Consider the following 72,089-nt stretch of genomic DNA (forward strand, 5'->3'; position numbering starts at 1 on the left):
CTTTACGTATGAAGATATTGAGGATCTAGATAGGGTCAAGTTTGCAAAGGCAAAACTGAACTAACATGAAAAGATCTAGTGGCAAGAGGTTCAGTTGGAAAAAAATAGAAACGGAAAGGATAAAATCACCAAATGGGATCGGATGATAGCTAAAATCAAACAACAATTCATTCCTATGGATTATGAGATTGATCTATTGAAGAAGATGTAATGAATGAAGCAAACAAGAAAATTTGTTCAAGAGTATACTAAAGAGTTCTACCAAGTTCTCATTAGAACTAGCCATGAAGAAGCTAATAAGAAGAAAGTTACTTGTTATCTTAATGGATTAAGGCCTAGCATTTAGGACAAGCTGAGTTTGGTTTGGATGAACACTATTAAGGAGGCATACTAGTTTTCCCTAAGATTTGAGGAGAAATTGAGCAAGAAGTTTGACAATAAGAATAGTGGAAGAGGACACGTTGGAAGATCTGGTAGATGATCTTATGGAGGTTGTAATAATGATCAAAAGAACAAAGATGAGGCTAGAAGTAGCAATTAAAACTAAAAGGGAAATAATTTTAATCATTTCCATGACCAGAACAATAGAGATTAGAGAGGAAGAGGTAGGGGACAAGGATCTGGAAGAGGAGGCTTCCATGGGAAATGTTTTCACTATGGAGAGGAAGGGCATAGAGCATTTGAATGTGCCCATCAGAAAGGAAGGATAGATCAAAGAATAGAAGGCTAGGCTAGAGTTGCACATGTTGATGAAGATGTCAGATCCTCACATTCTAAAGATGCTGAAAGAGGAGAAGTCCTAGTTAACCAAAGAGTCTTGTTAAGCGGTGAGAATGAACATGAACAAAGAAGGAGCTTGTTTCACACAAGGTGCAGATATGAAGATAAGTGTTGTGATGTGATCATTGATGGTGGAAGTACTAACAATTGGGTACCAGAAACAATGGTCACTAAGTTGGAGCTAAAGAGGTAGAAACACCTATGTCCATACCGTATTGCTTGGCTGCAAGATGACCACAAAGTCATGGTTAATGAGTAGTGCTCAATGAAGTTCAAGAAAGGTACTATGTGATATCATACCTATGGACATATTTCATATGTTGTTGGGTAGGCTATGGTAGTTTGACAGGCATGTTGTACATGATGGCCGACCAAATACCTACACTGGAAAAAGAAATTTGTAAATAAACAATACCAGGAAAGAATCTAAGTGAGTAAATGCATCAAAAGATATTACCATAAAATAGGAGAGAGAAAGCTTCAAGCTCCAACACCATGAGACAAGATATTTGGAAAGGGGAAAGCAAAGAAAACCCCTTGTGACATTATGAATGAGGCATGAAAAGCCTAAGAAGAAAGAGAGAGAGAGAGCAAGAGAGCAATTGCTCATACAATAATTGAGAAGAGGAAGAAACCTCATTGTTGTTGAATGAGAGAAGAGGGTCATCTCTTAAATAGAGATGAGAGAGAGGAGTTAGAATGTAACTCCCATGTCTATGAATGCCACCATTCATATGTGTGTGAGGCCAAGTGTGAGATTTCTCTTAAGGAGGAATAATCTAAAATTAGAAATTACAATACATATTTATCACATATTCCACTAGATGACAAAATAAGATGTAGTGGAAAAAGGACAAAAAAGAAATATATTAGGATACCTTGGCTTATATCCTAATATATTACAACAATAAAGAAAGGAGTTCTAACCTTGTTTTATAAATACACCAAGGAAAGATTACAACTTCTAACAGGTAGGCTATGGTAGTTTGATAGGCATGTTGTACATGATGGCCGACCAAATACCTACACTCTAAGGATGGAGTGAAACATAAGCTAAAGATGTTGAAGGATAAAGAAGAAAAGGTATATACTGCTTCAAGAATATGTTTTGTTGATGGAAAAGAGTTTCTTAAAGGTATAAAACATGAGCATATGTGTTTTTCTATAATTCCTAAAGATAGTAAGGAAGAAGTAGAGGAGGTACCTATAGAAGTTGTAGATATTTTAGAAGATTTTTTTGATATTGTATCAGATGAAGTACTTGATAGATTGCCCCAGTGAGGAAGATCAGTCACCAGATGGATTTGGTTCTAGAAGCTAGTTTGCCAAATAAGCCAGTGCATAGAATGAAACTAGTAGAAAGTGAAGAGTTGAATAGGCATGTTCATGAGTTGTTGCAGAAGGGTTGATTAGAGAGTCTAAGTCCATGTGTTGTACCAATAGTGTTAGCACCAAAGAAGAATGGAAAATGGAGGATGAGCATAGATTCTCATGCTATCAACAAGATTTCCGTCAAGTATAGATTTTCTTTGCCAAGGATGGATGATATTATGGACTCTTTGAGTGAAGCTCATTATTTCATAAAGATAGATCTAAAGAGTGGGTACCATCAATTTTGTATTAGAGAAGGTGATGAGTGGAAGACTACTTTCAAGAGAAGCAAAGGACTGTATGAGTGGTTAGTCATGCCTTTTGGTCTAACGAATGCACCAAGAACTTTCATGAGGGTCATGAATGAGGTACTGAAGGATTTTCTAGGTAAGTTTTCTATTGTTTACCTAGATGGTATTTTGATCTTTAGTAAAAAATTGGAGCATTTGATTCATATTCGCAAGGTGCTTGATAAGTTGATGGAAGAAAAGTTGTTGATAAACTTGAAGAAGTGCAGTTTTGTAAAGAAGGAGTTCATGTACTTGGGATTTGTAGTCTGAAGAGAAGGCTTGAAAATGGACCTAGAGAAAGTGAAGGCTATCATTGAATGGCCTACTCCAAGGAGTGTGATAGAGGTAAGATCTTTTCATGGACTGACTACATTTTACAAAAAGTTCATAAGAAGTTTTAGTAGTATTTGTGGATGCTTGAATGAAACAATGAGCAGGGATAGGAAAGAATATAAGTGGACTATAGGAGCAGATAAGAGTTTTAATTTGTTGAAATAGAAAGTTACTAAGTAGCCTATTTTAGCACTTCTTGATTTTAACAAGGTGTTTCAAGTAGACTGTGATGCTAGTGGTACTGCAATAGGAGCTATTTTGAGTGAGGAAGGTAGACCAGTTGCTTATTTTAGTGAGAAGTTGAATGATGCAAAAAGAAAATATTATGTTTATGATTAGGAATTTTATGTTATGGTTCAATAATTGAAGAAGTGGAGACACTATCTTCTTCCCAAGGGGTTTGTTTTGGATACTAGTCATCAAGCTTTGCAATATTTGAATAGTTAAGGAAAATGTAACCAAATGAACTTAAAAGGGGTTGAGTTTTTGTAGAGTTATACATTTTTTTTGAAACATAAGAGTGGGAAGCCTAACAAAGTTGCAGATGCTCTTAGTAGAAGACAAATTTTGCTGACAAAAATGCAGATAGAGGTGGTTGGGTTCGAGGAACTTAGTAATTTGTATCTAGATACTCCTAATTTTGGTGAAGCACGGAAGGCTTGTACAGAACCTATTATACTTGATAAGACAAAGTGGTTGGATTTCATCATCCAGGATTATATGTTGTTCAAAGGAAGCTAGTTGTGCATTCGCAGAAGTTCAATGAGAGAGAATCTCATCAAGGAGAAGCATAGTGGAGGATTGGCTAGATATTTTAGCAGAGGTAAAACCATAGCTTTGGTTGCCGAGAATTATTATTGGCCCCAATTGTAGTAATATGTGAAGAAGTTTGTAAAGAGTTGTACAGTATGTTAGATGGCAAAGAAAAATATGGGTTTTTATTAGCCATTACCTATACTAAAGAAGCCATGGGAGGATTTCAGCATGGATTTTGTTCTAGGGTTACCAAGGACACAACATGGGTATGATTCTATTTTTGTAGTGGCTGACAAGTTTTTAAAGATGGCACATTTTATTCCTTGCAAGAAGACTGGTGATGTTGTTCATGTGGCCAAATTGTTTTTCATAGAAATCGTGAGTATACATGGTCTGCCAAAGAGTATAGTTTTAGATCAAGATACCAAATTTTTTGGGTATTTATGGCATACATTGTGGAAGAAGTTGAAGATAAATTTGAAGTTTAGCTCATCACATCATCCACAAACTAATGGACAGATAGAAGCTGTGAATCATAGTTTAGGAAATTTGCTAAGATGCTTGGTTGGAGATAAACCAAAAGGATGGGATATGAATTTACCATAGGTGGAATTTGCATTTAATAATTTTTTCAAAACGAGTATTGGTAAATCATCATTCTAGATTATATATGGGAGTAGTCCTAGAAATGCTTCTAAATTGTGGTAGTTGGCTAAGGGAGAGATAAGTAGTGCTAAAGCAGAAGATTTTGTTAAACATTTGAAGAACATCCATGAGGAGGTGAGAAAGCACATCATAAAGATGACTACACAGTATAAAGCAAAGGCATATGTGAAAAGGAGATATATAGAATTTTAGGTTGGAGATGAAGTGATGGTTCATTTGAGAAAGGAGCATTTTCTAGTGGGTACATATAATAAGTTGAAGATGAAGAAGTTTGAACCATACAAGATATAGAAGAAGCATGATTTTGGCAATGCATATGAAGTGGAGTTGCCTGCTGAATTGAATATTTCACCATTATTTAATATTTCAAATTTGATAGAGTATTATGAAGGAGGTGATGGAGATGAACTTGCAGAAGCACAGTGGAGCATCCTAGCAGCTAGTTTAGCTACAAAGGAGATTGAGGAGATACTAGACAGTCATGTTGGAAAAAGTACTAGAAATAAAACTTATGAGGAATATCTAGTCAAATGGAAAGGGCAACCAATTGAGGATTCATCATGGCTAAAAAAGGAGGAGGTTAACCATCTTGGTTTTCCTCTAAATAGCTAAGAGGTGATAGGGTCACTTCTCAAATTACCCCAAGTGTCTAATGCAGGAGCATCCTGGGTGTATAAGCAATCTTGCATCACCCAAAACTATTTTTATTTTTAGACTTTTTTATTTTAATAAGGACTAGTAGACAAGGAGGTTGTTATTTCTGGAAGCTTGCTATTTTTAGCAAGTTTGTCATATGATCTTGGAATGTTCTCATTTTCTACAAGAAGGTTCATTTTAGAGTTGTAAACCTACCATATAAATCGCATTGCTCAAGCATTAGTATCAGAGAGGTTATTGTTGATTTTTGGTGGAAAAAATTGCAAAAAAATCTTCAGGCTCACCATTGGAGGCCTTAGAGTGTCTGGATGAGGTTCAAAAACTCAAAAAAAGAGTGCTAGCATTATTTGTAGCCTATAGATCAGGAGCTAGCATTTTTGAAAAATGGTTATAATAGCCAATCAAAGAAACGGTTTGTGAGTTATGGCCTTTTGATGTTGGGCTGCCTAAAATTTCTAAAATAATTGTCAATAATGTATATGGCTAACTCTATATGTTTTGTTAAGGTCTGTTGGCCCTAGGTATTAAGTTTGAGCATCTACAACCTTCCCAGGTGGCATACAACTGCCTATTTGAGAAAGGCCTAAACATTTTCTAGAACAGCTTTGGGTTATAGTTTTTATCCTTGTCTTGCAAATTTCTATAATGAAGGCACCCATTTGGGTTAGCATATTGTAATTGAGAATTATGTAGCTCTACATTTGTTACGATAATAAGAAGTCTATATTTTGTTCTTGCATTTGTTGTTGTTTCTTTGTTTCTATTATTAGTTTATGGTATTAAGGGGAGTCCCCTACATCAACTGGACTAATACACTCTTTGCATTATCTACTCAAAATTAGGCAGGGGCATCACCCCAAACATACCTCTCAAGTACTCAAAAATATCTTTAGGCAAGGGCTTCATAAAGATATCTGCAATCTGATATTTAGGATTCACATACTTCAATTTGATATCCTTTTTTGCTACTTTCTCTCTAAAAACATGATACTTAATAGATATCTACTTAGTATTAGAATGCAATACATGATTCTTAGACATACTCACTGTACTTTTGTTATCACAGTAAATGATAGCAAGTTCTTCAAACTCAATTCTAATATCGTTCAACATCTGCTTCATCCACATAACTTGATTACAATTATTTTCTATTGCAACATACTCTACTTTAGTAGAACTCTATGAAATACAATCTTGATTCTTGCTTAACCAAGAAACCAATCTTCTTGGAAGAAAGAATGCTCCATCATTTATGCTCTTTCTATCATCCATACTGCCTACCCAATCTACATTAGTATATGCACATAGAGTGAAATCACTTGATCTGTCATATCAAATTCCATTGTCCAATGTCCCTTTCAAATATATGAATATTCTCTTCACTACTACAAATTTATACTCCTTAGGATCATCTTGAAATCTAGCTACAATACCAACTACATTTTCTATATCTTTTTTGGTGCAAGTCAAATACTACAAACCTCCAATCATGAATCTATACTTCTTCTACTCTATTGCAGGTGTCTCATCTTAATTAGATAACTTGTAACAAGTTATCATAGGTGTACCAATAGGTTAAAAAAATTCTAAACCAAACCTTTTCAACAAGTGTTTCAAGTACTAATCTTGTAACATGAAAATACCATCACTGTTATGTACAATTTGCAATCCTAGGAAATACTTAATTTCTCCTATAATGCTCATTTCAAATTCATTATTCATTTCTTCAACAAATTTATCACTTTCTTCATCATTACCTCCAAAAATAATGTCATCAACAAATATTACAATAATTAACAAACCATTTTCAACTTCTTTCAAGTAAGAACTTGGCATACCAGTCTAGGTGCTTGTTTTAGAACATATAAAGCTTTCTTTAATTTTCATAACATGTATTTACCTTCTAATAAAGGAAAACCTAGAGGCTTCTCAATATATACCTCATCTTCAAGTTCTCCATTTAGAAAGGTTCATTTAACATCCATCTAATAAACCTTGAACTTCTTATTTGTTACATAAGCCAAGAACATCCTTATTGTTTCCATTCTAGCTATAGGTTCATATGTCTCCTCATAGTCTATGGATTCTTAGTATGAATCATCCTTTGTATACAAGTCTAGCTCTATTCCAAACAACTTCACAATGCTCATTCATATTATTTCTAAATACCCATTTGGTTCCTATCACATTCTTGTCTTTAGGTCTACGGACTAACTCCCCGATATCATTCTTCACAATCTAATCTAGCTCTTCCTTCATTTCTTGAATCCAATGATCATCTTTACATGCTTCATCTACACTTTTAGGCTCAACTTGAGATACCAAACATATCTCCTCATTTATTTAGTTCCTTTTCATCACACCTTTATCTTTGCTTCCAATTATCTTCTTAGGAGGGTGATTATTTGTTAGATTCCTATTAGAAGTAGGAGTTTACATCTCAAACTAACTACCTAGACCCTTGGGTTGAGTTACCAACTCCTTGTTGGTGTAAATATGTATTCACTATTTACACTTACTTAAGTTTACTTAGGTTAATGCATTATTTTATTATTTTATTTTGTGAGACACTTAAGAGTTTGTGCACCTTTTTGAGTTGTCATGTTGACAACATAGGAGTATGCAACTCTATTTTAGCACATGGTGTCTACAAAATTGATTTGTGTGTCACACCCTTGTAGGCTTATCCTCTCATCACCGCACTTACTTATGTGCTTAATGGAGGATAACCATATCTGGTGGACATGTGCCTGGTTGTATGACATATCATGATGCTACTTATGAGGCATTCCAGATGTATCTCATAGGCCTTTATATATAGGCACTCCTAGTGTATTTGAGTATGGAATATTGAATATATCATCATTTTGATCATACTCTCTCTCTCTTGGTCTATAGTTGTGGTTGTGTTTGAGTTCTTAGTTCCTAGATGAATTTTTCCCTTAAGCAAATTCTTACATGGTATCAAAGCTAGGAGATTTTCTCATCACATAGCTATTGAGAGTGTCTAGAGCCAAATCTGACCTTGCCATTACATCTAGAATGTTGAACCGGTGAAAATAGACTATAAATTTGGCTATTTTTGGCCATATTTGACTGTGAGGCAAAAAAAAATTTCAAATCAGCTCCCGAAGGCCCCAATTTGCAGTTCAAGTATGGTCATTATTTTTAGATTTGTGATTTATTTTTTAGATCTATATTTATTTCTCTTCTCTGCGATTTATTTTTGTCAAAATATTTGCAAAAAATCAAAGAATTTTTTTTAGCAAAACTGAGTAGTTACACCTCGGCTTTTCCATTTGGAGGTTTATTTTATTTTTAATCACAGGTCTACAACCTTCCATTTTCAACAAGGTGGCCATACTGCTCAAATTTGTAGTAGGCATCACTCAAAGTTCAACTACAGTAGCCTAAAATTTGGGGTATATTCTATTGGACCCACCAACTTTTCACCGCACAGGCTAATTTCTTTTAAGCTTGCAGCTTGAGAGTTTTAAATACTATATATTTCCATAGACCCACCAATGTGAGATGAAAGATTTTAAATCTAGCATTGTTTTGTCAGTTTCCCACTTGTGGCATCCAAGAATATACTGGCCAACAGACAATATTCTAGCGACAGACACATAACCCACTTTGGGGATTGCATAAACCTATCAGCGATATCTTATAGCAAATTTTAGAAAAATATTCCTAGCTCAGTGACTGCAGTTTTCAAAATCCTGCATGTTTATCCTAGTAAGTGCGATAGTATATACTAGCAATATCAACCTTCTGGTGCACAAATTTATCCTTCCCGCTCGTGAAAATAGTGCATTCTGACTGCGCTATTTTTTTTCCTTAAAGTTCCTACCACGTGGACCTCTTTTCATTTTCCATGTAACATAGACCCACTGAAACTACTGACTCTACATTGCCACATCGAACAACCTACTCAACAGCAACAGTGGTGGACCAGTCATTCTCTAGTTGCCATGTGTCTCTGTTGACATACAAGTTTTTTTGCCAACTTGGCCAAAACTCCCACGTCATGCATGTGGAATCTAGCCACATCATTCATAATGTCAACATGACCACACTTGTGCCACATCAGTGTCCATATTGTATAGAAAATTGAGTTAACCAGCCATGTCACCAGGCGGGCCCTTTTCATGTTGATGTTTGTAAAACACTAGGTCAAATTTGATGGTTGTTTGACCATCAAACCTAGTCATTTTACAACTATAGTGATGACTATTTTACGATCAAATTTAAGATCGTAGGTTTCCTGCCTGACCCCTCTTTAGATTGCTTTTCAATTTGGCAGCTTGATTTTGTGAGCCCATAACTTGGACCTCCGGACTCCGATTCAAGTGCATTTTTTTTTGGAATTGGGTATAATTTTCTAAATTTTCTAGTGGTGATGTTTTTTTATGGTTTTTGTACATATATTTTTATATTTTGAAGAAATTTCATTTTTTAGTGACTATACCTGTATAATCCTGAATATTGCAACTTCAAATGCTCCGTACAATCACATCTGGTCACTTTTTTAGGTTCTATTTTTTTTGAAAGTGTGTATTTTTTTTTCTACTTTCTAGATCTAAAGTTAGATTCTAGGTTTATGTGGACCACAATGACACTTTTAGAATTAGATCTTTTTTGACATTGTAAAGCTTTGATCCTTTTTCAAAATTGTTGTACATCTAAGCTATAGTGCTTACTAATAGATTTGAGCCTCTTAAGGTAGTTATAAAAGCCAAATTAGAAATTTTACTTTGTTGATTTTTACAAGTGGCCCATTGTACATGCACTACTTATAAAGTTCCAAAAGCATCTTTTTTGAGGGGGTCTTTTGATTGAGTGAATAGGTGGGGCGTGTATTGTGTTCTTGTATCTCTCTTTTGTGCTCTTTTATTTTCTACATCATGGGTTTTAAATGTCCTCCTCTAACTTCACACAACTATTCTACATGGAAAGATATTGCATGGAGTAGATTAATGGAAAAAAGATATAGTCTTTATGTTGATGGTAAAATTCCAAAACCTTTTGACGCTAAAGAACTCATTGATTGGAAAAGACAAGACCAACAAACTTTAGGAGCTCGTAGGAGTTGTGTACATGGGGATCTTCTCTTTCACATTACCAATTGTTCAAAATCTAAAGAAGCTTGGGATAAACTTGAGTCATTATATGGTAAGATGGATAAAGAAAAGGGATTTTAGATTGAAGATGTTCTACTTCTCTTGGATCCAAAGAATTTTGACACAATTTAGGATTATATCATCAAAGCCAATGATTATAGGGCACTACTTAAAGATTGTGGAATTCCCATGAAGGATGACAAGTTGATTCATCACATCCTAAAGAGGCTACCTTCTGAGTATGCTTCATTTGATTTGAGTTTTAATACTCACAGGTTGACCATGGGATCTACTTACCAAAAGTCTTCATTTGATGCATTTACAAAGATGTTGATTGTTGAACACTATCACTTGATGGATTTAGGAGTTCTCAAGTCATCAAACACCAAAGCCTTGTGGCTAGTGATGAGCACCAATCAAATCAAGGAGGGAAAAGCAACAACAAGAAGTAGTGGAAGCAAAAATCACAATCTGAGACATAACAATCCTCCTCACAACAAGGCAGTTTCTTCAAACAAGAAGGGAAGTAATGAAAAGAAGGAAAAAAAATTTTGTGCATATTGTAAAAAGCCAAATCATGATGAGAATCATCGTAAGAAAAAATGAATTGATGAGTTAAAAAATCTACTCAGGAAGAACAAGATTCAAGTGCCGGGTACTTCCAACGATTCAACTTCAACCTCTTCAAAGGGTAAAGGGCAAGCACTTATGGAAAACACAAGTTCTTCTTTGGAATGGGTACTTGACTTAGGTGCCTCTTATCACATGAGTTCTTCAAAGGGAGATTTTTCTTCATTGAAGTAGTTAGAGGTACCACACATCTTCGTGGGAGATGATACCAAAATAGAAGTTGAAGGAAAAGGACACGTGGAAATGGAAAATGAGGAATTCAAAGATGTTCTCTATGTTCCAAACCTTAGCTCCAATCTCCTATCAGTTTACCAAATCACTCACCTTGGAGATGGTCACAAAGTTGAGTTTGTTCTAGATTCAGTGATGGTGTGAAGTCTTAGAGATGATTCATTATTTTCCATGGGGAAAGTCAGTGATTGCAAGAGGCTATATTCCTTCTCCCACTTTGTGCCTAAGTCTCCTTCTCAAGCCTTTATGACTCACTCTACTTCTCAAATCAACTTATGGCATTAGCAGTTTAGTCACCTTGACTTCCGCTCTCTTTAGCAACTTTGCTCAAAACATATGGTCAAAGGTCTACCAAATATCAACTTTTCTAAGGGAGAATGTTCATCTTGTTTAGTGGATATGAATCTCAAGGATAAGTATGATAAAGGGAAGTCTTCTAGATCTCCAATTGTTCTTTAGTTAGTTCACATGTTTTAGCATGACCCTTTGCAATGACTTTAGTCAACCAAGGCCACTACATCCTCACATTTGTTGATGACTTTTCAAGATTCACTTGGGTCTACTTCCTTCATCATATGAATGAAGTAGTTCATAAGCTTCAATCCTTTAAGACTCATGTTGAAAAGAAGTACTTAGGGACTTTTGTAGAATTAAGGGGATTGATCTTCAAAATCCACTAGCATTCAGTCCGCACAAGACAAATGTTGTAGAAATGAGGATTAGGACTCTCAAAACCATGGCAAGTTGCATGATAAAAGCTATGTCTCTCGATCCTACACTTGAAGCTAAAGCCATTAGCAATGCTACTCACATACTCAATAGGTCTCCTCATAATGCCTTAGATGGGAAGACTCCTTTTGAGGCATGGTGCGGCAAAAAACTAGTTGTGTGTCACTTTAGAGTCTTTGATTGTCCAACATGGGCTAACCTATCTTCTAGGAGTTCCAAGGCACCGACATGAAGGCCTTGTACCTTTATCAATTATGAATACAATGTGAAAGCTTACAAACTTATGGATCTAGAGACTCATGAGATCTTTGTTCACTTTGAGGAAAGTTCACCCAGCTTGTCCTCTAATCCTCTCTACACATCATACACAATGGAAACTGATAGTGACACCAATGATAGTGCTTCAATAGATTTAGGCACGTGGGGTTCTATTGATAGTTGCAATGAGAGGTCACATTAGTCTAGTCCACGTGCTTACATTTCCATAGTGAAATGTCCAACATACCATGGTACATCTCATCTTCCAGATTGTTGATCCTTATGTACAAAAATTGAAGGAGGTCTCTTTGTCAGTTGAGGAGATAGATGGTTTAGTGGAACAGGTTCAATAGACATCCTTGATAGATTTGCATTCATTCTTTTCAGAAAAATTGAAACAGGTAAACATCAGCATCAACATAGAGATACTTGAGCAAGTTTTAGGGCCACCATACATCTTCAGGATTGTACATTTTCCTTTGTTTCTTCCTAAGGGGAGGAACACCATTTTGCACTCTTGGACCAGCTTCTTCATCGGAGTAGCTTTCACTTGTCAGCATTCTTCTTTTGGGGGGGGAGCCTATTTTGTCTCTCTTCCTCCTCTCATCATTCTCTTACGTATATATTGAATGTATGTCATAATTGGGGGGTCTTGATTACTCCATCCATACATGCATCCCTATTTATCTCTCTTTTTTGGGGAGGGTTTTTCCCATGAGGTTTTCCTTCTTTCCCTACTTTATGAGAGGTTGCATCTTCATTATGTACATGGGTACCTAATATGGTCTAGTGGCTGGGACCCATCTTGCATCTTCATCCTAGCTTTTGTAAGGTTAAGGGCATTCCCCTAAGTTGCACTTAAGGGGGGGTGTTGGTGTAAATACGTATTCACTATTTACACTTAAGTTTACTTAGGTTAATGCATTATTCTATTATTTTTCATTATTTTATTATTTTATTTTGTGAGACACTTAGGAGTTTGCACACCTTTTTGAGTTTTCATGTTGACAACACAAGAGTATGCAATTCTATTTTAGCACATGGTGTCTACAACACTAATTTGTGTGTCACGCCCTTGTAGGCTTATCCTCTCATCATTGCACTTACTTCCATGAATAATGGAGGATAACCCATATCTAGTGGACATGTGCCTAGTTGTATGACATATCATGATTTTGATTATGAGGCATTCTAGATATATCTTAGAAGCCTTTATATACAAGCACTCCTAGTGTACTTGAGTATGGCATATTGAATATATCGTCATTCTAATCATGCTCTCTCTCTCTCTCTCTCTCTTGGTCTACAGTTGTGCTTGTGTTTGAGTTCTTAGTTCCTGGGTGAATTTTTCCCTTAGAAAAATTATTACACTCCCATCTTTCCTTTTTCTAGAAAAGTTCAAAAATTGTCATTGCAACTTTGCAAAAATTCTAAAGTTGTCAATGAACAATTTGACAACTTTTGTCAATTTTGCATTTTAGGCCTCAAAACTTATCTAGTTTGATTTCAACCATTATAAAATGATCCTAAAACATCTAAGAACCTTTCCTAAACACTTATTTCCCCATTTTAGGATTTTTTCCACATTTATCATAGTTTACCACATTTGGCATACTAGGCTTATTAGGACCTAATTCATTAAAAACATGACTCACACTTAAATCCTACTTAACCACACCTTCTAACCCTACCTTGGAACTTCATATTTAGTCCTTATTCACCAAATGGTTGGCTAGACCATTCACAATCCAAAATTCTACTATGGATTTTCCCTTCCCTAAGGTGCTCCTACATCATATGCCCCCTGCAAGAAGAAGTTTAAGGTACCTGTGGGGAGATAAACTCCTTGTTGATGCCACACTTCTTGAAGTCACTCTCAGTAATCCAAGTTTCCTAAGCTTTAGGGGTGTCTTTCCATTTGACCAAATGTTTTTTGTAAACATTGTTTCTTGTACTCTTTTTCACCCTAGAGTCCAGTATCTTCTCCACTTGTTGTTACTTCCTCTCAAGTACCTACATGTTTGATATGTCTTTGGGTAGCTCTATCTAATACTTCTCCTTATCCACATCTAGTCCCTTGTATGGTATCAAGTTTTTTACATTGAAAATGCGAGAGATAGACATATCTTTTGCTAGGTCAATTTTGTAAGCATTGGACCAATACTTCTCTAGCACCTTACATGAATCAATTCTCTTTATTTACAACTTTCTTGGGATGTGCTTCTATAGCCTATATTTATTCAAATAGACTAGACAAGGTATCCTATTTTAAATTGTAAGTCTCTCCTCCCTTCATCCTTCTATTCCTTCAACTTCTGATTTGCCTCTAATATGGTCTTCTTAACTTGATCATTTATCTGCTTCATGGACTAAAAAAAATCCTCAGCATGTCCACTGATGGAGTCATGTGCTGGTAGTTCTCTCAACACTATTATCCCCCTTAGATGTGACCCATACACTTTTTGATCAATCTAGTTATTTTAATTTTGCTATCATTATAGGCAAACTCTACCTGATGAATCACTTGCTCCCAACTATACCCATATTATTTAGTAATACATCTTAATCTATTGTCTAGGATGTTATTAATGACCTTTGTCTACCCATCAATTTGGTGATGGTAGGTTGAACCATGAGCCAAGTTTATACCCAATCTCTTCCATAGATTCTTCCAAAAATGTTCCATAAAATTGACATCTCTATTAGCAATAATGCTTAATGGTAGCCCATGAATTTGGAACACGTCTTTGAAGAATAGATTAGCTATACTACTAGCATCATGTGTTTCTTTGGATGGGCTGAAATGGCTCATCTTGTTGGATCAGTCAACTACCACAAACACACTTTTTGATGTTGACTTGGCCCTAGGTAAGCCTACTATGAAATACATACTTATGCACTCCCAAGGCCTATTAGGGATGGGAAATGGTTATTAAAGCATTGCACTGGATGAGCTACCTTTTTCCTTTTGACATATGCTACATTGTTCTACATATCTCCTGACATCTGTTTGCATATTAGGCCAATAGTAAAACCTTTCAACTAGCTCTAGGGTCTTGTTTAGGCCATAAAGCCACTCATGCTTCCATTGTGTTTTTCCTAAATAAGATTCTCCCTCATGGATCCCCTTGGGACACACAACTACTGACCCTTGAACAACAAACCATTATGCAATGTATATTCAAAAAAATTATTATGGAAATGATTTTCAAAATTGGTACATAGCTTGTATGCATATGAGAAATAAGTATCCTCACTATACATGTCCTTGAATCCTTCTATCCCTATGCTCTGCAACTTTACTTCTTGAATTCTCAACAATCTCCTACTCAAAGAATCTACCACATTGTTATTAGTGCCCTTCTTGTGTTTGATTGTAAATGTATAGGATTGTGAAAATCTTATCCATTTAATATGTCTAAGACTAAGTTTCTCCTATGAATTAATAAAACTTAGTGCTTGTTTGTCAATGAAGAGAAAAAACTCCTTAGAAAATAGGTAATGCCTCCATTTCTTAAGGGCTTGCACTAAGGCATATAGCTCCAATTCATATGCTAAATATCATATCTTGTATTCATTAATCCTTTGACTGAAGAATGCCTACCCTCTTGTCTTAGTACTCCTCTCATTGCTATGTTACTATGATCACACTCTAGCACAAATAGTTTCTCAAAACTTGGCAAGACCAATATTGGTTGGATTGCCACCTCCTTCTTTAACCTCTCAAAACTCTCATCTACAACTTTGGTCCATGTGAATTTGATCTTCATGTCTCCCTTAATAGTATCATTCATAGGTGCACAAATTTCACTAAAATTCCTCACAATCTGCCTATAGTATTATGCTAGGCCATGAAAACTTCTAACCTCAATAGCTAATCTAGGAGTAGACCAACTCAAGATTGTCTCTACCTTACTCATCCATTTTCAAGCTTCTTTGGGAAACTAGAAAACCAAAGTACACTAGCTCATCTTTCATGAATTCACTCTTCTCAAGGTTCACTATAAAGTTCTCCTCTTGAAGTTTCCTCAACACCATTTCATGTGTTTCATGTGCTCCTCTTTCTCCTTTCTGAAGATGAGGATGCAATCTAGGTGTACAACAACAAACAATCCTATATAATACTTCAAGACTTTGTTCATAACTCTCATGAAGGTTCTTGGTGTATTGGTAAGACCAAATGGCATTACCAACCACTCATAGAGACCCTTAGTAGTTTCAAATGTAGACTTCTATCCATCACTCATATTCATCCTAATCTAATAGTAGCGACTCTTAAGATAAATTTTACAAAAATATCTAGCTCTATCAAGATAGTCCATTAGATTCTCTATCCTAAGAATATAAAATCTATATCTAATTTTGATTCTATTTATTTCTAGTTAATTTTGAAGAAGAGTTCTAGTTAATTACCTAATGTCTATATCTATGTCTATAGGTAATTTTGATTCTTCTTCTTGGACATAGATTAACTTCTTCTCCTCATATTATGTTGATGTCTTCTCTAGGTATCTATAAGAAGGATGTTTCAACATTCCACATTGGTAATAGTTCATGTTACTAAAATGTGATCCTCTACTACTATTCACATATCTTCCTCTACCACCATTGTTGGAACCTCTTCCTCTATTGGTACCTCCCCTTTGACTAGTTTCACTAGTCTTCTTAGTCTATTTGGACTCTCCTTATCTCCTTTGATCATTGGTCCTTCCTTTAAAACCACCCCTTGAGTTACCTTTGAAATATCTTCCTCTACCCTTGCCTTTTAGTTTGAGTTATTCTTCTTTCTCAACTTGTCTTCCAACTTTTGAGCCATTTGAAAAAAACTTTTCAAGGTAGCGAGACTAAACAAACTTAGTTCATCTTGTATAGACCCCTTAAGGCCATTTAGGTATCTTTCCACCTTGATGTTTTTTGCATCTTGTACCCTTGACCTTAGAGCTAATTTTTGGAACTCTTTAGTGTAGGAAGCCACATCAAGATCCTTCTACTTGAGATTATACCTCTTCTTCTAGAGTTGGATCTCATAATCCTTTGGTAAATAGGTCTCCTTTACTTTTGCTACCATAGCCTTCCAATTAGATATTGGTTTCTTTCCTTCACTCTCCCTCTCTCTCTTCTTGCACAAACTTCCACCAAGTTAGTGCATGTCCTTTCAATCGTGACTTTTCCACCCTTACCTTTTGAGCTTTTGTTATCACTTCACATTCAAAATGGTTTTCAATGCTCCCAATCCACTCTAAGACTACTTATCCATCCATCTTCTTATAAAACAATGAAATATTTTTAAGACTCTTTCCTCCAAATGCTTTGAGGGCCTTGAGTAATGGTTCTCCCTCTCCAAGAAAAGGATCAAGTTTTGGAATCTCATCTTCCAAGTCTACCTTCTTCTTTCCTTTACTGATGCTAGTGTCTTCATCTTCCTTTTCTAGAGTTGTCTCTTCCATTCCCTTCAATTTGTCCTTCATCTCTTCTATAGCCTCATCAAGAATCCTATTTTTCTCCTCCATGATCTTCTTCTTCTCATCTACCTCCTTAGCCAATTTTGGATTGGTCACCATCTTTGTAGACCAACTTGATTTAGCAAGAAACAAAATACCACCACAAGCCTTAATCTTATGGCTTTGATACCACTTTGATGGGGAACTTCTTCTTTTTAGAGCCTCTTTTCTCTACCAAGGCTATCTCTTAGCCTTCTTAGGGTCTCTACTCTATCCCTAACCTAGAGGATTCTCTCCTAATCCCATTCTCCCAAGTAACTCACCAATCAATTCTCATTTAACTACCAAAACCCCACTTTAACATATTTTGGCTTATAAAGCCAAAACTCCACCAAATGCTCACAATAAGGAACAAAAAAACCTTAGAGCTTCCCCTTGATGCTCTTGGCCCATTTCAAGCCATTTTGCACCGTCTTGACATATATATCACACCCAAAGCGCATTCTTGCAATATTTGACCTATAGCCAGAAGATCCCCTATTAGCTTTTCTAGAAACAAGGAACCTTCAATAATTTGCAAAATCTCTTAATAATGCCTACTTATTTCTTCTATACTTTATTTCAATTTGACATTTCAAGCCATTTTGCACCGTCTTGACATATATATCACACCCAAAGTGCATTCTTGCAATATTTGACCTATAGCCAGAAGATCCCCTATTAGCTTTTCTAGAAACAAGGAACCTTCAATAATTTTCAAAATCTCTTAATAATGCCTACTTATTTCTTCTATACTTTATTTCAATTTGACCTAGGCTCAAGGATTTTATAGGTCTTAGGTCTTCATCGTGTTCGTATAGTATGTTTTTCAGGAAACCCCTATTTTAAGGGTTTCAAGGGCAATGATAGAAATCCAACTTAGAAATTGGTCTAGGATATGACATAGACTTTCTCCTCTAGTTTGTACACATCTAACATCCTACTCCTACATTTCTTAATCAAGTTTGACACATACCAATCCACTGTGTATTCTAGAATTCATTTACAAACATCATTGCACCTTGCCAAGCATCTGCTAGCTTGCCTAGGGATCATTTGCAATGATAGAAAATTAACTCCCACAACTAATAGAAACCATATGTACATAGTATACAAAGGATACAACTTTAATCCCAAAGGCCATTAGACTTGAACTATGAGATGTCAAGCTTAGCCCATTTTAGTGTTGTCTACTCAAAACCAACCTACAAGAAGAAAGAAACTAAATAATTTTGGAAACCTAATAAAATGAATATTAAAGATTTTTTAAAAAAATATTGCATAGAGTTATCACATGATCATAATAATCTAATCTATTCAAAATAGAAAACTAATCAATTGAGTTGAAGCAATCCTTCAAGACCCATTTTCTATTAGCAATTCCTCCTTCTCACATAAATTTTCCATACAAATACATAACCAACCCCTTGTAAGGAGTTATTTCCTATGTATATAGCCTTCCCTAACTACCTATACCCCTGGGTAGAGTTTCAAACTCTTGTCTTTCCTTTTCCTAGAAAAGTGCAAAAATTGCAAAGTTGTCAATGGACAATTTGACAACCTTTGTCAATTTTGAATTTTAGGCCTCAAAAATTATCCAATTTGGTTTCTACCATCATAAAATGATCCTAAAACACATAGGGACCTTTCCTAAACACTTCTTTCCACATTTTAGGAATTTTTCCACATTTAGCATATTTTGCCACATTTGGCATTACTAGGCTTATCAGGCCTAATTGCTTAAAAACATAGTCACACTTGAATCTTACTTAACTGCACCTTCCAACCCCATCTTGGGACTTAATCTTTAGTCCTTATTCAGAAAATGGTTTGCTAAACCATTTACAAGCCAAAATTTTACTAGGAATTTGCCCTTCCCTAAGGTGCTCCTGCACCAATTATGTTCCTAACTCTAGTAATATTGAGTCTACATTTCAAGCCAAACTATCACTCAAAAAGAAAGCTACAAAATCTAAAAGAGAGAATCCTTAAAGTGAAAAAAAAAGATGCTTATAATGATGATCTTGAAGTCATTGAAGGATTTTTACATGAAGGTTTCCCAAACATAAAGGAAAGTACAAAGGTAAAATTCCTTTGATCTATCTTTCTTGTGAATAAGTTGGTCACATTGCTGCAAGGTGTCTAAACAAAGAACTAAAAGAAGAAAAGAAGCATGAAAAGTAAAAAAGGAAAGATATATTTCAAAATCTATAAATACTAGAAGGATAAAGGTAAGAAATCTTGTTACATGGTTAAAGATTCTGACAATAGTGATGAAGATGAAATGGTTTACATTGCTATTAAGGATGAATCAAATGATGAGAATAATAAGATGGCCCTCATTTCTCATGTTAGTAAAAATGACACATGGATCATAGATAGGGGTTGTTCTCACCACATGATAGGTGATAAATATAAATTTGAGCACTTGGAACACTATGATGGTGGGAGTGTCAGATTTGGAAATGATGAACCATGTTATGTGAAAGGAAAAGGTTGTATAATTGCACTAACTATTAAACTCAAATGTGACAATGCTTATTGAGTTAAAGGACTAAAAAATAATCTATTTAGTGTGGCATAGTTAAATAATGTTAGATTCAAGGTGTAATTCATGAATAGGAAAACCAAGCTATTGGATGGAAAAGGAAATCTAGTTGGGACTAGCAATCAAACAAGAGGTAATCTATTCTACCTAGGTTGAACTGAAAATTCATGTTTCATAACTCAATAAGAAGAAATTTGGTTATGGCATAAATCATTGTGTCATTTGATTTTTGATAACCTGGTCAACATAAGCAAGAATAAAAGGTTCAGAGGAATTCCAAGCCTTAAGAAACCTGATATGGGCATGTGCAATAATTGTCAAATTGGAAAGATGGGAAAGACAAGTTCCAAAATAGAGAATTAGCATTCTAGAAAAGTCTATGAGTTGGTTCATATAGACCTTTGTGAAACTATTTTCATACAAAGCTACTATGGAGATAAGTACTTTATTTTGTTTGTTGATGATTATTCTAGGATGACGATAGTTATGTATTTAAAGGATGAATTAGAAGCCTTTCAAAATTTCAAGTGGTATCTCGCTAGAGTTAAGAAAGAAATAGGAAATAAACTAAAATGTTTGAGGTTAGATAGAAGAGGTGAATTCATCTCAAATGCATTTAGTGAATTTTGCAATGAAAGAGGAATCAAAAGAAAGGTATCTGGACCTGATACACCTCAGTAGAATGGTATATTTGGGAGAAGGAATATATCAATTATGGATTGTGCAAGGAAACTGATGATAGAGAAGAATATTGCAATCAAATACTAGAATGATGTAATCAACACAATAGTTCATACCTTAAAATAGGTTTAGCTAAATAAAGACTCAAATCAAACACGTCATGAATTATGGTATGGCTATCAACCTAATGTTTGTTATTTCAAAGTATTTGGAAGCAAATTTTATATCCTAAAGGAGTCAAGAAAAGGAAATTTTGATGTGAAAAGTGATGAAGGCATATTCCTAGGATACTCTAATAAGAGAAAAGCATACAAATGTTTGAATCTATCTACTCACAAAGTTATAGAAAGTGCACATGTAAAGATTGATGAATTTGTAGAAGATTGTAAAAAACAAAGCAAACAAAACTTGAAAACTACAAAAATGTTTTTTACTATGAACTTGACACTTTACCTAAAGTTCAAGAAAATCAGTTGTCTTCACCACCCAAGTCCCCAAAATCCCTAGTTCAAATTGAATTGTAGCTAGTACAACCTAAGTCACAATCTGAAGGACCCAAGTCTTAGTCAAAAGTACCCAAGTTTTAGCTAGTGTAAATCAAATCATTTAATGAACCCGAGTCACAGATAGTGGGACCCTAGCATGATTTAGTAGATCATGGTGAACCAAGTGAATTAAGAAAGAAGGAGGCTAGACTTGTTGGATATGTCAAAAGTAATCACACACCTAAGAAAATGACTGAAGATCAATCAAAAGGCACAATGACAAGGAACAAATTAAAAGGTACATATTTTCTTATTGAGTTTGAACCTGGAACTATTAAAGATGCATTACAAAATGAAAGTTGGATTGAGGCAATGAATGAAGAGATTGATTAGATTGAAAGGAACATAACTTGGGCTCTTGTTCCTAGATCTAAGGACAATAATGTAATTGGCACAAAATGGGTATTTGGAAATAAGTTTAATGAGAATCGAGAAGTTTCAAGAAAAAAAGCAAGGTTAGTTTGCAAGGGTTATTCAAGAAGAAGGTATTGATTATGGAGAGACTTTTTCTCTTTTTGCTAGACTAGAAGGTGTTATAACACTACTTGCATATGGAGCACACAAAGGATTCAAAATATATCAGATATTTGTGAAATTAACATTCTTGAATGGAATCTTAGAAGAGGAATTCTACATTGAGCAACCAAAAGGTTTCATTGATCCTAGAAAAAGGGACATGGTTTACAAACTACACAAAGCCTTGTATGGTCTCAAGCAAGCCCCCAGAGCTTGGTATGAAAGATTACATAATTATCTCATAAAGATTAGTTTTCAAAGAAGTAATCATAAAAATAGCCTATACATTAAAGAAGGAACAGATAAGAAGATAGTGTTGGCCAAAATCTTTGTAGATGATATATTATTTACTAGAAATGATGACTTGTGTAAATTTTTCTCTATGGAAATGAGTAAGGAATTTGAAATGTCAATGTTTGGAAGATTAAATTCTTTGTTGGCTTGCAAATTCAATAAATGAAGGATGGTATCTACATTACTCAATGAAAATAAATTAAGGAGATATTGAAGAAATTTAGAATGGGGGATTCTAGACTAGTTGGAACACCTATGTCTATAAGACATAAGCTTTCCAAAAATGATGATTCCAAGGAGGTAGACTAGACTACATATAGATCAGTGATTGGAAAACTTTAGTATGTAGTGCACGAACAAAATGATATTGCATTAGTAGTTGGTATGTTGGCTAGATTCTTTGTGAATCCTTTAAAAAATTATTTGATGGAAATCAAAAGAATCATGAGATATCTAAAAGGTACTAAAGATTATGGTTTTTTGTATAAGAAAGGAGAAAACTTTGAATTCAAAGCATTCACTAACATTGATTGGGCAAGAATTGTTGATGATAGAAAGAGCACTAGTGCTGGAGCATTCTTTCTCAGAAAGAGGCTAGTATCTTTGACAATCAAGAAGCATAATTATATCTCTTAGTCTATAGCAGAAGTAGAATATATTGTTGCTACAGTTAATTGTTCCAACATTGTGTGGTTCAACAACTATTGTCAAGTATGAAGGTGGAGATCAATGACCTAGTTGTTATCTTTTGTGATAAAACTAGTGCAATCAACATATCCAAGAATCCAATGATGCATACCAAGACCAAGCATATTGCAATAAAGTATCATTTCTTGAGAGAATTGGTGCAAAAAAAGGAGGTGATATTGGAATATGTTAATACAAAAGATTAGATTGCATACATATTTAGCAAGTCATTTCTAAGGATGCATTTTCATATCTAAGAGGTAAGATCAAGGTCATTCCCCTATTTGAAGATCACTAATCAGATTTTAGTGATACATCAACTAGGCACTTTGAAGATCAGATAAGGTGATGTAGTATTGATAGAGTAGATTGCATATGAATCAGTACATCAAGTACACGGAAACTTTTTTTTTTTTTTTTGGCATGAGGTGTCAAAGAGGGAAAGTTTTGTTGACATTCCAATAATGTTTGTTATTAGTGACACAATTATTTAGATTGTGAGTTCATTCTGAGCATATTGTATAGTTAATAGTGTTAACCAATCATTTCACTTGTTACCAAGTTCTACAGTTGCTACCACGTCCTATGGACAAAGTTTAGTTTGAACTAAGTAGTTACTATAGAGTTGATGAACAACGGTGTAAATCAAGCATCTTAGTGTATGTCAAGTTTACTAGTGTAGACTGAGTTGTGTAGTGTTTACCAAGTTCACAATTGATATGATGTGAGTCTAGTGTTAAATGATCTACACAGTGTTAACCAAGAGACTCAATTTATAATAAACTCAAGGCGATAGTGTTTACCAAGCTATGCAATGTGAATCAAGTGATTTAGTTTATATGTTGAGTTTCATAGTATTCATTGAGTCACCAGTGCAGATCAAGTTCAAGACTACTTGGAAGTGATTAGTATAGAAAGAGCTTTTATGTCCACTAAGCTCATGACAATGTTGAGCATTGATAGTGGATGTTGAGTATTAGAACCTCACTGAGTCAATCTTCAGAGCCCAAGTTCCTAAACTTTGGCCACTTTGTAATATTTGTGTAAACTTGTATTGTGGCCGACTTTGTAATTATGTAATTGGATTGATATATATGTAATGTATTGTATCACATCCAAATCATCAAAAAATGAAGTAATGTAATCATAAAAGAAGAGTAGAAGAGAAAATTACAAAGGCTACAATAGTATAAGGAGCAACAAAGATTCATCTATCATAGCAAGGTGATTTGTACACTCAGAGGAATCTCATTCAACAAATCAAGTTGTAGATCAGCTACTATTTCATCCTAACAGGTGAATTAGTCAAATCCTTTAACAAGGTATACCTAATAGTTTTATGTAAATCTCTTTACTGAGTGCATACTTCATTATATTTTAGTAAATCCTTACACAAGGTGGACCTAGTAGTCCTTATTACTCCTAACAAAGTAGATCATTAGAAGTGATCATTGTAATCCTTGACAAGGTAACTTTGTACTACAATACTAAAGCTTGTGGATATCATCCCCACCCTAGTTTTACTTTCTATTTGGAAATTTTTTGGGTCACCAAATATTGTGTTAACGTGTTGTGTATGCTTTCATGTTTTCAGTGCCTCATGCATGCAGTTAGATTAGAATTCATATAAAGGATTAATTTCTAATTGGGATAAAAGAAATAGAAGTTACTAATTCAGCCCTCCCTTCTCAATAACTTAGCTTGTCATAATATTTGCAACAATAGGTATTAGAGTATTGTGGTTCTCAATGAAAAGTTTAATAGCTTGAGCAAAAATCAAAGGCAATGGAGGTATTTAGACTTAACAAGGCTATTGAAAATGAGAAGCTAGATTTGGAATTAACCATTGGAAAATTCAAGAAAGAAAAAGAGCAACTCTCCCAATCCCTAAGAAGAAGAAAAAATCTTGCAATCAAGATGAATGATTCACTTTACATTGAAGAAAGAATTGAAGACATCTATCCAAGAAATTCAGATGAAGCTAATGAAGTAATCAAAGAACTATTAGAAAAGAATAATACTCTTCAAGAAGAAGTAAGAAAACTAAGAAGAGAACAAGAAATTCAGTTAGTAAGATTATGTGAAGTCATAGAAGAGAAAAACAAGATAAGAGAAGAGATAGAAGAAAAGAACAATGAAACTCAACACCTATCCCTTTAGCAGGAAGACTTCATTGATTAGCTCACCAATGCAAATGAAGAAATCATGAATCTAAAATCAAAAAATGAAAGATTGCAAGATGATCTAACCAATGAAAAATGTTGAAATCCCAAGCTAACATGAATCAATTGAATGAAAAAAGTCACTTTAGACAAAAAGGAAAAGTAGGAATTGGATATATAGAAGAAGGAGAATCATCAAGAAAGGAGCTCAAAAAACCAAAAACCTACTTGCAATCACTGTGGTAAGATAGGCCATACTTCAAACAAATGTTGGAGTAATGGGAAATAAAAATTTAATGAAAAATGCTATAATTGTAATCAACATGGTCATAGAGAAAATGAATGCAATGAGAAACCAAAATCTAAAGGAAAATGTCACAAATGTAAGAAGAATGGGCACAAGTCATCAAAATGAAAAATCAAGATATTAAATCTAGCAAAAAATTTATGAAAATAATATTTGGTTGGGACTATAACACCTGGTGTAGATGTCATTACTATGGAGAATTTGGACATAGTGGAATGAATTGTGTACAACATCACATGAGGAAATGAGATACTACCAAAAGATGTTTTATCTATACAGAACTTGGTCACCTTGCCAAGAACTATATGAATAGTGGAAGAATAGAAGATGAAAAGAAAGCAAAAGCTGATAACAAAACAAATGAGACAACAATGGGTTCCAAATTCCACCAAGAATGCAAGTCCAAGCAATGATGATCAAGTCACTCAAGAATTGGGTGACTACACCATTTCCACTTGATTTCTCAAAGGAGAACTAGAACTATGCTACCAAAGAAGGCATCTAAATAAGTTCCAATTGACAAGACAAAAATATCCATATCAGCATTCAAGATGTGAAAGGGATCACCAAGTAAGAGGTACTAGTTACTACCGAGTTACCTTCCTTAACAAATGAGTTCAATTCATAAACTCTACCAAGAAAGGTTGGGAGTAACTAAGTTCTATATGGTTATTGAATGATGGAAGACTCTACTAATTAATCAATGCAAGAAAAGTGGATAACATTCTATCAATTTGATCTAACTTTTGTACCAAGCATTTATGGTGAAATTTGATAAAAGGAATGAAATCAAAGTCATTTTTACTATGAATTTTCGAGAGAAATTTGTGTTGAGCGATCTTCAAGAGAATTCAAGTGATTTGAGTGAAATTTTATCAAATTTTTCAAATTCTCTCAAACCCCATGGCAGCTACCAGCAACAAAGTGAAACAAGAATAAGACATGTTGGTTCGTGGTGTAGAATGGAAGTCACTAGATTTCAAGCTCACTCTTGCAATGACTGAAACCCTAGATTAGAGTGGAGTGTAGACACAAATCCCTCCCAAGGTACTATTCATCAACAATATCCATTCTCATTTTAAATGTGTAATTCAAGATATTGTTACTCTAGAAATGGATGAATGTTTAAAGAAGTTATATGTCGATGGCATGTTGAAACCTGAGCATGAATATATCAAGGCTAAAGGTTTAACCCATATTCCTTACATGCCCCATGATTTCCAAGTGAAATGGATTAGGTTTATCCTTAGTCATGTGCACAATGGCTAGTTGTGATTAGAGCAACCAATTTTGATTACTGAGAAGATGATCCATAGGATCATTGGTCTCCCAATGTTGGGAAAAGCTAAAATGACTAAAACCCTAGGTCGGGTCAAACTAGAGAAGAACACCCTAGCCAAGTGGAATGCTAGGGGAATAAAAACTAGTAGTTTCATTTACATGGAATTGAAGTTCAATATTCATGTCATTGCACACAAGATATACAGTTCGAGAAAATTAAATAGTGTGTCATGCAAAGCTGTGGACCTAGCATACAAGGTAGTCAAGAATAACTTATCTCTTGACCTTGCTGAGATACTACTAAATCAATTCAACAAGAACATGGAGAGCATCAAGACATCAAAGAAAAATCCATGTAAGTTTGGCTCTCTATTGACATGTTTATTCTTTTATGTTCAAAAATTCTTTCCATTAAAAGGTACTATTGTTTGGAGGAAAGACGAGCTAATACTCTATCAAATTAATGAATACATTACTGAGATAGGAGAAAATTATACTAGCATCATGAACAATTATTCTAATGCATTCAAGGAGAAAGTGAAAAATAGATTTTGTATTCCCAAGGAACTAGTTGAGGATAATAAGGATGATGTTTGTTTTATGGTGGATAGTGATAAGGTATGCATTCAAACAGTTAGGCCTAGAATTACATGGGTGAAACCTCTAGGATATGAGGTAAATATTGATGAAACAAAAGATATAATTGAGGCACTGATAAATGAACCAGTTAACCCCAAGGCTATATATTTTGGCACATGTGATGAGGCTAAGGCCCAGATAGAACTAGAGATTAAGCTCCCTTAGGTGGTTAACAAAGGCAAGAAAAGGATTGCCAAGTTGAAAACAAGTTATATTCTCCTATTAACTGAGGGAAAAGGTGAAAATGAAGAAGCAGAGGATGAAAAATTAGAGGAAGAGGAGCCACTAAATAAAAAGGGCAAGCCAATCATTACTAAGCCTACCAAGACATCCACTATAATATTCACTAGGAGATCCTCTAGAAAGAAAGAAAACAAACAAGGGGGAGACATAATTTTTAGGAGGTCTCCACCCACATTTGAGAAGAGAATGAAGGAATTGGAATTAGGTTCTGGGATAACAAATTTTAGGGCATTAAAATATAAGACTAGAATAGCTGATGAGAAAAAGTAGATTGAAGATACACAGATATCTAAGATGGGAAAATGGAAATACTCACTTGATCGGCTTAGTCAACAAATTCCAGATGCATTAATGAACAAAATCAAGCCAAGATGGGAACATATAATGCAAACTACAAAGGATATGTTGGGACTAAAAATTGCATGGTTAATTTTGAGTCGCATATTGAAATTTTTGAGATTTCAAGCCCTCTAACTGCCCATAATTGCATATGTACCCAGTTGTACCTTTGAGGCCCCTACGAGGTGTTTAATGCTTCTAGCACCTTTCAATCAGTGCATTTACATGTTCCATAGAGTTAAACTAACATTTCAAGCCATTTCGTGAACTCTTGTTTTGAACTAGTTCCAAATCTGCATTTTTACCCCGTGCTAAACAGCGATAGGAGGCCCTGTTTGCAAGTGAATAGCTCACACCCAGAAACGTTTCATGACTTGAAACTTTGGGAGAGTTTACTATCCATATCCAATAACCTATTTTTAAGATTTTGAGTCATTTTGAGTTTGTTTGACTAGCTTTTGAATCTCTCAAAGTTGGTCAATTATTATTTTCATGTTTATGCACTTTGCACATAATTCTGGGAAGCCCTGTTTGACATGTTATAACTTTGACCCAGTTGACCAAAAAGTGAAATTTTAATTTATGTTGCATTGTAAATGCCAGAGACTTTGTATGTTTCAAGTTTCAGCTTATGAAAAATCTGTTTGATCAGTTTTTAGATGCAATTCCAAATGCAATTTCTATCTTTTTACTAGTGTCAACATTTGCAGATTTGTCAGGACCCCTATTCGTGATGTCATAATTCTAAATCCATGATAGGTGGGATCAAATGGATTGAACCATTGTGTTATCCTACAAAAATATTTCAAGTGTGCCAGTTTGCAAGCTTTGATGAATCCATTTGCACACTTTTCTAGGTCAATTCCATTTGCAAAAAATCACTTTCTGTCAGTGTTTCCAATTTGCAAAATCCAGGTAGCTCACTTTGAATGCTTTCCATTTGTGTTTTTTTATTCATCATGAGCCCAAACCACATATCCATAATGTCCTCATGACAAAGAACAAATGCCCCAATTTTTGTCTCCCCAAGTGTCAGCTTACCCAGTTTTCGAAGCCAATTCTGAACCCAACTTAGTATTTTCTGACATGTTTGCTTGTAGGTAATTCTGAAAGGGAAACTTTCACTATCAATATATTTTGACTTAGAATTCTTCATGGGACAAGATTTGAAAGGGTACAAATGTGTGGAACAGAGAATCAGTATGTCTCATTCCAGAGCCTGGTCAGGTGTTCGGATTAGATTTTAAAGCCAGCCGACATGCCCTATTAGTAAAAAATCACAATTTATAGATCAATGATAAAATGAGTTTAAAATGTTGATCCATTGGTCAAATTTGATTTCAATTAGTGTTAGATGGTTGATGTATCAATTTGAGGATTTATTTGTCCGAGAAAGAATTTTTTTTTAAAGCTTACCAAGTGTCAGCTTACCCAGTTTTCGAAGCCAATTCTGAACCCAACTTAGTATTTTTTGACATGTTTGCTTGTAGGTAATTTTGAAAGGGAAACTTTGACTATTAATATATTTTGACTAAGAATTCTTAATGGGACGAGATTTGACAAGGTACAAATGTGCAGAACAGAGAATCAGTGTGTCTGATTCCAGAGTTTGGTCAGGTGTTCGGATCAATTTTTAAAGCCAGCCGACAGGCCCTGTTAGCAGAAAATCACAATTTATAGATCAATGATAAATTGAGTTTCAAATGTTGATCCATTGGTCAAATTTGATTTCAATTAGTGTCAGATGGTTGATGTATCAATTTGAGGATTTAGTTGTCCAAGAAAGAAATTTTTTTTAGTCGGACCCACTTTTGGGGCTCGACTAAAATGTCACCTGATTAATAAAAAATAATGGATTTGACTTGTTTATGCCACGTTGAAGAAGCTCATCTCATACTTCAAACCAAAGTTATAGCTAATTTTGGAATACGCCAAGAAAATTCTCAAGGTTGTCAATGCAATACATGAGGAGCATATTGTCCATTCAGATTTTTAAGCCTGCAAACTTTCTTTTGGGTAAAAGGTGTACTAAAGCTGATTGATTTTAGGATTGCTAAGGTAATATGATATGACATTACCAATATTCAGAGGGAGTCATAGGTTGGCACATTAAATTACATGTCTCCAGAAGGCATTTTTGTGCAATGACAAGGATGAGATTGAGAATATAATAAAATGTGAGTGACCTTCTGATATTTGGTCATGGTTGGAAGATTGAATTGAGAACTAGGATTGGTAGAAATTTATCAAGATCATGTGTATGTTTCACCCTCGGGCTTAGCTTTTTCATCTTTTCCAAAAGCATGGAGTGCCTTGAGGAAGAGTTTGGTCACAAATGTAACAAAGAAAGGTAGACCTTCAAGGGCTGCTCCACCCTACACCATTGCTATTCGATAGCAGCCCATTAAAGGAATAAACTTGGTTGTCAAAGTAGCCATAGTTGTGACTCCGAAGTTTATTACACTCAAGTCACTAAGAGATTGGGTGCTTGTAAAGATTTAACCAATCAAACAAAAGGTTGGAGGTGGAATTTTATTTCCAAGCACTATTGTTAGAAAACCCCAAAGTAGTGAGGTTGTGGCTGTCGGCGAGGGCAAGTAAAAAGGAAAGCACGTTAGTTAGTAGCAGAAGACCCACGTGGTCAGAGCAAAAATCCATCCACCAAACAGAGAAACCCATGCTTTTTAACAAGAATTCACATTAGCATGCACATAACAAGGAGCACTTCACACCAAGTAACAGGAGCAAAAGCTGACAATTGAAAAGACTACACGCAAGAGGAGCTACTCTATAACATATCATCAAGTATAAGAGCTAGGCATAAAAAGAAACGTCCAGTGACATAGAAAAAAGGATGGAGCTGGCAAGATGACCCATGTTGTAAATGGAGATCCATGTAAAAGCAAGCGAATACAAAGTCAACATTGCTAATAGGATAGAACAACCTGCAAGTAATGAAAAGAAGTCATGGTGTTAAACAAAGTAAACTCATGATTAGGCAAGGGGCATCCAGAGTATTAAAGCATGAAGCAAGTCTAGTTTTAGCAATAAGAGCCCATAAGAGGTGCTAATGTAACACATCAATGAAGATGCCAACATCACCATGTGAATCCGACATGAAAAATGAGGAACCCATGCATTAAAAAGAAGCAACAACATGAGGAAAAATGCCAAAGTAAACAAAGAAGCCCGCAGCAGACACCTGACACCTTTCTCAACAGCAAGGAAGCAACTAAAAGGCCAACTCATGCATCCTTAAAGGAGAAAACTGGCAAATTAGCATGTTAAAACAAAACCATGCCTCTTAAACAAGCAGCACACAACGCATAGCTAAAGTCAGAGAAATCATGGAAATTAGAAAGGAGGTCAAGTCTTTTAGAGGAGAGTTTGCGCAAATAAAATAAAAGGAGCCCCACAAGCTTATAGTTCTGCCATCACACAGATCTGAAGACTAATTTGCAAACAATTGAAAACCTACAATGTGCAGTGTCTACAAGAAAAGAACCATCCAACGCCATCAAAGACAAGGAGTAGCTGCCAAACAACAAGAAAGCACAAGGGAATGCATCCAAGTTTTTGTCCCACATTGGGTGTGTTAAGGCATTTCATATGCTTTAAATACAATAGCACTCACATCATTGGTTGAATTTGATATAGCGCCTTTTGAAAAGGTAGGCATGTGCTAGTGGACCCTGCGACTGACCTAGGTGAGGATGTTCCAAATTTTTAGATGAACCTGACGCACGCTGATGTGGTGGGAAGCACCCAGATCATGCCACATGTCCTGATCTTATGGCTAGTGCTTCCCCAGAATAACAAGATGTGTAGAGTTTAAGCAATGGAAGAATGTGCCTAGGTGCCACATGACAGTGGGCCCAAGACGCATTCTGAAGTAATGATCTAGCTAGGGGCCCAAGATAGAACTGTCAAATCTCGCCTTGTGGCAAGATTCGACAGTTGGCACTTTCTTGAAATAAGAAGATGCTCAGAGGTTAAGGAATGAGAAGAAGCAAGGATACACTATGTGGCAGTGGGTCTTGGCCTGCAATGATGTGGCGTCAGAGGTTAACCAATCAGAGGCCACTATGTGGCACCTGGTCAAAGGACAATTGACCCCAAAATTGAAGGGTGAGGGTAAAATATGTTGGAATAATGATACATTTGTCATTAGTTACAAAACTTATTTGATTCTGAATGCTTACTGAGTTCATCACTTAGTTTATAGTTCATACCGAGCATTCGTTGGTTACCAAGTATGTTCAGCAATGTTTACCGAGTCAGGAAGGTAAACAAAGGTTTTAGTGTTTATCGAGTCAGAAAGGTAAACAAAGGTTTTAGTGTTTATCGAGTCAGAAAGGTAAAGGAAGGTTTTAATGTTTACCGAGTCAAAAAGGTAAACAAAGGTTTTAGTGTTTACCGAGTCAGAAAGGTAAGCGAAGGTTTTAATGTTTACCGATTCAGAAAGGTAAACGAAGGATCTAGTGTTTACCGAGTCAGGAAGGTAAACAAAGGATTTAGTATTTACCGAGTCTGGAAGGTAAATGAAGGTTTCAGTGATTACCAAGACAGAAAGGTAAAAGAAGTATTCAGTGCTTACCAAGTGAATCGAAGGAGTTAGTTTCTACAGAGTGACACAATGTTTACCGAGTCACCAGTGGTTACCAAGTTCCAAGCTACTCAGAGTGATTAGTATGGATCGAGCCCCTACCTCTACCCAGTGCATGACGATGCCGTGTAATGTAGTGGATGCCGAGTGTCAGAAGGTCACCAAGTGAGTTTGAGGAACCTGAGTTTTCTACTATCTGGCCGACTCAGTAATGTTTTGTCCACTTGTGTTTGGCCGACCTTGTTGCTGTAAATATTGGAATGGTATATATGTAATGTATTGTGCCATTTGCAATATAGAAAATAGAAATGATGAAGAGAAGTAACAGTGAAGTAAGAGTGAATTGAAAGAGAATCAGCAGCGGAGTATTCAACAAGGTTATCAAGGAGCAGCAAAGATATATCCATCACATCAAGTGATTAGTACATAAGATCTAATCAGCAAACCAGTTGCAAGCAGATCCACTGCTTCATCCTAACAAGTGAATCAGTTTTGTAAATCCTTTCACAGGGTAGACTTAACAGTCTTTTGTAAATCTCCTAACAGAGTGCATACTTCATTGTATGTTTGTAAATCCTCTAACAAGGTGGATCTAGTAGTCCTACTTGCTCCTAACAGGGCAGATCACTAGAAGTGATCATTGTAAGCCTTGACCGGCCAACTTTATACTACAGTATTGAAGTTTCGTGGGCATCATCTGCACCCCAATTTTACTTTCAAATTGAAAGGTTTCTGGGTCACCAAATCAGTGTGTTAATCTTTTCATGCATACAGTAAAGTAGATGAATGAATGGTGAATTTGTTATTATGCTGAATTGGTTTAATTTGAAAGTTTACTGATTCACCCCTCCCCTCTCAGTAACATTGTTAGACCTGAATATTTCCAACAATTGGTATCAGAGCTTTGTGGTTCTCAGGATAGAGCTTGACAACTTGAGCAAAGATCAAGGACAATGGAGATATTTAGACTTGACAAAACTATTGAGAATTAGAAGCAAGATTTGGAGATGGCCATGGTTCAACTCAAAGAAGGAAAGGAACATCTTTCTCAATCCCTAAAAAGAAGAAAGGAACTTGCAAGACAAATAAATGACCATTTTTATGTTGAAGAAAGGATTGAAGATTTGTTACCATCAAGTAATTCAGAAGAAGCTGACAAAGCAATCAAAGAACTTTTAGAAAAGAATGGATCTCTGCAAGAAGAGGTAAGAAAGCTTAAAAGAGAGCAAGAAAATAGTCAATCAGGCTATGTGAATTTTTGGAACAAGGAAACAAAGCACAAGAAGAATTGGAAGATAGAATTCATGAAACTCAAAATCAATCCCTTGAACATGAAGATCTAGCAGATCAACTATCCAATGCAAATGAAGAAATCAGGATTCTCAGAGCACAAAATGAAAGTCTACAGAATGACTTAAGAATTGAGAGACAAATCAATGAAAGCTTGGAAAATGATCTAAATATTGAAAAACAAGTCAATGAAAGGATGATGAAATCTCAAGCAGACATGAGTCAATTGAATCAGCAAAATGAGCAGAATTTTTATAAGCAAAAGGGTAAAGCTGGTCTTGGATACAAGGAAGAAGGTGAATCTTCTGAACAAGGTACCCAAAGGAATCAAAGACCCACTTGTAATCATTGTGGCAAGATAGGTCATACATCTAACAAATGTTGGAGTAATGGTAAAGGTAAATTCAATGGCAAATGTTTCAATTGCAATCAGCATGGTCACAAAGCCAATGAATGCAAGGAGAAACCAAAGTTTGAAGGCAAGTGTCACAAATGCAAGAAACAAGGACATAAGGCATCTGAATGTAGATCAAAAACACTCAATCCAACAGAACAAATTGTCAAAGCAATATTTGGTTGGGATTACAATACTTGGTGTAGATGTCACTATTGTGGAGAATATGGACACATAGGAACAAACTGTAGAAGGCATCACCTAAGGAAGAAAGATACAACCATAAGATGCTATACTTGTACTGAACTTGGTCATATAGCCAAGAATTGCATGAATATAGGAAAGGTTGAAGATGAAAAGAAAACTAGAGCTGATAATATTCGAAAGCAAATGAAACAACAGTGGATTCCTAAGTCTATCGAGCAAGAAAATTCAAATGATGGAAATGTCACTCTAAGAATGGGTGACTCCACCATTCCTAATTAGACTTATCAAGAAGGATAAGGGACTGCATCTTCAAGCCATATCCTAAGCAGTTCCAGAAAGAAGGAGTGGAAATGATAAATCAGTATTGCAGATACAAGTCATAATACAAAGTGTCGCATCTACCGAGTAAGGTTGATTTTCAGACTTTACCAAGCTTGGTCGGAAAAATAAGAAAGGTTTTGTGTGTTCACTGAGTTGCAAGGTTTACCGAGTAAGTCGATGACTATTTACAAAACCCTAATTCTCAGCTACCTTCGTACTCGAGCATTAATGATAGGATTTCGATCAAAAAGGAAAAATTTGATCTCATTCTTCACCACGAATTCAGAGTTCACAGAGCAAATATATTTTCAAGTGCATCCAAGCGAGTTCAAGTGATTTGAGGCAATTTTTCAGCAAAGAATTTATGTTACAAAATCGTTCTCTCACCGAGCAGCAATGGCATCCGCAAGCACCAGTGGCAGTAAGGCAAAGAGAGGTTCTGAAATGCTTGTGAAGGGAGTCGAATGGGACGAGCCCAATTTCACAATTGTTCCTGCCATTGCTAAATCACTCGACCCACATGGAGCTCAATCGCAGATCCCTCCAAAGGTACTTCTTATCAATGATATTCATACTCATTTCAAGTGTACTATGCAAGAAATAGGGACACTAGATATGGATAGTACTCTAGCTGAGTCATGCGTGGATGGAACCCTAAAACCTGAGTTTAAACATATGGAAACCAAAGGTTTAACCCATATCCCACATCTGCCAAGAAGTTTCCAAGTGAAATGGGTGAGGTATATCTTAAGCCATGTGCATAATGGACAATTATGGTTAGAGCAACCCATCCTCATAACAAAGAAGATGATCCACAAGATCACGAGTTTACCAATGTTGACCAAAGCCAAAACAACCAAAACCCTAGGTCGAGATGAACTTCAAAAATTAACCCAAGCTGAATGGGATGGCAGAGGTTTAAAGCTCAACAATGTTTCAGATATAGAATTGAAATTTGGTATTTGTGTTATTGCATACAAACTGTATAGTTCCAGCAGGTTGAATAGTGTACCCTGTGAGGCTATAGATTTGGCATATAAGATTGTAAAGAAAAATATGGAGTTTGACCTAGCTGATGTGCTATTAAAACAATTGAATAAAAACATGGATAGTATAAGGACTGCAAAGACAAACCCTTGTAAATTTGGCTCTTTGCTAGTTTGTTTATTTTTCCATGTACAGAAATTATTTCCATCTAAGGGTGCAATTGTATGGAGGAAAGATACTCCAATTTTGTATCAAATAAACGAATTCATAGCAAAAATGGGTATGAATTTTGATAAGGTAATGGATAATTATTTTGAAGATTTCAAGGAAAGGATGAACAACAGGTTCAGGATACCTCCAAAACTTGTTGAAGAGTATAAGGATGATGTCTGTTTCATGGTTGACTGTGACAGAGTCTACATCCAGGCAGTCAAACCCCGAGTGGCATGGGTAAAACCATTGCCCTATGAGCTAAATATTGATGATGCCAAAGATATCATTGAGGCACTGGTAAATGAACCAGTGGATCCCAAGTTGCCTGCATTTGGAACCTATGAAGAGGCAAAGGTTAGAATAGAGCTTGAAATCAAGCTTCCTCAAGCAATCTCTAAAGGCAGGAGAAAGATAGAAAAGCTAAAAGCTGATACTGGACCTCTCATGATAACAGAAGGGAGAGGAGAAGATGAAGAAAAGGAAGAAGAAGAAGAAGAGCCTCAACGAATGAAAGGTAAGGTGACTATCACCAAACCTACAAAGCAAACCACTGCAGTATTCTCTAGGAGAACAAGATAGGGAAAGAAGGAACCTATGTTTGTTAAGCCTCCACTCACCTTTGAAGCAAGACTAAAGAAATTAGATGAAGGAGGTAGCTTCACAAACTTCAAAGAATTAAAGTTCAAAACCAAAATAGAACAGGAGAAATTGCAGATTGAGGATCTGGTACTGAACAAAATGGGTAAATGGAAATACTCCCCAAACCAGATAGCCTCTCAGATCTCCAAAGAGCTATAGGAAAGATTGCAACCAAGATGGGAAGTTGCAACCAAGACTATCAAAGACATTTATGAGCAGACCCTGAGGAATCTCCTGCCAAGTCTCTCTAATGCTAAAGTGAAGAAATCACTGAAAGATCATGAAGGTAATATGATGATCAGATTCCATGCTTGTTTGATACTTGTCAAAGACATTGAGCATGTAGTAAATGATGCAACAAACATGTGGAAAAATATCTATCATCTACACAAACCCAATGAGGATACTGTTGAAATCACGGACAATGACAGCAGTGATGATAATGATGATGATGATATTGAAGATATTCCAGGGGATCTCCATTCAATAATGTTAGAAGTTGAAGAAGAAGCTAGAAAAGAAATTGAGGAAGAAGAAGCTGAAAAAGAAATGGAGGAAGAAGAAGATGAACAAGACAAAGAGGAAGAAGATCCAGTAAAAATTGCAGCTGATGTCATTGCCTCCCTTCCTCACTCTCCACCAAAGACTTTAAAATCTACTATGGAGATAAGATCTTCAAGCAAGATTGTGAGCACAACAGAGACATCCATTGCTCAAATTCCTCCAGTCTCCTCTCAGCTCTAGGTTTCTGCAATACAAGTGCCAAGCACTTCATCTACCGAGCTGGCAGTCACTTCTTCAGTTATCGAGCTTCCAAGCACATCATCAGCCACCAAGTCATCCACTGCAGCAGGTACTTCACTGAGTATATCTCTCCCACCTGCAGCTTGTACAGTAAGTCTTCCCAGTTTCTTACCAATTTTGTCTTCCTCAACCACATTGGCCCCAATTTTTGCTCCAGACAGTTCTCCAACTGTAAATATACCAGTATGTACATCATTTTTGACTAGTACATCATTTTTGGGAAGTATATCAAGTTTTGATACAGCCAGCGCTTCTCTTAGTTTACCTTTAGTTGGTCCCATTCCAGTTTTGACAGCCAGTCCAGCATCATCAACTATTGTTTCAATTTCAAAGGGCAAAAGTGCAGTCACTGCAGAAAAACCAAAGAGATACATGTTTTCCAGTAAGGCAGTAGATGAAGAAATAGATTTGGATAAGGACATTGTCATTCCTAAGATAGATCTAGATACCGCATCAGTTGATGAAATGAGAATGATCAGTCAGCTATTAGAGCAGAAGGCTAGGCAAAAATAGCTCAGGAATGAAAGAGACCAGGAATATAGCATTATTGAAAGTGCTAAAAATATAATAACAGAGGCTATAGGTGTTGAAGTAGATTCTACTCAACACATTTTGATTCAGTTGGAAGAGGTTTTATATAAATTCAATGAGGATACCTCCGGCCAAGAAAAATTAATTGAAAAGGCAGAGAAGAAATTTGACAATAAGGTGCTTGAGCACATTGCTCAACATATTGCATTAAAACAGGTTGAATTAACCTCAATTTTGTCTGACATTGAAAATTCTTTTAATAATGTAACCTCACTTTTTGCAAAACTTTGTGATGTTACCGAGTATACAAAGGAAGTAAAAGAAAAGTTGAATAAAATTGATGAGGATATAAAGGTCAGTGCTGAAATGCTGTAATCTAAGCACAGTGCAAGTTCATCCCATCATCTGAGAATCAAATTTTTGTCAGAGAAATAGGCAAAATTGTTGAGAGAGGAAGCAAGGATCAGGTCTACTCTGATTGACATCCAGAATATGATCCTTCCTATCATGAACACAATGCAGAAGCACATTGCATATTCAAAAACATTGATCCATGACAATAATTTCTCTGTTGCAGACCATGTGATTGAACTTTCTGTAGAAGTTCAAGTAGCTCTCTCCACATGTAAAATCCTGCAAGACAATTGGGATAAAACTCTGCAACTAATTCTTCAGGTACATTCTGAGTTTATCACACATTTTGGTGTCTCCATGTAAATACATTCTTTATTCTTTGGCATTATTGTCAAAAAGGGGGAGAAAGCAATATATAGAAGAAAATCAGAAAATCAGACACAAAAGGGGAGAAGGTAATAAAGTAATAAAGAATAAAGTCATATAACTCATGTAAAAACCTTGTGTATATTGTATGGGGGAGTTATATGTAAGGTAGCCCATGTATATTCAGCACACAACACAGCAGAATCAAATCAATTTTGATCTTGTATATAAATTTTGGCTCATAAGTGTTTTTGTCACTAATGCCAAAGGGGGAGATTGTTGGAATAATGATACATTTGTCATTAGTTACAACACTTATTTGATTCTGAATGCTTACCGAGTTCATCACTCAGTTTACAGTTCATACCGAGCATTCGTTGGTTACCAAGTATGTTCAGCAGTGTTTACCGAGTCAGGGAGGTAAACAAAGGTTTTAGTGTTTACCGAGTCAGAAAGGTAAACAAAGGTTTTAGTGTTTACTGAGTCAAAAAGGTAAATGAAGGTTTTAATGTTTACCAAGTCAGAAAGTTAAACGAAGGTTTTAGTGTTTACCGAGTCAGAAAGGTAAACAAAGGTTTTAATGTTTACCGAGTCAGAAAGGTAAACGAAGGATTTAGTGTTTACTGAGTCAGGAAGGTAAACAAAGGATTTAGTATTTACCGAGTCAGGAAGGTAAATGAAGCTTTCAGTGATTACCAAGATAGAAAGGTAAAAGAAGTATTCAGTGCTTACCAAGTGAATCGAAGGAGTTAGTTTCTACAGAGTGACACAATGTTTATCGAGTCACCAGTGGTTACCAAGTTCCAAGCTACTCAGAGTGATTAGTATGGACCGAGCCCCTACCTCTACCAAGTGCATGACGATGCCGTGTAATGTAGTGGATGTCGAGTGTCAGAAGGTCACCGAGTGAGTTTGAGGAACCTGATTTTTCTACTATCTGGCCGACTCAGTAATGTTTTGTCCACTTGTGTTTGGCCGACCTTGTTGCTGTAAATATTGGAATGGTATATATGTAATGTATTGTGCCATTTGCAATATAGAAAATAGAAATGATGAAGAAAAGTAACAGTGAAGTAAGAGTGAATTGAAAGAGAATCAGCAGCGGAGTATTCAACAAGGTTATCAAGGAGTAGCAAAGATATATCCATCACATCAAGTGATCAGTACATAAGATCTAATCAGCAAACCAGTTGCAAGCAGATCCACTGCTTCATCCTAATAGGTGAATCAGTTTTGTAAATCCTTTAATAGGGTAGACTTAACAGTCTTTTGTAAATCTCCTAACAGAGTGCATACTTCATTGTATGTTTGTAAATCCTCTAACAAGGTGGATCTAGCAGTCCTACTTGCTCCTAACAGGGCAGATCACCAGAAGTGATCATTGTAAGCCTTAACTGGCCAACTTTATACTGCAGTATTGAAGTTTCGTGGACATCATCCCCACCCCAGTTTTACTTTCAAATTGAAAAGTTTCTGGGTCACCAAATCAGTGTGTTAATCTTTTCATGCATACAGTAAAGTAGATGAATGAATGGTGAATTTGTTATTATGCTGAATTGGTTTAATTTTAAAGTTTACTGATTCACCCCTCCCCTCTCAGTAACATTGTTAGACCTAAATATTTCCAACAAAATAAAATATTTTTAAAATATTTTTTTTTAATGTTTTATCAGAATAGGGATATACGCGCAAGAATTTGAAAAAAGGAGTTTAATCTAAAGTTTGAACTTTAGATTAAATTATAATTTTGAATTTTTCAAAAACTTAAAAGTTGCAGACCAAGGTTTTCAACCAGGGGAGTGATTTTCGAAATGAGATTCAGGGGGTTTTCGAGAGGCTAGATATGCGATATTATATATCATCAAAATCAAGAGAAGACAAGCTTTTTGATTTTAGAGTCAATTTCTATATAGGAAGAAATGTGTTCATATTATTTGAGGTTTTCTCTTAGATTCCTAATAGGCAACCGCATTCAGATATCAAATTTTAGTTGTGTTTTCTAGTCAGGTAATGACTTGAATGTAGCTAAAAGGAAGTGAAAATGCAGTTAAGGTCAAATTCTAATTTGATTCACTCAGCAAAACCTCAATTTTACCAAGCATTTTAGTGGGTTTTTAGATTTTGATGAATCAACAAGTTTTCATCATTTCAACAAAGATATTTTCAAATCAATAATAGAAAAATGATGAAACCAAATTAGATCAAAATGGGAGAAGGGAGAAAGAAGTTGTTCAGTTTCAAAAGATTAAATTCCAAGTGGACACGTGTCAGGCATAGATTAGATCCAAGATTTCCTTCATCTAATATCTTTCTTTCTTTTTCTCTTTTGAGGTTATTGGCAGTTTTCTCTGGGTAATACTAGTAGGGTTCCACTATTCTACTATTGAAAAACTAAGATTGTAGATAGTTTTGCTTCCTAAATATTGAGCTGAGCTCTAGCAGTGAAGACCACACATCCACCTTGTGCTGATTTTCATTTCATGTGATGTATTGTCATTCTGAGAAAATGGAAATTGATGCTAGATTATGTGAGGTATCTTGAGTTACATTTTGTGTTACCATTTTGTGTATTCAATCTTTCCATGGATGAATACAAAAGGGGATTTACATGAGTTATCTAAGTTCTCTTATTTTGTCTCCTAATTATTCATGCATTGTTAACTTTGGGATTAAGTGAATAATGTTCATTTAATTTAAGGCAACTTGGATAAGTTGTATGTTAGATCTCTTTTACTTTTGACTCAAGCAATCAAGTAAATGCTTCATCATTCTGGTAGGTTTTTTGGGTGCATGAAGGGGATATTGCATAAGCATGGGATTTGGGGATTCCAGTTGACAAACTTGATTGTAATGCAATCTAGTTAGGTCATCCTGCTAGTAATGACTCTATGTTTCAATGGATAAGGCACTGATCACTAAATTAGATGCAAGCTGATATGAATGACATTTGGACAAATCTTTTATTCAAATAAATTCAGTTCTTCATGTAGTGTAGTGGGCATAAAATTTTAACCCTCACTCAGGTTATGAATGTCATAAATCTACATTTAGCTACTGTAGGTCCATGTCATTTCACAAGTCTTAAGGAGAAATAAGGGGTTTTAATCTACTTAATAGATTTAGTGATATGTTTTTGCACTGGTACGGTATCAATTGAATCTGAGGTCCACCTGCATAGGTTTAGCAGAGCCTAATGTAGAAGAAGTGTCTAGCCTTATAGTTGGCTTAGTGTCTGAAATGATGTGTTGATAATGGGAGTTAGCTACCCCTAGATGCATCATGTTCTTATCAGGGTAATTGAAAATCCCCCCAACATTTTCAAACACCAATAGGATATTCATGAGCAGACCCCAAGGAAATTTATGCCAAATTTGAATGACAAGGAAGTGAAAGAATCTTTAAAGAAAAATGAGGAAAAATTAACTGTAAGATTCAATACTTGTCTTATTTTGTTAAAAGAAATAGAGCATGCTGTGAAGAATGCAACAAATACATAGAAGAATATCTATCTTCTACACAAACTGAGTGATTTTCTAGTCAATATAAGTGACAAAGATGATGATGATGACCAAGAAAAGGATGAAGAGAAAGATGATGAAGAAGTAACAAATTTTGATAATGAGGATTATGAAGAGGAAAAAGAGCAAGAGGCTATTGAGGAAGGTACACAAGATGTTGAGGAAACTAACCCAGTTAAGATTATTGCAATTATTATTGCCTCATCTCCTCACTCTCTAAGAAAAACATTGACAATATCAAGAATGAAGACAACCTCAGTAGGATTGATTATATCTAGCACTGAAAGCAAAAGAATTCAATCAATCTTTGCACCAATCTGGCTTAGCACTACATTGATTAAAGTATCAACTACTTCATCTATCGAGTTGCAAGTTCTACTCGCTACATTAGTTTTGGATACTTCAGGTATTTGTACCACTAGTATCTCTACAATTAGTGTAGTATGAATTTTTGTAGCAAGCCCTACTATTTCAAGTATTGTTTCCATTCCAAGTACATAAGAAATAAGTGGAAGGAAAGTTGAGGCCAAGCCTCAAGCGAGCACAAAATTTTTGAGTAAAGCTAAAGAAAAGGAGGAGGGTGTAGATCTTGATGAGTCCTAATTGGGATATTTCAAACCTCAATCCTGATCAAATGTAGACCTTCAGAGAATTACTCCAAAAGAAAGCCAAGCAACAAAGGCTAAGAGAGGAAAGAGACAAAGAATTTAAAATCATTGAGGATGCCAAGAATATCCCAGTAGAGGCTTCAGGTATAGAGGTTGATTCTTCTCAACCAATTTTGTATCAGTTGGTAGAGGTAGTCTAGAAGTATAATGAAGATTTAGATGGACAAGACAAGTTATTATAGAGAGCAGATAAAAATTTTGAAAATAAAGTGTTAGAGCTCATTACTCAATAGATTGCCACTTACCAAGTAGAGTTATCTACTATTTTGGGTTCTCTAGAAACCTCATGCACTAATGTAACTTTACTTTTTGGTAAATTATGTGATATTTCAAGTTTTACAAAGGAAATAAAAGACAAATTATTTAAGATTGATGAAGACCTTAAGGTGAGTGCTCAAAAATTGCAGCTTGACCTAAATTAGCTCTACCCTATTTTAAAAAGTTAAAAAGGGGGAGAAAATATAGAAGTTATAAGGAGAAGCTTTAAAGAAAATGGGGAAGAAAGATGTAAAAAAAAAAGATAAGGGGAGAAGATAGTAAGAAGAGTATAAAGAAAATGTATATTGTACGTATAGTATACTATATATTATACTATGGAGGAGCATTACCATGTATAGAAATGTATCCTTTACAAAACCAATTTTAAAAAATCTCAAAACAATATACTCTACCAAGTTGGAGATATAAGGTGATGGATAATATAGTTTTTACTAATAAGTGGTTTTGTCACTAATGCCAAAGGGGGAGACAGTTGACATTCTAGTCATGTTCGTTATTAGTGACATGCACATATTCAGATTGTGAGTTCATTCCAAGCATATTGTATAGTTAACAGTGTTAACCAAGCATTTTAGTTGTTACCAAGTTCTACAGTTGCTACCGAGTCATATGGATAGACTTTAATTTGAACTAAGCAGTTAGTATAGAGTTGATGAATAGTAGTGTAAACCAAGCATCTTAGTGTATGGAAAGTTTACTAATGTAGACTGATTTGTGTAGTTTTTACCAATTTTATAGTTGATGTTATATGAATCTAGTGTTAATTGAGCTACTTAGTGTTAACAAGGAGTTTAGTTTATACTAAGCTCAAGGTGATAGTGTTGACCAAGCTATGCAGTATGAATCAAGTGATTCAATTTATATGTTGAGTTTTAAAGTATTCGTCAAGTTGTGAATATATACTAAATTCAAGACTACTTGGAACTGATCAGTATGGACTAAGATTCTATGTCTACTGAGTACATGATGATGTCGAGCATTGATAGTGGATGCTGAGTATCAGAACCTCACTGAGTCAATTTTTAGAGCCTGAGTTCCTAAACTTTATCCAACCTTCTAATTATGTAATTGGATTGATATATATGTGATGTATTATATCACATCCAAATCATCAAGAAAGGAAGTAACTTAATCATAAAAGAAGAGTAGAAGAGTGAATTACAAAGGCTACAACAATATAAGGAACGTCAAAGATTCATCTATCATAGAAAGATGATTTGTACACTTAGAGGAATCTCATTTAGCAAACCAAGTTGTAGATCAGAGATCAGCTATTGTTTCATCCTAACAGGTGAATCAGTCAAATCCTTTAACAAGGTAGACCTAATAGTTTTACGTAAATCTCTTTACCGAGTGCATACTTCATTGTATGTTTGTAAATTCTTTCACAAGGTGGACCTAGTAGTCCTTATTGCTAGGTATCATCCCCACACCATTTTTACTTCCTATTTGAAAGGTTTCTCGGGTAACAAAATCTTGTGTTAAAGTTTTTTGTATCCTTTCATGTTTTTAGCTTCTCATGAATGTAGTTTGATTAGAATTCATATAAAGGACTAATTGCTAATTGGGATAAAAGAGATAGAAGCTACTGATTCACCTCTCCCCTCTTAGTAACTTAGCTTGTCATAATATTTCCAACAAGTTTTTCATATAAGAGAAAAATAATTATCAGTAAAGAGGGAGAGTTTCCCATATCAAAAATCAAAAAAATTGAGTCAGATGTTAAAGAGGAGAGTTTGTTGTCAGAGGGAGAAATTATAGTCATTGTAATTCAAAAAAATTGGAGAGATTGATTTTAGAGAGGGTTCACACTAATAGAGGGAGTTCTCATGGATGAGAATTAGAATGAAACTAAGGATATTTTCCTTACTTCTATTTTTTCTCTAAAACTTTCTTTGTATCATGACATGTTGTGTTGCCATCAATGCTAAAGAGGGAGATTGTTGAATACAATTTTTTTATTTTATGTTGTCTTTGATGTTACACAAATGTCAAGTCTTTACCAAGAAATTAGTGTCAGCCAAGCTCACTCGGGCATTGAAGGAAGTTTCTTGTGTATGTTAAGCATTCTATGAAAGACAACATAGAACCAATGTTAACCGAGTTCACTTGGTTACCAAAGGAAGTTGGCATGGAACTAGTTTTAACTAAGCTCACTTAGTTACCAAAGAAAGTTTGCAGGAAAGTCTTTTTTGAGTTAGTGTCGATCTAGTTGGGTTGACTAACGAAGGATTTTCTTGTATCAACATATTGGATCTGACAGTTTTGTTGGCTAGTTCTAGCCAACTCATTGGATGAATTTTATTTTTTTCAAAGTGTATTCAAGCCAAATTGACAAGGTAAATCATATAAATATAAGTTCAAGTTGAGGATTGAATAGGAAGAAGCATGGGATTGAAAAGATAAATCAAGGAAGTGAATTGGAAGGATATCTAAGTATCTAAGTTGACCAAGCTACAAAGAATATTTTGATCAAGAAAGATCAAGTATTCAAGCCAAAATAGAGATCTAAAATCAGCAAAGATAGTTGCATTTGAAATCAGATCAAGTCATTGTTACTCTATAATAATTGTAGCAGTGAATCAAATATCCTAATTGAGTTAGGCTAACAACTATTTGTCAAATCATCTAACAAGGTGGCATTCTAGATTTAAGTGTCTAAATACCTCTAGCATGGCCACTTCTAATAGGGTGAGCTAAATCTTTTAATAGGGTCACACCTGATAGTGTGTTTTGTAACCTTTAATAGGGTTGACTCCTAATAGGGTTCACTTCATAAGAGTGAAAAACAATAACTAGTTGCAATTGATGGTTTTCCCAAATTAGGTTTCCACATTAAATCTTGGTGTCTCTTATGTTCTTGTTATTTTCTTTATGATTCTACAACTATGTTAATTAAGGTTAAACACACTGAAAATCTTAAGAAGTGATTATTTCAGTGTTTATCAAGTAAGAGTAATTCTTACTATAAACTAAGTGTTCTTGTGTTAACCAAGTTACAACAACATTTCAATTTTAATAGAGTCTAGTTTTGTTTGTATTGATATCTTAAGGGATCTTGGATTTTTTTTATGGTAACTAATTCACCCCTCACCTCTCAGTTACTCCTCTTATATTTCCAATAGTTGTGTCAAGATTCAAAAAAAACTAAATGTTCATTCTTCATTCACCAACTTGGTCAAAATACCAACTCAATTTCAACATAATTTTAGTTCACAATCACAACTCAATCAAGATTGTGACCCAGTCACTACAAACATCAATATTGATGCTCAACATCAATTTGGTAAATACATGTTTTCCCAATTCACACTTTATAACCATCCTCATGCATCTTTTCTCATGCAGATATGGAATTCTCCTCATCATATGTTAGGAACTAATATATGATAAATCATTAAAAATATAGTCCCTCACATACTTCTTTTTTTAGTTTGAGGTAGTGTGATCACTTTATCCATTGGGTTGGGTGATCTCAACATCATAATTTTCATTGTTCTTGCCTTCTTCCTTCTTTCTCCATGTTTTATTCATCTCATTTCTTGTTTTTTCTACATAAAATTTTCCTTTTCCTTTGTACTTTCATTTCTAGGTGTTGGTACTTAGGTCCTATAGTTCTTACTCACATGTTCAATCTTGTTACAACTATAGAAAACTAAACTTCTAGTCATCCAACTTAGTTTAACCTATAAAATGTGTCATAGTGCAATATTCTACAATATAACCATGTTCACCACAATAATAACATTTGTATCATGTGTTGTAATCCCACCTATAGAAGTTACCTTGTTTGGATTTCCCTGATTCTTGGTTGTCTAATTAGGTTTTTCCTTTGATATGCATACTTGAGCTCTATGTCCATACTTTTGATAGTTGTGGTAATATCCTTCAAATCTAGCTACAAATTGTGTATTGGTGTATTTGGATCTACACTCATGTGCTTGATGTCTTTGCTTCTTGTATTTAAAATAGTATCCATTAAATTTTGGTTTAGGATTTCTTACCAATCTCACTTTTATAAATATTGTTTTTATGTATTGGTTTCCCATAGTGATGACATATAGGTTTGTTGTGCTTTAGCTTTACATTCTTTTGTTCTCCACTCTTTGATGATTCTCCTTCTTCAATACATGATAGGTTATTTGTGTATCCTAGTCCAAATTTGTCACTAGGTATTCTTGGTGTTATCACTAATTTGTCAAAGTATCTTACAACTTCATTAAGTTTGTTCATCCTCTCAATGAGTTTCTTTTAGATCTTAACTCATTCCTCAGATTTGTAATTTCAATATCCTTTCTATTTAGTTCTTGATTTGAAAGTAACAATTGATTCACCATATCTAGTTGATCATTTGTGAGCCTTTGCACATTAGATGTCCTCTCATCAAGTCTAGTAGCCATTTCTCTCATCTTCTTTTTTCGTTGCTTTTTCTTCCTCAGTTTTCCTTTTTAGTTTAGTCAGTTCACATAATCTTATTGATTGAATTTCATGATCTCTTTTTAATCATTTAGCCTCTTCATTTAGCATGTTTTTTATCTCCAATAGGTCTACTATTTCTACATCACTTTCACTATAATTGTCATTATCAAGTATTTTTAGTATGATCTACTATTTCTCTCCAATAGGTCTGTTATTTCTACATCTCTTTAAGGATTTCTCCAACTCCTCTCTTGATGATTCAAGCCATCATAGTATGATCTATATCTCAAGCTTCTCATTTTCAATGATCTTTCCCAAATTATAATCCTCCATCTCCAAGATCTTAACTTTGAAGTAGTTCAATCTTGATATTGATTTGAACTATTTGGAGTGTGATTCAAATTATTTATGTAGTGATTCTAAGATTGAAGTGTGTCCTTGTGATGAAGACTAATAGAGAAAGGTTTATCTATATGATTTAGACTTTTTGATTTTTTTATTTTGGTCTCTTGGATCTAAGGACTTGGTATTCTTAATGGAGAAACTTCAAATCTATTTTCAAGGTTGTTTGATAGCACTTACAAATTGTAAATTTGAACTTAACAACAAAGTGAATCAGAACAACACTCATTTCAATCAATATTCATGAGAGATAAATACTAGGTATATGTTCCAAATCATTTTAAAAATCCTTGTACAAGAATAGATTCCAACTAATGTACCTAAAGTCAATTTTGGTTTAAAATGGTGGCTTGCTAATTAACTAAGTTCTAGTTAGGATTTTTGTTCAAAGATCTTTCCCTTACCTCTCTTTCGAGATCTCGCAACTAGTGCTAGGGAGATTTTGCACAATCCATGAGGACTAATATATGAATGATATTACATACTCTATCCTTCACTCTATTAAGTATTAAGGTGTTTTATTTTATAGTTGGCCAGAATACCATAGTTAAAGCAGTTGTATCCTACTTTGGGCTTTCCCTCTCACCACCCTTGTTAAGGAAAATTATGGGAGGCATTGCTCCTAAGGTTTTTGTTATTCGTACTAAGAGAAATGAAATAAAAATAAGACTAGGTCTAGGAGTCTAATCATCCAGAAGGATGAGAACATATCCTACCACTTTTAGCCTCCAAACATAATAAACATGGTGGTTCTTTCCAAGCTCTATCTAGAAGAAAGAAAGAGGATTTAATTTTAGTGTTTGTTCATTCTTACAAGTAAAAAATGATTAATTATATCATGAAATTTAAAATGACACAAGCTATGAAATTTAAATATAAAAAAGGTTTAAGGCCTACCTAATTCAAAGCTAAGCAAGCCTAGATGCATTTTTTAGATTGTTTTATTTTTTACACATACTTGGGTGATCATTCCAACTCTGTAACATCTACAACAACCTTTAGAAATATTATTTTAGTAAAAGAATAGAAAAATGAAGGATAAAAAGATGAAATAAGAACAATGAACTTTGCAAAGGATAAGGAAATAGATTTTTTTTTTTACTCCATATATAGTGTTTTTTTGTCATTTTAACCTAATCATAAAGATTCAACTTTTAGATACACTATTGGTCCAAGAAAAAAATAGAAATGGAAACAAGAAACCCATAATTAAAATCAATTAGATTTCTAAAAATTCAAGAATTTTTTTTAATTGCTCATTTGTGCCCTAGGGATCATACTTATCAAAATAAACTAGATTGCAAAGATCTATATTTTTTATCATAAAATTAAAAGTGCGTTATTAATGAATTTATTGTTGGAAATATATTGGGAAAGTAAGATACTATGAGATGAGTCTGGGGGTTGTGGGGGGGGGAGGGGAGGGAGGTGGAAGGGTGAATAAGGATCTATAAAAAATTTATCTTCTTGAAACAAATCAGATGAATTCACCTTTGACCCATCATATCATCATCATGAATCATATAACTATAAACTAAAATAGATCTAACTATTCATCACATCCATAAACATGAAAGTAAATTTTAATACATAACACAAAAGATTTAGTTATCTAGAAACTCTTCAAGGTGAAGGTAAAATTGGGTTGGGGATAACACCCACAAATCTTCAGTGATATAGCAATAATGTGTATTTATTAGGGCTACATTGTTTGATTGATTATGGTTATGTACCTTGTGAGGGATATACCCTAATAAGAGCTTACAATACTTATTCAATCCACCTTGATTAGAGGGTTTAAACTTACAACTAAGTAAAAACCTTGTTAAGAGATTTGCATAGGTCCGTTAGGACCATTGTGCTAAGAGATTTACCCTTATTCACTTTCTTGAATGTATCAGTACCTAATCCTTTGGTTAGCACTATGATTCTTGATTATAGATCTCCTCTTTCTAATTAGTGATCCTTTCTTTGATCTGATAAACTTTTTATTATACTTAACTGCTAGGTTTCTCTATTGGTTGTTGCTTTAAACATTCAAATATAGCCTATTTCACACATACACTTCTCTCTTCAGTCTTTCCTTATGATTGAGGATTTAGATTCTCCTTAAATAACCAACTAGAGAGGGTTCTAGATCATGATCAAAAATCCAAGTTTCTCCCTTTTACCTCTTATGCATTTCCTTTTCCTGATTGGTTATAGTGTCTTTATTGGGATTAATGATCTCTGACAAAATGTGTAAATAACTCCTCTGTCATGCCCTAAATTTATAAGGCAAAACACCATCAACAAAATTATTTATTATTATTATTATTTTTTGAAGGAAAACTAAAGATAATGTGTATAGAACTACACTTATTATGAAAATTTTGTCGAACTAGGGAGTATCTGGTCAACAATTCATGTTAGAAGATACTAATTCGATCATTGTATTTGTAGATGAAAAAGGTTGATTGCTAAAAAAACAATTCATGTTCACTCAAGCTTGGTGCTTCAATTTTTCATGGGAGGCCAATTAGTCTTATAATATTCATTGGGAATCTAGGTTTATAATGTAAGGGCTAGATGAAAAAAATTTATTTCAAACCCACATCCCAATATTGAAGTAAGGCTTTACATATATGAATGTGGAGTGCAACATGTATATCAATTCAGTTGCAATAATTCAATCTTTGTAAATATGAATGTGTTTACAATTGTCATAGATGTTTCAACACTAGGTCATATGACCTTACTTGTTATAAGCAATGTTCAATACTATTGGGGTGTATATTTTGCTATTTAATGTGATACCTACGTGTTATCCCTTGTTTTTGTTTTTCAATTATGTAGATGTCTTTAGCCTAGGAATATCATTTTTTCTTTATTTAACCTCCACATTTCCCTATAGTGATAGCCTCTACTCACCCATTCAATCATGATTAATTTTACTATTTTTAGCTACTAAATTTTGATAATTTCCTGAATAGACTATTACTAACAATACCCTAACAATCCCCATGCCCCAACCAAGAGTCATCTTCCCATTATACACACCTTTATATGTGTCCTCAAGATAATGTACATAATACTAATATTTTTACATGTCTTACTAACATATAAGTACCTAATTCTAAGAGGTAACATGAAATATTTTTATATAAGGCAATAAGTTAATAAAATGTGGACATGTGAGCCACATTTCATGACTCAAGATTTGAATTACACTCCTACTAACTATTAGTTTTCCTAACTTGATATAATCCCAATTACTAATGTGCTTCCAAAATTAAGCCTACCTAATAAAACTATTCAAAAAAATCCTAATATTATTCCCTTAATTAAATACCCCTCTACTTACTAGGATAGGAGTGATGGTTTAATGGAAATAGATAATAACCACAAAATTACAAAACAAAAAAATCCTATATTTAATTAATTCTCTATTTATCACCTATTAACTACTTACCTCCTATCTCTTAATACAAGATGAATTATCTAAAGTATTAATCTAACCTAAACACAACTAATACCCTAACTTTCTACACACACCCCAACCCATTTATCTATAATATTTTACACTTTCCCCCTAGCAGCCATACAAAAACATCCCCATTCTTAAGCACCTAGTTCCATAGCCATTTAACATCCTACTTACCACTCCTAACTTAAATCAGTTTAATTCCAACTTTAGTGTTTTTGTATTATCCTACCTACTTAGATCATGATTTCTAAATCCAATAAAAATAATAACATGGCTGCCTAAAGGAAATAAGTGCCTAATACTCCCTAACCCAAGGTTTACCCATTATCCCAAGTATCTACCTACCCCAACTATGGTGTTCCCTATCTCCTAGATTACACTCCACCTAAGGTGCCTATATCTTCTAACTTGGTGCATCCTTCTAATGTTTAAATGGGTTGCCAAAAAAAAGCCAAAGGATGGTTGAAAAAGGTACTTCCCATGACCCAAGGTACACTAAGGGATGAGGTGCCTAGCAGCCCATGTTCTGACTTGGTCAAAGTAGGCCCATAGTTCTTGGTGCATCCCCAAATGTCTTACAAGGAGAATGGTGCTTTTGGTGGGTCCACTTCTACCCTTTCATGTTAAAAAGGGTTGTATGCATTATATATATATATATATATTTTTTTTTTTTTTTTTTTTTTTTTTTTTTTTTCTTTTCTTTTCTTTTCTTGGGTTTGTGCTAAGTCATGATTGGCTCACTTTTATTCCCTCCAAGGATCACATGGCTTTGGGGTTATTTAGGAGACATTTTTAATTTGAAACCTATATTATGACCCCCTATATTTTATAGACTTCTACTAGGGTATCAAGGCATATTCCTTATTATTTTATTGGTCTGTAATCTTGGGAAAGGGATTATTTTCTTCCCCAAACATTTTCCAGAGGGAAAAATATGCATCTACAAGCTTGTTCCCTTAGGCATCTTCTTGGTGTTGAATTTTCTTCTTGGTTATTCACCAATACTCCATAGTTATGACATTATTCTCATTTTAAGGCTAGGATATTTTGTATGCAATACTTTGGAACAATATCAAGTGTGATTATTTTGGTCAAATAAAATCCATCAAAAATTCTACAAATTTCAATCCTTTTGTTCTATATGTAAGAAAAATTTAACATGATTTCCCCCCCTTCAACTCATTACATAATGAAAAATTATTTTACATGTTAAACATATTTTTGAAAACTAAATACAATTCCTTCCTAGTATCTCATGGTTTAATTATGATTACAAAATCACCTATACTAGCTAATCTTCAAAAAAAATCTTCAAATACAATGGAGTCTTGGCAATATTAATTCTTCTTTGGAAATGTAATGAGCTTTCCTTTCCTTTTTACTTAACTATGAAAAGGATACAATCTTTCTCTTATCAGGACAACTATTTGCAAACTCTCCATATTCTCTTTACACATCTACTACATTATACAATGGGAAGTGAAACTCCTTCCATATTTCAACAACACAACAATGGAACTCACTATCACAGATACATAATGCAAAATTCTTTTACATGTTAAACATATTTTTGAAAACTAAATACAATTCCTTCCTAGTATCTCATGGTTTAATTATGATTACAAGATCACCTATACTAGCTAATCTTCAAAAAAAATCTTCAAATACAATGGAGTCTCGGCAATATTAATTCTTCTTTGGAAATGTAATGAGCTTTCCTTTCCTTTTTACTTAACTATGATAAGGATACAATCTTTCTCTTATAAGGACAACTATATGCAAAATCTCCATATTCTCTTTACACATCTACTACATTATACAATGGGAAGTGAAACTCCTTCCATATTTCAACAACACAACAATGGAACTCAATATCACAAATACATTATGAGATGACAAGGAAAAGATCTATCTCTTCACAATCTCTTGGTTCTTGAACATAGCCAAGGGTGAAACCCTAATCTCTTCAAGTGACCCATCTTCACAAAACTTGCAACACACACAAACTAGAAACTATGGAGGCTCACCTTCCATCCTAGTCTTCTATGAAGCCACCCATCAAGTAGGGGAAACAAGATCCAAATGGTATACACACATACAACATATGATCATGCATGAGAAACTTACAAGATAACACATAATAACTCCCTTCCAAGGTTTACACTATGATTCACCATTGGAAACATTTGCACTTAGGGTGAAGGTGTTCTTTCAACAAGGAGACTTGCCATATCATCACATATCTACAATATATAATTTTCATGCCCTTTTGGGGCTTTCACAAAATTCCTCCAACATACTACCATTAACCATAGCATCCTTGAATACCCACACTCTATAATCTTCCTTTCTACACCATCATTTCCCTTATCATGCCCAAAGCAAGATTTGAATGAAAATGGCATACAACGGAGCCCATACTCCAAGGTTCTCAACTATTTTTCAAGCCCAACTAAGCCCGTCACCCTAGACTTCTCTTCCCTTCCCAAAGGGTGAGTGAAGCTCTCACACCATATCAACATTAACATTCAAATCAAAACAAAAAGATCAAGAAAGAAAATCAAGAAAACTACATGAACACAATACTCATTCACCAACATCACAACACAATGCCCAAATTCACAATACAAGATCCACAATACTTTGCATGAACCCATAACAAATTTCTTCATACTTGTAGATTCATTATGCAATACAAAAGAAGGAAATGATCATAATTTGAAACACTAACCTTGGTCCAAGCTAAAGCAAAGAAAGTTGTTGTAGAGCTCCCTTAATCTTCCTCCCAAAAATGCTAATTGTCTCTAAACTTAGAGAGTGGGTGAACACCTCACTAGTTTTTCCAAGACTCTCTAATAAGGCCTTCTCATTAACTATTTTAGCAAGGACACTAAGCCACTCCCTCTTACAAACTTGTCTCCTCTAAATTTTCTACATTTGACTTAGTAGGAAAACATGGAAGAGAGAACATATGACAACTCAAATTTTGAATTGATGGAAGAATGCATGGGTAAAGGGGCCCCCTAGGCTATCTAGGCACTCACATGGTCAAAATTAGGTCCCTAGCTTGATAAACTATCATATGGGTAATGTATTTTCACCTAAAAGACACTTTGGGACCACTTAAAGAGCTCTCAAAACCCTAGCCAAGTCAAATTTCGAATTTCATTTGATTGTGACCCCTCCTACCCCTTGCCAAGTGGGTTTACTTACTCATTAACAAGGTAACTAGAATTAGGGTAAATTTCCATCATGACAAAAACCCTAAATAACGTGTCAATTACACAAAAAGTCCACAAGTGTCAAGTGACACTTCAAAACACATTCTGCATCCCCATGACATTCCCATAATGTATCTTACTAATTAAGTATTTCCACATGCAAGAAAACAAACATTTATGAAGAAAAATACTTTCACAACAAGGCTTTTGAATCAGCCAAAGATTCACCTTGGTTAAACAGTGTTCACAAAGGTTTGGAACTTGTTTCCCCAAGAACTTCCATGGTTCCACTTCCTACACATTAAACTTGAGTGTCAATAGTCCAAGGAAGTCATATCAAATATATATATCATAAATGCATAAAATTTCAAATTTAATGAAGTCCCTATTAATATAGTTCAAGTTAAATTTCTTTTCCTAACCATTTCAAATAAATCTTTCCAGATGTTAGAATATCAAATTTGCATATCATAAACCATCATAATCAGATTAACATCTATCTACATATCATAAATCATCATAGTCAAATTAACATTTATCTATGTATCATAAATTATCATAATCAAATTAAAATTTTACATTAAGTCATGAAACATTTTAATCAAATTAACATTTTGCATACTATCATGTCATAAAATTGCATCCACGTGTGTTCCATCATCGCATTCACAATATTAGGTTCTATTGCATAACAAAATCTATGCTTTAACACCAACATTATAATTTGACATTTCAAGTATTTCTACAAATTCAGTTTCTATTAAAGTAATTGAAGTAATTTAGAACATGAAATGGAATCATTAACTATATCAATTAGGTCCTAATGTGTGGATCATTAAAATGCAGATATTAAAATAACATAACCCTATAGTCTTGAAAGTGTATCAAAACATCAAATTAGAAGTATCATAATGTAAATATGTCCTCTATACTATGGTGGATTAGGTGAGGCCTCACATCCTCAACTATTTCAAAAATCATTAAATTCTATATAGAAGTTAGCCAAAATTATTTATACAAGCCTTTGTGCCTTTCCAAACACATTTACCAAAACTAGTTTACTTGGCACATGAATACTCTAACACTTGGTCATGACTAATACTCATGTTGTCACTTTACTTTTGAATCATTAGCACTAACTATATAACTTAGCATGAACTAACTTTATTTAGCTCAACATCTACTGACTTCTAACTTACTCGGCATAAACTATCACTCAATACATATTGGGGTGCTTCGTAACCAAAGACTTGCTTAGCTTAAACTAAAATATGAACAAGTCAAAATGCATCATTTGACTTTCATTGGGTGGCCCAGTCGTAGTGATGACCAATCAACTCTGCCTAGGAAATGACAAATGTTTGACACTGATAGGTAGCATGACTTGGAGATCAACATTTATCTCACCTAGTGTTAAATTATAGTTATTAAAAATATTTTAATTTTTTTTTTGCAAAATTTAGAATTTTTCTGCAGTCCCCTTATGCCACTAAAAAAATAGAGAGAAATTTGTAACTATTTGAGATATGTGACCAAATCTTTGAAAACTTTTTAATTTGGTCTTATTAGGGTTGTCATATGTAGACAAGGGAAATTGATAATTTATCTCTTTAGCTCTTACCATCATCCAAGAATGAAATATCTACAAAATACACACATATTTAGAAAAAAACAACCAGCACATGCATGCAAGTAGACTTGTGAAGTCGGGTGCTTCACATCAAGTTCACCAAAATGTCATGAGGGAAAATTTGTAACACTTGAAACCAAACTAGTTAGTAGCATTGATTTATCAATATGCTAAACTAACAAATTTATCTAACCCTACAAACAATGAAAACACAGAAATGAATCCTTGCAAACTAACAAATACTCTAACATTTTGTTGCTTCTCTTTAGTTTGTTGAGATGTAGCACTCAACTATAATTTCGGCAACACCTTGACTCAAAGCATTGAGAAATGATAAGATGATATGATTTTGGTAGTAAAATGGTAGAGTTTTGATACAAAAATGAGTGATGAAAACTTACATAAGTCTGGTACAAAACTAAGAGAGGGGGAGGTGGGGCATATGATGGAATGATGGTTGGTCATATAGAACTTATGGTTATTTTGGATGATCAAGATTAATTAAAGAAAATAAAGATCAATAGACAAGATGTGATTAGATTAAATAAGATTTTGTTAAGTTTCCCATTTAACTGAAAAATAGAAGATAAAATCTACATATATTTTCAATTTCTAGAGAGATAAAGTTTTCAAAATTTTAAAAAGGAAGACTTTGTTATTTTCTAATTTTAGAAGATTTAATTGAATTGAATTAGAAAGATAGAATTAATAAGTAGGAGATAATTTCCATAGCAAGTCAAATTGTGATATTGCTATGGATCAATGAGTTTGACTCAAAAATCACATAGTTAAATCCTGATAGCAATATCACAATTTGACTTGTTGTGGAAATTATCTCCTACTTATCAATTGATGAGCTTAAGGGGCTTTCTAATGAATGGTTCATAAGGCACAACAGTTGGTGAAGGTTTTGCAAATGGGGTTGCAAGCTTTGGGTTTAGCCATGGAGGAAACTCCATAGTTAAGCGTGTTTAGGCTGGAGTAGTACTAGGATGGGTGACCTCCTGGGAAGTCTCAGTGCTTCACCCCTGTGAGCATCACCTATATCCAATGAGTGCTAAGTGTTCCATTTATTCTCATGAGAGATGGATTCATGTTGAATCACTACTCATGAAACATGGGTCCATGAGTTTGACTCAAAAATCACACAATTAAATCCTAATAGCAATATCACAAGATAAAATTAGTTGAAATGAAATGAAATTAATTGGAAATTAAAATTGATGTAAATTGAGCTAAAATAAATTTAAATTAATTTAGTTAAGAGGGATAAATTAGTTGATTTAAATAATCATTGATAATTATTTAAATTATGGAGTTGGAATTTGAATTTAGTTAACTGATAATGATGAATTAATTAAAGGTTAGATCATTAAATAAATTAAATAAATTTATTTAATTAATATTAGAAAATTATTAATTGATGCAAAGATTTTGTTTTTAGAGGAAATGAGATGATTAACAAAATGATTTAATAATCCTTAATTAATTGAAGAGTAATATAATACCCCTAATTTTCTATCATTGTAGATGTAGTTGTTAAAGTTCTATATGACTTTCCTATAGATTTTTTAGCCCTTATTTGATATTTGAAATGTAATACTTTGAGATGCTAAGTAATTGATTATGTCAGGATGCAACAATTTCCTACTTGCAATAGTGATGCTTTAATTGCTCTTAATTAGTGAATGAAATCACTTTTATGGTATTGTTATATGGTGTGTCTTAGAAAGATATTTATTATATCATCATCATGATGAGATGTTCATCTTATAATATTATATTATTTATATTTCGGACTTGCTATTATACTTACCGCATACTTGCATGTGTATGGTGTGTGTGTCTATTTTACATTTATGTTTGGTGTTCTTGATATGGTTGAGGGAGGGAGTCATAGTCACCTACTAGTTAGGATCTACAAGATGTAACACTCCCTACCATTGCCTATTTAGCTTAGATATATATGGACATATGCATGCTCATCTTTTATACAGATTTGCAGGTACTAGGCATTGACTTTCCTGAATTACTAGAATGAGTGTGCCCTATCACAATAACTCAATGGTAAGAATGGTTAGATAATGTTCAAGTCCAATCCTAGCTATACCCTAATTACTTTTCCTGAGAAGGAGGACATCTATATGAATTTCTACTCTTTTTAAACCCATGGGTCTATCTTTGCGTGTGTTGTTTGATTTTGAGTTTTGGTCAGTTTTTGTAATATTTCTTTTATGTGGATTGGTTGTGATTTATTTAGTAAATGATTTAATTATAATATTTAGGTTAGTACTATAATATTTAAAATTATTTATTATTATTTGATTAAAAATAAATAATTAAAATATAAGAATATTTAATTAATAAAAAACTAATTAAATGTATGCTTTAATTTAAAAGCCTTAATTTAGAAGTCTAATTTTAAAAAATTGATTGAAGAGGAATTAAAATATGATGATATTTAATTAATTAGAAATTAACTAAATATATACTTTAGTTTTAAAAATATTTAATTTATGGGCCCCATCCTAATTATTAGCATTAAGGAATTTAGGTCAATGCTCTGCAACCATCCTTCAAGGGTACAAACGTTGCAAACCACACAAGGTGGCAGGAATATGAGAACTCACCACCCTGAAGAATTAAATACCTAGTAAAGTTGGTAGGAAGGATGAGAAATTAATCGCCAAGTATTTCACAAGTTGCATCTTTACCAAACCGTCAGAATTTGTTTGCTCAACTTCTAGCTTTGTCAAAGTCATTTTCCTAGGCAATGAAGTAGAATAAACTAGTTATCCCAGACGGAATTAAATTCATATGAGTAGGGAAAGGAGATGTCAAAAATTGGGGAGGAAGAGATTTAGGTATGAATTCTTCCTCTCTTTCGTATGTCCTTATTCCTAATTCTCAGATGAACAAAGCAATAGAAGGTGAAACGATAAGACTTAGAGATACCACCATATTCATTGCAATCCAAGACATTAAGAAACTCTCACCAAGATCATACTTGAATGACTCATTGCATAATGAATGGTCAAAAAAAGTAGGGCTCAAATTTTCCTTCTACAAAATTATTCAAAGCGGCCTTTTTTTAATTTTCTTCGAGGATCCTATGTCACAAAATAGTGTAGTTGACAAAAAATTCTTGAGGATTGACAACTCCACCTTCAGAACCATTAATTCCTTCGTCTCCAAAATCTATCAATGAAGAAATCATGACATTTTCCTCACCATGATAGATTATGGTAGGAAATGTCCTCCCATTCATGTGGAATCTTATCCCCCAGGTGCTAGACCCCATTGGAAAAGTACTCAAGATTGACAAATTTTCCACCCAACTTAATCACATGAATGCAAAGGTATTGATAGCCATTGACCTACGAAAAGACCTCCCCAAATATATCTCCATTCTTATCCAAGGTGGGAACTATGTGTGTCCACTTCTATTCCTAGGAAGCATTAATTTTTACTTCCTATCTAGAAAGACAAACATGTCAAGAAAGATTGTCCTATTGTGCAAAAACCTAAAGCCTCCATTAGTCCAAAGAGCATTAAAACTATGAAGGCAACATACATGATCAAGGATAGGAAGGAGCCTACTAAAGGAATTCCTATGCTCAGCATCAAAACACATAAGGTTTCGAAAGACTTATGCATGGAACTTGATGCCCTCCAAGCAAAATTTAAAACCCTGGCTAAGAAAGACCCCTTGATTTTTACCCAGGAGCCATTCGACCCAATGCTTCACACCCCATCTCCAAAAGCCATAGGTTTGATTCTAGAAAAGCTTAAGCACTGAAGTATCAATACCCAATAGATTGTACTAGATAAAATCAAGAAATGATTGTGGCGTAAATTTAAGAAAGAGTCTAACTATTTCCTAGTCCTACCACCATCTAAAGAACTAGAAGAAATTTTGAAAAGAGATGAGTTTGTGGATCCAGCTCTTAAGTCTCAAGATCCCAAGGAATCAAGCAATACTAAAGAATCACTCAATAATGATGGGCTTGTCACAATTATGAATTCCTATGAGGGTGAAGATTAACTAAATGGTTTTGATATGATTGTTATCTTAAATAATCCTAACCCTAATACAACCCCAATCAATGGAGTAAGAAGGAAGAAGTTAACCTCTGAAATTAGAATCCCAAGTGAGGGTGAAAATGATGATCAATAAATCAACGAGTCTATGAGGACATAATTAAGGCTATTGACACAAAAATGGAAATGAGAACTGAGAACATTGTTTTTAATGAAAAAAAAGAAAGGATGTCCAAGTCTAAGAATGAAAAGGAGGAAAAAGTAGTGGAAGTGGATAGGACTCATAAGGAAGGGGAGCATGTTACTAAGAGAAAAAGAGATAGACCATCTTCATCTTCCATCCTTACCAAGCAATCGAAGGACTTCAAATATAATTTTCCTAACTATTGTAAGAAGTTCAAACCTCCTAAAGGAAAATCAGCCCCTCCTCTGTTATAATGGCAAAATACATATCTTGGAATGTGAGGGGATTGGAAAGCTTGGATAGGAAATAAATCATTAAAAAGACTATTTGGAGGTCATATGTACATTGACTACCTAATGCTCCAAGAGATCAAAGAAACTGGATTCCATCTTGATATTGCCCTTAAGTTTATTTGGAAGGATGCTAAACCTTTTCATACCAATCATGAGAGAGGAAGAGGAGGAACTAAAATCCTAATCAATCTTAAATGGATGAATCTTGTGGTAGATTGGGGTTCATCTTTTTCCAATAGAGTTGTATGGGTTATCCTTGATAATCAAGGGAAGAAATTTGGAGTGTTTTCGGTATATGCACCTAATGATCATATGAGTAGGGTCTCCCTCTAGAAATGGATGTCTCTACTTCATAATATCCTATAGATAATAACTAGAGACTCTAATATGATTTAGAGTCAACAAGATAAGGTAAGAGGATACAATTTTGAGTGGAAGGGGGATGAGAAATTCTTTTGGAATAGTATGATATCTAAACACCTCTTGTTTGACCCCCATAATAGGTAAGAAAAATGAACACAAGGGGATATGGTATACATGGACAAACTTTCAAAAAGGTAACAACATGATTTGTTGCAGATTAGAAAGATTTTATGTTAATAAAAACACATTTAGCTTTCAAACATTTGATGAAGGCTCCAATGTGTTGGTGTATCCTTTAATGTTCTTTGATCACCATCATTGTTGCCAACATTTTCTAGATAGATATTTAGCATAAAAAATGTTCCAAATTAGAAGGATTTGCCCTCAATACTAACTTGCTAAAAGATGATAACCTTAATACACCCACAATTATGGTAAGATGGTATAATCATTCTGTGGTAGAAAATTGGAAATAGATCTTCAAAATAGTAGGGAAGAAGAAAGCCAAGGATATGAGAAGGAAGGAGACATCACTTCATAAAACTTTGATTAAGGTAGAAGCATCCCTATAATCCAACCATCAGGATTATACCTACCAAGGGGAGCTAGCTAAAGCAAGAGATGCACTTAGAAAGATCCAACATATTAAGATACAGGGGCAAAAACCAAAGCAAGGGTCAATTGAATAGAGCATGGGAATAAGGGCTCTAGATATTTCTTTTAGATACTTAAAATTAAGGAAGCAAGAGACAAAATTGAACTCTTAGAGAAGGGGATGACTTTATCATTGATCTCAAAGAGATTGTAAAGGTTTTTGTAAACTTTTATAAGAACTTATTCACACTAGAAGAACATGGATTGAATTTGGAAAGTGAAATAATTAGGATCAAGAATTTAATTCTAGATAGTATAGTAGAGGATGATAAAAAAGGCTTAGTGCCCCAATTTCTAGAGAAGATATTATTCAAGCTATCACATAGATGAGTAATAATAAGGCCCTAGGACTAGATGGGATACCAATGGAGTTCTACAAGACTCACCTTGATTGGATTTGGCAAGATTTGTTGATGTTGTATCAAGAAGGCTTTGATTAAGGATTACTAGGTGTTGGTGTTAACTCATTATTGATTAAACTTATCCCTAAAGAAGGTGATAAGACTAATTAAAAGTTGGAGAACTATCACCCTCCTCGATGTCTCATACAAGATTCTTGCAAAGATCCTAGCTTTGAGACTTAAAGACATTCTACCATATGTTATTAACCACACAAAATGGTTTTGTCAATGGTAGATATATTCTAGAAAACTTGATTACTTGTTGGGAAACCATGGAGTAGAGACAAGATTTTGGAAAAAAAGTAGGAATGTCCCTGATTGACTATGAGAAGGCCTATGATAGAATGGAATGAAAGTTCATTGAATTTGTTGATGTTTGAAAATGTTACCGGGTTTTCAATTATCCCCATGAGAATATGACATATCTAGGGGTAGAATATCAATTATCGCCACATCATTGCCATTGCTATCTAGTTGCCACTTGTCACTGCTTGATTCATCTAAAGCAGGACCCGTGACCTTTTTTTAATCTGGCCAGATTTTGAAAGTTTTCTGGCTAGTCGCTACCTCACTAGCCAAAATTTCTCACCACTTTTCGGTGGCGAGATAGCGAGTCGCCATATTGTGGTCTTTTTCGGCAACTTATCTTCTATGCTACCATCATTCACTTCAATTGTGTGTGTGTTCAAAAATTAGCTAACGTCACCCTGCTAGCTAGCCACGTGTGGGATCCTTATGAGCACCTAGCACTTCAAAAGTGCATGCCTTCGAGACATTTGAACATCTATTAAGAAATGTATTTAAACATTGTAAAACTTGATACCCTGCTACATGTGGAATATACTACTTTGAGTACTTCTTTGTGTCTACACATGTTGCATTCCGTATTATTGTTTTGCTATGTGTTTTGCTCTTTCTTATGCATGTGTTGACTGTTATTTTTGGTCTTTGGTGTTTGCGCAAGTTCAATAGAATCTTTTCTTGTTGATGCCTCTTCCTTTTAACGGCTTCCTAAAACTCCTCTGCTATGTATCCATCCACTGGTTGCTCTCCTAGCGATTTCCCATCTGCTGCGTGAATTTCCTTTTGCTTTGCATAGGTTCCCTTTTTATTTAGCATTTTTTCTATACGCTTCCCAAAAGTATCTATTGTAAGAGCCTTAGCCTTGCTTTGCTGAAGAATATCACAGAGATCCTCTAAATAAGAAACTAGAAACTCTAATTCTCCTCCTTCATTCGCACATTCATCCAGAAGAAAAGATGAATTCTACTTCAAACATCTCGATTCAATGGCTTTCTTTTTGTTTGCTTCCTCTTTTATTCACAAGTCTTGGACTCTTGCGTGAGCTTTGTTGGTACATGTTGGCTTCTCTATCTCTTGACTGCGAGTTCTTCCTTTTATTTTCCCTTGCACTTTTTAAAACGTGAGTCATCTTTTCTTTTAACTAGCTTGTTACTCTTTCTCACTTGCGTAGACTGGGTCTCTTGCTCTAGACGCGTGGAGTTTCCTTGTTAACCAGCAGATTTTCTTAATGTTGGGTGTGTGAAAATTCCTCTTCATTTGCTGCTTTGGCATCTTTCTTTTACTTTGTCGTAGGCTTCTTTCAATGCATTGTATCTCCTTTGAAATGTGTGGGTTCTTAACTGCTATAGATGCCTCCTTGCACATGCGTGGGTTTGAATTGCTTTTAATTTGCCTTATTTGCTACTAGCGTGAGGTCTTTGACTTTCGATCTACCGCTTGCCTTCATGGTTTCAATTCATTTTTACTTTGGACGGCATGGTCTTCTCTTTAAAGGCACTAGTTCTACCTCTTTAAGGTGTCTACATGTTCTCTTTGTTGAAATTTAATGGCGTCTTCCTACTGTCACATTTAGTGTAGACTTCTCTCTTTAAAACTGTGGGCATTTCTGCCTTTGTTTAAAAAATTGTGACTTCTATATTTGCTAGTGCCTTCATCTTAAAAGCATGCTCCCTTATTTTCTATTGTTTTCCTACCTTGAACTGGCAGCGTAGTGTTATTCTTTATGCGTGGAGCTGTATAATTTTTGCCTCCTTTCCTAGCTGCGGGTTCTTTGATTAATATTGCTTATTTCAACACTCATTCACTTGGCTTGAGATCCTTCAACTTTTCCTTCAGTTCTCTAGACTAGTGCATGTTTAAGATAATGTCTGAAACTCCTTCAAATTCTCCTTTTATAAAGATCTTTGGAAAGGTAGGCCAATTGCTGAAAACTTTAATTCCTCCCTTGAGTTCTAAACCTTCGAGTATCTCTAGTGAGCTCAATGGAATGCCATATTGTTGCAGTCTAAGCAATATTCTTTTTTGTAATTAAGTTGACCATCACATATGATGTATGTCACCCATCCTTTAAGCCAAATACTTCAATCAATCCATCATTGACTTGGGCCTTCACCCACTTGCATAATTATGAAGATTTAGTGTCACAATTGCTCACATGATGGAATGGTGATCTACTCCCATTCAAAAAAAAATCTTTTGATGTGGAGACCTAAAAACTCATTTATCCCCCTAAACCGAGGATTGGTCGAATAGTGGGTGCAACTATATCTAGAAAAGAACACTTTATTTGAAATTGGTCCTTAAGCAAGTTATGACCTCTTTTTGTATAAATGATGGAATCTATAAGCAATTTGAGCATCCATTCTTATGCTAAAGTAGTTATAGAAAACATCTTCCAATCAAGAAACCCCTTTTAGATTCTCAGCCTAGTAAAATTAGTCGGGCCCCAAAGTGGGTCTGGCTAAAAACATTTCCATTTTCGGACAACTGACAATTGTAACTAATCTAGTGATCATTTTGAACTGATTATAGTCAAATTCAATCAATAATCTATCATTAAAAACTCATTTTATCCTTTTTTACCACCCGTCAGTTTTTGCACCAGGAGGTCCGTTGACTGGCCTTAAAAATTGATCCAAACCTCTGATTGGGTTCTAAAATCAGACACTCTAAACCTCTACTTTGCATACTTGTACCATGTCGAATCTCGTCTCATGAAAAATTCAAGGTCAAAAGATATTCGCTGTCAAAATTGACCCTCTAGAACTACCTGCAAGTAAACATGTCAGAAAACACTAAATTGGGTTCGGATTTGGCTTTAAAAATTGGGCAAATGAGCACTTGGGAAGATGAAAACTGGGGTGTTGGTTCTTTTTCATGAGGACATTACAAATTTGTGATTTGGGCTCATGAAGAATAACAAGACACAAATGGTAAGCAATCAAAGTAGGCTACTTGGATTTTGCAAACTGGAAACACTGACAGAAAACATTTTTTGTGAATGGAAATGACTTGGGAAAGTGTGCAAATGGATTTTTCAAGACCTAAAAACTGGCACACTTCGAGTATTTTTGGAGGACAACATAGTGGTATAATCCATTTAATCTTACCAATCATAGATCTCAAATTATGACATCACAAACAGGGCTCCCAACAGATCTGCAAATGTTGACACCAGTAAAAAGATAGAAATTGCATTTGGAATAACGTTTGAAAACTAATCAAACGGATTTTTCATGAGCTGAAACTTGAAACATAACAAGTCTCTGACGCTACAATACAACACAAGAGTAAATTTAGCATTTTGGTGAACTGGTCAAAAGTTATAGCACGTCAAACAAGGCTTCCCAAAATTATATGCAAACTGTATCAGCATGAAAACAATAAATGACCAACTTTGAGGGATTCAAAACCTAGCCAAATGGATTCAAAACGACTCAAAATATGAAACATAGGCTCTTAGGTATGGAAACTAAACACTCCCAAAGTGGTGAATCAAAAAACATTTCTAGGTGCGAGATATTCAATCGCAAACATGGGCTCCTATCACTATTTGACACTATGGGTAAAATGCAAATTTGAAATGCACTCAAAACAGGACTTCGCAGAATGCGTCAAAACGTCAGTTTATCATCATGGAACACTTAAACACACTGAATGGAGGGTGTTAGAAATATTAAACACCTTAGGGGCCTCAAAGGTACAACCTAGTACAATCTCATCAAAAAGCATTTATAGGGCTTAATTTCTCCAATGGTGCTCAAAATTTGGGCTACAATTTTGAGTGCCACCAGAATTGATGATGGGAGAAATGGGATTCCCCAAGTAGTTTTTAAAGATGGTACTCACTCTTATGGTTGAAGAACATGTTATTGTAGAATTCAATGGCCTAAGATTAGATTCGTTCTACCTTTCTAGATCTATAAGATAAGGTTATCCATTTGCTCCCTCACTATTTGTCATTGCAGTAGACAAGCTACATTATATCCTTAGATATAGTCCTATTTCTCCAAAATTTGAAGGAATTATGCTTCCTAATGACAAGGAAATTAATAATGTCCAATTTGTAGATAATATCACTCTCCTAATAGATTTGGAAGAAGATAATATCAATAATATTATATCCAAATTGGATATATTTTACTAATCCTCAAGTAGAAAAGTCTTTATAGCCAAGTCCTTTATGCTAGGGTGGTAAGATATTCCACCCTTATGGTATAGTAAATTTGGATTCTCTTATGAGGACCTAATCATATAGTCAGATATTGATGCAGGAGCATCTTAGGTTTTCTCGATGACTACTTTGGAGGTCTTAGATGAGTGCTTAGTAGTTTTTTAGGAGAGTACTTGGGGTGTAACTTAGCCAAAGAAGAGGTACTCAGTCATCGAAGGAACTTAGAATACACAGGGGTCTTAGTGATTCTTGGTAGTGGTGTTCACTGAGTAGCTCAATTAATGAAGGGGCTCAATTACACTTGGCAATTTTGTTGATGTTGAGAGGTTTTAGACACTTAATTTCTATATTTTTCAAGTTTTATGGGAGTCACTTACTATTGGGAGCTGACCTTGGCATTTGATTTTGTTATATGTATTTAATTTCTATTATGAGCCAACTTGTGGCTTAAATATGCATTTAATGCAAGGGTTTATTTAATTTATAAAATACTAGTTTGACTTGTGGCTTAGTTGGGTATAAGTAAGGGGTTCTTGTGGACTCTTAAGGAATTCATTCAGTGGAGTGAATCATTATTTAGCATGGGATCCATCATGGAGAAGATGGAGTAGTTGAGTGAAATTTTCCTAATTGTGTGGATAGAGTGTTGAATGTGAGGTAGTTAACACCTACATCTTGGGTAAAGTTTGAGAATGGCTAGTAGTTGAGGCTTGGGAAATAAGGATATTTCTTGGTGGGCTTGTGAGCACAAGTTTAGATCTTCCTTGGAGGTTCCTACAAGAGTGTGGATCTGGAGTAGCTAGGATTTTGGGTTGGACCTTGCAGGATCTTGCAGAACTATTACTTGCTTTGCATTTGATCGTAATCAAGAAGGGCTTATTGCCTAACACATTATATATAATCAATTATTTTATGAATAAAGAGTTGTGAATTGGTATCAAATATCTCATTATTCTATATTGTGTATTGTTTTCATTGTGTGGCTATTTTCTAGGGTTAGGACATCTCCTTTGCGGATTCTCCTGCCTTGTATTGAGTCAAATACTTAGGGATTCCACTCCTAGTCTCCCCTAATCTAAAATCAAAATGAGAGTGGATTAAGAAAAATGTTACCAACTAACTTAATAGATGGAACTATAATTACCTATCATTATATACCATATACCATATACTTAACATGTTCATGGATTTTTAATCAAAGTTAGATCAACTACTTTCAGAAGGTTATCAAGAATTTCTTATGCTTAGATGGAAAAGGTAATTAGAAGAGACATGTAGTTAAGTGGGAATAGTCTACCATGAGAAAAGAAGTGGGAGTGATGGGACTAAAAGACCTAAGGTAGCAAGGTATTTTTGTCACTGCTAAATGGATTTCCAGATCCACAAAGAGAAATGAACTATGGAAAGTACTAACTAGACATAAAATTGCAACAGGTGTACCATTCTTTGGAAAGAGTTGGAAAGGGTTGCATATACATTATCTTCTCTTAAGTAGATGGAGGATCAAGGTGGAAGGGTCAGCAATATTTAAGATCATCTAGAAAGTATGGGACAAAGTAAGACAATATGTGGCAGGGACTAGACTCATAAATAAGTAGGGAAAATTGTGTACGGATAAATCTCCATAGTGAAACCTAGAATAGAAAGGGAAACTACTCTTAGTGTTATAAGGTCATTTAGCCAAAGCCTAGGATAGGACTTGTATTCGTACTTTTAGTGATCTTATAGTAGAGAAAAATTTGTCTAGTAGGGATAACCCTTCTTCTGGATTCACCCTCCCCTAATCCTAAAAAAGAACCTATGCTATTATGATAGATGCCTAGATTAAGGACAAACTCCACCATGAATGTAGTAATTATATCAATAGACTTCCTTTCTTGTGTTGTCCTAATAGTTCAAAACTCTATACTAGGAAGGTTAAATACCTCTATAATTTATTGTCTAACAATAATGATATGTTTGACCATCTTAATTCCAAGTGTAAGTGCATTTTAGAACCTAATAATTGGACCAAACATCTATCAACCATTTGGCACCATAATGTATAATTGAAGATTCAATTCTTTATTGTGAATCCTTGCTGCACAAACTTCCATTGTGTAATAATGATGGTAACCCCTTCACATGTTCCTTCTGCTCCAAGCTTGAAACCATGTCCCACTTGTTTTCTAAGTGTGAATTTTCCAAAGGGCTTTGGAGCTGGTTTGGTGTATAGATTAAGTTTGAATTACTCATGTTCTTTTCTATCTTTAGGTCTATCCCTAGACTCCCCAAGGAACTCAACAAATTATGGGTCATTTTCTCTTCGTATTTACTTTGGTCTATTTGACTTACTAGGAATGACGATATATTAAAGATAGGAATAAAATCCTTATTGAGTCTCTTCAGAGACTCATTATGTATAAAATATGTATGCAAGTTACCTTCAACTACAAATCTAAGGTGAGACAAGCTTTGAGGGTTTCAAGTGAGTGTACAAAAGTTCTTAAATAGGAAGGGATTAAATTTGAGGTGAAAGATGATGTAGTGGACTTGTTTGACGGAACTCTTAAGGATATGATGGAGAAAATCATGTTGAGGAAGGAAATAAAGGAGTTGAATTTGCAAGTTGGTGAAGGGGATTAGGCTAGCACTAGTACCATGGTGTACATACCAAGGATTAACAATACCAGAATGGGCAAAATGGTTAACATCCTAGTGGAGTCTTGTGAAGCCAAAAGCATACTTTTAATTAATGGAAATAGAGAAGAGTTCAACAAAGGCAGAACTCCATGCATTATGACTATTTCATTTCCCTCATGCACTAATACTTCCATGGAAGCAGATTATGAAGGACCCTAACATAATAATCAAGGATGAGGAACTAAGCCTATAGAGGTTCGATGGTCTCCTATCCTAGACAACCTGGATGGGTATCTAAATATGTTGCTACTTTGTCTCTTTGATGCTCTATTTTGATTTTTTGTGTAGTGTTGGTGCTTTAAAACTACAAGTACAAAACAACACTAGGATTGAAAATAATAGTATATTCCTAGGGGTTATCTATTTCCCATGTTCAAAAAGAACCTATTTAGATTTGGACCAACTTCATAAAGCACAATGGCCTTGTACACTTTAGGCTCTACAAGGCCAAGGTGGGTACACCTAAGGATTTTATCACTTATTTATTGACCTTCCTTATCCAATATTTATCCCTTATAGCAGAAAATGGTCTAATATGTTCTTGAAATTGTAATCAACTATTGATTTACAATAGCCAACCATAAACTCAAAGAAATATATTACAATAACTAAATGACCACCATGTAGTTCCTTTTTATAAACTTTAGATAATTGATTTTGATTTAAGTGTGAATTATGCAGCTAAATGATTACTTTAGTTTGCATCTTAATTGATGACCAGTGCCTTATCCATCGTTACACAAAGTCATACTAGTAAATCTTGATCTATTTAATTGATTTTCTAATTAATTTTATCAACTATTAACCCTAAATCTCATTCTTATGATATCACTCTCATGTATTTAGAAACTCTATCAATTCATAGAACCATTTACTTAATTACTTGAATTAAAAGCATAAATAAATTGACATGCTACCTATCCCAACTGCATTAAATAGAAATGAACTTTGTTGACTCAATCTTAAAGTGAAAAACATATGAAAATGGAGATAGAATTCAAAAACATTGATATTTAGAACTCCCTCTTGTATTCATCTTCTTGAGAACAATACATATCTAATACAAAACTCAAAATATAACTCAGAATTTGAAAAATTTGTCATTCAATTTCTACTATATTCTCAGAGTACAAAAATTTAGATAGCACCTAACTGACATAAGAATTGGACTGACTATAAATAGCATAAACACTAAAGTAAAACAAAACTTGAACCATCACACTACATCTGGGGAATTCTTTTATAGACAAGGATTGCAAAATGCTTCAGATGGGATGAAACATGTTAAAAAATTAGTTACAACCTTTTGGACAAAAGACAAAAGAGTTACAAATAGAAAAATTGGAGATAACCAAAATTTGAGAAATGCTTCAATTTTGGCCACAACCTTCTAGATAGCAATATTAGTATCAATGTCTAATCAGGTGGCATCTTGGATTGTTTTTTGTTCATCTAAACACTTATTCCATTTTGCATATGTTATTACCTTTACTTCTATAGCAACCTTCCCCACGTCTAATTCGATCTTGTATAACAGATCAATCATGTTATACATATTTGTAACATCTATTTCATTATTGCAATAGTCAATAAACTGTCTATGCTTCAAAATGTCCTCAAAAGAAGAAGACCACTCATGTCATTCATTTATGCTTCTATTCTCATCAATGATACTTGGTAAAAATTTGGGAGTCCATGTGACAATTGTCTTCATTTTATTTTGGACTAATTATAATTTTTTGGAGAAAAAAACTTTTAATTATTTTGCTCTATTAATTAGTTTCCTAACAAGCATAATTACTCCCTTAAGTAATTCCTTCTTTGGTGTTAGTAATGGTACTAGACTATCAAATAATTGTGCATAAGGTTCTCATGTCATAAATAAAGGGGACAATAATGATAATGCCTTAAAGCATTAAAATTTGGATCCTTGCAAAGCAATATAACTATTGTATACATTCTATGAGGCATGCTTTAGGGAACTATCTTGTGCATCATCAAAATCTATATTGTTTTGATTGATACTTCCTTTACACAATCCATTCATCAATGTCCATTTTTTGGCTCTTTCCCATATCTGTTGCATCAGCTTCTATTTGGGCCTCCTAGTCCTTGACTTCTATGATGGGCCTTGCTACATTTCTCAAATTTCTCACCTCTTCATCAAGGTTGGCCAGTCTCTTCTCTAGTACATAGAACCTTTTGATATATTCTTCATATTTTCTTCTAACATCAATGGATATGTTATATCATTGGTACTTCTCTTCAAGCATATCCATTTTTCTCTTCCTCGTCAATGATGTTGTGTTCATCAAATTATGTATCTAGTTACTAGAAATAGTGGTAACATTATAAAATATCATATTTCCTTGGGGGAATCTCTTATCTCCATAAGAGTTGGTTTGTCATCCTTAAGAGCTATGGTCCATACTTCCATTATTCTACTATCTATATTGAAACCTGACCCTTGCAGCTCACCAACAATATTTGTCTCTTCAAATGAGACTAATTTTTCTTGCCTACTGATCTAGTTAAGCATGAATGATGATCTAAGCTCCCAACCAAGAAAGAGAAGCATTCAACTTCTTTGTACCAACTTTCTAGATTCATCAACAGTGAGGGTCTCATAATTTGGGTCATATTCTTATAGCCTCTACATTAGTTCATTAGTCTTCTCAAGGGAGTCTACTATTTGCATCTACAGTGTAAGCTCGTATTTTTTAGCCTTATACAAGAATAACTTATATTCCTATGATTTTATGAAGTCATCATCCTTCATAAATTCCTGATCCTAGATTATTCTTTCATCCAAAATTTTTATTTGAAGCTTAGTTTTATTAGGGATTCATTCATGTTCCCTAGCCTATTTGACCAAAAAGTTATGTCTGATAGTATCAAAATACTATGACCCTCTAGGCAAAATCTGTAATATCTTTCCTCTGACCTTTTTAGGAATTTCTATCATTTTCTTCTTCTTTCTTCCTTGAGCCCATGAGGAGCTTTTAGGTTGATCATCATCAACTTCAATTTCAATCACATCCTCGTGTTCAAGAGATTGGTGCTCTACTCTATCCCTTACTTCTATAGGAACTTGGGACATTGTTTCATCAAAATTATCTAGGCACTTATTTTA

The sequence above is a fragment of the Cupressus sempervirens genome, chromosome 3, assembly GCF_028749045.1.
Source record: "Cupressus sempervirens isolate cs-2001-9-10 chromosome 3, ASM2874904v1, whole genome shotgun sequence".
Lineage (NCBI taxonomy): Eukaryota > Viridiplantae > Streptophyta > Pinopsida > Cupressales > Cupressaceae > Cupressus > Cupressus sempervirens.